This window comes from Passer domesticus, chromosome 12, assembly GCF_036417665.1.
Source record: "Passer domesticus isolate bPasDom1 chromosome 12, bPasDom1.hap1, whole genome shotgun sequence".
Taxonomy (NCBI): Eukaryota; Metazoa; Chordata; class Aves; order Passeriformes; family Passeridae; genus Passer; species Passer domesticus.
The window spans coordinates 20,735,022-20,807,110 of record NC_087485.1 but is presented as its reverse complement, the minus strand read 5'-3'; the positions used below and the strand labels follow the sequence as shown (position 1 = coordinate 20,807,110).

General features: G+C 40.3%; 2 long non-coding RNA genes across 4 annotated transcripts in view; one reads left to right on the top strand and one right to left on the bottom strand.

Moving 5' to 3' along the window:
- Positions 1–7,103, bottom strand: part of LOC135279691 (uncharacterized) — a 10,309-nt gene extending 3,206 nt beyond the window's left edge. The window contains exons 1-2 of the long non-coding RNA XR_010346916.1: positions 6,478–7,103; positions 1,471–1,708 (exon numbers count right to left, since the gene is read on the bottom strand). This is a non-coding gene — a long non-coding RNA (uncharacterized LOC135279691). The remainder of the gene's footprint in view (positions 1–1,470; positions 1,709–6,477) is intronic.
- A 10,952-nt stretch (positions 7,104–18,055) lies between these two features.
- On the top strand, positions 18,056–41,052 carry LOC135279617 (uncharacterized). Of its 3 annotated transcripts, none has more exons than XR_010346845.1 (7): positions 18,056–18,569; positions 18,680–18,800; positions 19,641–19,789; positions 23,164–23,217; positions 28,182–28,298; positions 28,393–28,571; positions 39,378–41,052. It is a non-coding gene; the product is annotated as an uncharacterized LOC135279617 (long non-coding RNA). The 3 variants fall into 3 exon arrangements; XR_010346844.1 differs by having other exon boundaries at positions 18,087–18,569; positions 19,724–19,789; XR_010346846.1 differs by lacking the exon at positions 18,680–18,800 and having other exon boundaries at positions 18,087–18,569; positions 19,724–19,789.
- Positions 41,053–72,089: the final 31,037 nt, after the last annotated feature.

The window sequence follows — 72,089 nt, the reverse complement described above, 5'->3', positions numbered from 1 at the left end:
CTGCTTTATTCCACAGAGTTTTCATCATCCAGGAGTAAAACATAAAGTTGCAGGGACACTTTTATCAAAATATCACCTCATTCCTGGAAGTTTTGGTCTCACTAAATGAGGCCAATTGTAAAAATAAAATTTCAGTGTTTTCTTTTACACTGTTGGGAAATGTGGATCTACGTAAGCTTTGTTAATGCAATTATATAATTTTAAATACTGCTATATATTACATGTTTCTACAGTTGCTAATTCAAAGGAGAAAGAAAATCAGGCTGAATTTGACCAAGAGAAGCAGTAACTGAGTCTTTCCACATCAGGGAGCAGGGGGAAAGAGATCATGTGGACTTACTGAAATCAATATAGAATATCTGTAGATATTAAACATTAGGGTCAATAGAGCCTTACCTTAGACATTTGGATTTTTGAGAATTTTATGGACTAAATATAAATAATATTAAGCCTCTGAGGAAATTCTCAGGCAATTAAGGGGATAACTTGATGCCAGAAAAATGAGAGAGTTCAGCCGAGGATGGAATATCTTTCTCCTGACTTTTAGCAGGTGGAATTTGAAAAGAGCAGAAACAACAGCTCCAGTATTTTTGTCTTTCGATAATTACAAATGATATTAAGCTACATACAGTTTTTTCAATCATTGTAGTTTGGGGGACTTTGGGGTAATTCTTATGACATGATATCAAGACAGGATTTCTTTTTATTATTATTATTATTATTATTATTATTATTATTATTATTTAATTTTTTTAGTTATCAGGATGAATTTATGTTTGCCAATAGGTTTTTCTTTTTTCTTCCTTGTTTCTGGTTTTTATTGACCATGGGCAGGCCATGGCAGTAAATCATTGCCATCTGCTCTGCTGCCTCTTCAGAGTCATTTTCCATTTCCATCTGCCAGAATTCCCAAGGAAACAGCCCAACAGTTGCACCTGATTTCTTGGGATGCTTCCCTCATTTGTGAGATGTCCTTCTGGTGTGGGACACTTCTTGGGGGGGGGGGCAGTTCCTGTTTTCAGGCCTTCATTTTCATGTCACTGCTGGCAAACTACCTCCATCCACTCCTCCCTTCCCAGGAACCCTGAATGACCCTTCCTAAGGATAACACAGCCTGTGGAGGAGGTTTTCTCCAGAAGCACTGAGGGGGATGCTGTGGGAGTGTGATCCTGAATGGATAAAGCTGGAAGGTTTCACCCCCCAGCTATCAGCCGTTGCCTTTGTACTGGTGCTCAGTGCACTTCCATGGTAAATAAGTTGGGAAGAAACAGGAAAGCTGTTCCACCATATGTTTTTGGAACGGAATCAAAAGGAAAATATCAATTGCAATACAGAAAAAGTCAATGCTTTTTTTTTTTTCCTGAGAAAAGCAGGGTGTAGGAAAGTGATTAATAAGTAAGAGTTTGTCCCTAGTTTCTGTTAAAAGGTCTTTTGAGTCCACAGCTTCCGTGAAAACTGACAGTAACTCACTCATTGTCTTCACTTTCACTTTTCTTCTTGTCTGGAAGCACAGGCCAGCTTTCCTTTGTGAGTTCCCCATTCAGAGAAGAGTTCTCCATTACAAACAAGCTCCTCTGCTTGGGATTAGATGCATATGGCAGCAGTGGGATCCAAGGGAGGGGATCATCTGCCCTGTTTTAGCACCAGAATTCTTAGCTTGATGTTTACATGGGCTTTTCATTAAATTCATTACTCTTCAATAAGGTCTCTGCAAAAGAGACAGATAATCCTTAATGAAAAGGCTTTTCCTTAGGTTCAGTTAGTCTAAAGATATTGAGCTTCCACTAAAAGAAATATCTAGTTTGAATTACTGTTATCTCCTGAGAAGGCTGATTTGATTTCCTTTTCCAAGCAGAACTTCACCATTGCTTGCTCATTACTCCAAACATACACAAGATATTAGTTTAGCTGCTTCTTTATACTCAGACCTAATCTCTTCACTTTGCTAAGATATTCACTTTTCCAAGCTGTACTAAAACATGCACATGAAAAAGAACCAAAAAGAGTCCTTTTGACACTTATGAGAAAGCATAAATAGGGAACTCTGAACAACCTGGTCTAGTGAAGGTGTCCCTGTTCATGGGGTTGGAATGAGATGATCTCTAGGGTCCCTTCCATCCCCAAATATTCTGTAATTCTACGCCTTATGTTCACTGAAAGGCAAGTGTTCCAATAAATTTCAAATAATTACGTTTTAATCCCCCCCAAGAACTTTTCAGTACATTTTCCTGAATGGGGAGGTTGATTTTTAAGCATTAGCAAAGCATTAATATTTTTTACAATAAGCAAGAGAAATGCCTTAAATATTATTAAAAAATCAGTTAATCTACAAGCATGGACAGAACAAGAAGGGTTTTCAGTTAACAGAGCTGTAATCATTCTGTACAGGGTAAAATAGAAACACAGTAATTTCCTTGGATAACCAGACTATTGTTTCCATTTTCTTCTTGCAGGGTGCAAGTGATAATGTTGCGTTTGCCTGATGAAATCAGTTCCTGTCAGTAAAATTCAGTTTAAGGTTTATCATGGAAATCCATGAAAAGTGCTATAGACAGTTATAACTGAATTTAAGGTGCACAAAATTATTCTTTAAATTATTGATATGATACTGTTTTCACTGTAAGGAATGGAAATATCTTAAGGATTTAAGTAAGACAGAATTTACTCATTCCAGAACCAGGCATATCTTTTGACTGGTTGTGATTTTATCTAAACTGGAGTTAAATACAATTTGGGATTAAAAAATTCATAGAGAAGCATGGGGACATGGCTCTATAAAGTTCCTGTGGCCCCAATGGAGTGTAAATATAGTAATATTTTTGTTAATATTGAACTCATGAGTTTTGGGCTGGATAAGCAAATATTGATTTAGCAGTCGCAAAGGAATTAAAATACTGGATCTCAGTTACAATTTTGCTTTTCTTTTATATCCACAGATGTGTTATTGATAGACAGTGGAAAAGTCAATCCTTCATTTTTGTGTGGTTAAGATAAAATGTGGGATGGAGCACGAATACTTATTCAGGATGAATTAGAAATTGTCTGCAAAAGCAAGGTTTCCTGAAAGAGGTATCAGTATTTTTAGCCCATTCCTTTCAAAATATACAGGATATGACAATTTTCTAACAAAACACTGCAGATTTCCAAATCAACTCTATTAAGGTGCAACAATAATTTTTTGGAACAATGATACATTGTTGGAATTGGATGATCTTCAATGTCTCTTCCAATCCAAACTATTTTATGATCATAAAGCCAAAACCAAGGTGCAGATATATAGTTACTGAAGGGTCTGTTGGCTTCAATGGCTCCCCTATTAAGCTCATCCACAGCCTTCTCTAAATCTTCCTGGCAGTGTTTTGTGGTTATGTTTGAGGAACATAAATATAATTTAGGTTACTTCTCTCTAGACTGCATGGAATTTAAGAACTAATGGAAATAAATATGTAACTTCCTTGACATTTGTTAGATTATTTTCAATAATAGCTTCAATGAATTGGTTGGACGTTTTTCCATTACATGAAATCTCATTTGGAGGTGGGGGGGGGGAGCAGCAGTAAAGCAGATTTTAAGGACCAGAGTCCTCAACTGAAGGCAGGATTGATGATGGGAGCTCCTCTTCCTTTTCTCGGCAAAGTAAATTTCTGACCCATCGTTGAACTGAACTAACCTTACCACTTTAATTTGGGAGAGCTTAGAGGTGCTGAACATGAGAGGGGATTTTAAAATCTTTTCTAAGCTTTGCCTTGACTACGCCAAGGTGCAGGACTGGCTGTTCCAGCCATTTGCAGAGTTTTCCCCAGTCACCTCCAGCAGGTGTTTGAGCTCAGGGGCCAGATCCTGTCTGGAGGTGACTGCAGACAATGACAGAGGCAATTAACAGTCACTTGGGAGATGGCAGTTAGCAGGGAAATACTCACATTGCATTCCTCCAAGTCAGATAAACTTCTAGCCCAATGCTGTTCTGGCCATCAATGCTCCACACGGAAGGGCCACAACGGGCAGCCCAGGAAAGTCTTGCTAATATGTACAGTATTTTGGATATTCAAGGCAGATGAAACAACAATGCTCTGAATACATAACAACTATGACAGGATTTAAAGCAGGATTGGTCACTGTCCATTGTTTAATTGCATGTTCATTTTTGGAAATCATCCTAGTTGTAAGTGAAACAATGGAATGGAAAAGGTCCTGAGAAGTTACCAACAGCCAATAAAAGAGATATTTCCATAGAAACAGCCAATCAGCATTGATCAAGTAGTTTGTTAATGCACCTACCACCTTCATTCCATAGGCATCACATATTTCTATTTATGACTGTGTTTCTGACCTCTCTCCTACATTTCAATGTCACCTTGCATGTTCTCATTGTGACTCCTGTGGTCATCTCGAGTGAATTCAATAACATTCCTACCAAGGAGCAGGAGCCCTGCCTGCTTAGGAAACAGAACATTCCTTGGCAAACAGCTAGGCCATGGCTAAATTTCACCCTCAAAATCCTATTATCTTAAAATTACTCTTTAAATGTAAATGAGGACTTACAAGGCAGAAACGCTTTGCACTTTTGTATTTGCCTGAAATGAAATAATACAGCTCATCCTACTAAAGAGATGACGTATTCATTGCATATAAATGTTTCCAATAGGAAGCATTAAAATCTCTATCTAAAATTAGAAAGAAATGGAAACTTTTACTTCAAATATATAGACTGTTTTGCTATCTTCTTAAATTTAGCAGCATTTCTTATGGATATGGAAAGAAAGAGATTGAAATATAAATTTACTCTAGGTAACTCTTTCAAGGATACAGCTGACAAATTTTGTGCTTTTTGACGTATGACTCCATAAAACACTCTAGCCAAAGAATGAAGATAGTGTAAGACGTTTCATTCTAGAAGTTCAAAGTTGAACAGTTGTGAAAAATTCAAATCCAAGGGTTTGGGTATAAATGTTAAAGATTCTTGATACTTCTTGAGGTCATACGGAGGAGATAAATTCTGTGTCTATCTGAGGCAAAAAGCAATGGGAAGCAACAGGAGGTGAGTTATTTTTTCCAGTGATAATAAAATCTTTTGCAGGAAAATGCTTTATATAAAGGAATTAATAAAAATATATGCCTAAATTCTTTATTGAAGAACATCACAGAAATAATCACACTAATTTCTTCTTCTGTACCATAATTATTTTTTGAAATTAATGCTCCTGCATGATGATTAGGTTTGATCAGAAGCTGTTTTTCCTATTTCAGCCTTCAGATCCTGTCTTTTTTTTGTTGTTTAGTAACACTTGAAGCACATGAAGTAGGTTTAATTTTTAGCAGGCTATGGGCAACCTGATATCCTTCAAAATGATTCAGTGAAGAATCCCAACTATTCCATAATAAAAGCTTTTCTGTTTCTGTGTTCTGTATTTTTAAAGTGTGTCTGAAAGTGAAAGGAAAATGAAGAATCTATAATTCCTAAATTCAAGTTGAGTGCCTGATGCTAAAATTCACGTGGATCAATGTTTCTTATCGTTAACCAGATATTTACCAATTTTGGAAATCAAATAGCAAGGGGGGGGGTTGTCTATAATCTCTTGTTCTTATCCTTTAATGACTATTATACGGAATTATCTTGACATATCAATGAGAAGGGACAGAAGATGATAGAAGTCATCACAGGAAATAAAATGAATTCGAGACAGTGCTGGATTTTCCCCAGCCAGCTCCCAGCACCAAGCCAAGAGTGGGCTGTTCCCAGAAAGCAGTGCAGTCCAGGATTCAGCTGTAGGGCTTATGCTCGGTGGCACAGGCTGTCAAGCGTTGAGGGCAGGAGCAAGAATGAGGGAAAGGTCTTCTGTGGATTTCCAAAAAGGTTTATTCCAAGGAAGAGTCAGGGACAAGAGACTGAGACAGGAAGTGTGCAGGAGCTTATATATGGGGGAGGTCTCAAGGGGAGGGTACAATATTTAACCAATAGGGAAAACGGGGCAGGATCACAGGGCAGGATTCACAATATACAAACCAATGGGGAACACAAAGTGAGGGAAACAGATCATGGGGCTTTGAACATTAGAGGATTTCCAAGGGGATTTCCAGAGCAGGGGGCAGGTACCATATGGGATTGACAACTCAGAAGAAGGAGGAACAGAGAACCTTCTACAACAAGGGGTTGGACAGCTAGTGGGGAAAGTATAACTTAGACTGAAACAACAAAGCAGGGGGTAAACAGAACAGACTATTAGGGACAAAACCACACTGCAACACTCTGGAATAAAAGATAGTAATTTACAAGAAGCAGTTGCACACATCTGTAAAATAATTGCACTGTAAGAACTACTTGTGCACAGCAGTGCAAAATCTGACATCTGAGTTAGGTTCAAATGAAATAGTGTTCTTTACAATATTGTTTTTTGAATATGAAAAAAAAGCATGTGTCTATGTCTACTCTTTTGCTCTGAAACATTATTGTAGCTGCTGGTTCTATTTAGAACTTACAAAAGGTTTGTCATTAGCTGAAAAACCATATCCATGTCATGAAGAAACACCTGGAGAAAAGGTATAATATTCCAGCTGCCACTTAGGAATGAAGGCAGGGACACTTCTGTAGCAGCACGGGCGGATGGTGAGTTGCCACTACCTTCCCAGAAGCATCTCCATATGATGGCATCTGGGCAGGTGTTGCCACATAGAAGCTGGTTTGGGCTAGGCCAACTAACCAGCCCCTGGGCTGACTGACAGGGGCCTCTCCAATCACATCTCTCCCGAGGCTGCAGGCATTCACTGTCCAGAACCTGAAGGAGCATAGAGATCAGACCAATGAAAATATCCAGAGCAGGATTTCAAATACCCTTTATAAGCATGGGCTTGAGAATAAACTCTCTCTGTTGCCACATGAACATCAGGGTGAGTGGCCTCTTTGTCTCCAACTCACCCCCCAAGCTGACATCACAGGCAGGCACACAAACAACTACAGAGTCCACGCAAACACACACTATGAACAGCTGAGGTCGACGACTGAAGGCTGGGAAGGGTCTTCTGTATAGAGTTCTGATGGGTTCAATGAACCCACATCAAAGGCATCTAGGGACAGAAGACGGGGAACAAAGGAGGGTCCAGGTTTAAATATTGGGTAGGAGGGGTTGGAGAGGGAGTTCTCATCAGGGTCCAATAATCTGAGAACACAGGGGCAGTGCACAGGTGGGGCAAAGGTTGACAACCAATAGGGACTGCCAATAGGGAATGCCAGGGTGGATATGCAGGGATACAAGGGCCAATGGGGAAGCAGGGAATAGAGAACTTTTTAGAACTGGGATATATATGGGCAAAAGGGGCAGGTAAGGCAAGCAGGCCAATGGGGAGGACAGAACTGGGGTTAATTAACATGGTGCTGCAGAGCACTATGGGGGAAGCCTTCTTCCTCTCCCCGTGTTCTGAGGTGACCCTGGGGACTACAGTATGCCCTTCCAGGACATGGCCATTGGTCTTTCCCTGCAGCTGAACAATGTCCTTCTCTGTGCACAGTCTCAAAGTGTGCTCAATCTCCATTTCAAATGAACACCCGGGGGAGGGACACATCTGTCAAAAGGTCCTGGAGCAGCTGCCCACGCCAAGGGCACCTTTAGGAGGATTAATTATTCCTGTGGCTGCAGAGATGCAGAATTCTGGTGTCAGAAGGCTGTGAAATCACCCTGTGCCTCCAGCCCCAGCCCTACAACACAACACTCCACAAACACATCCCAGAGAGGGAGCAGGTGCTGTCGTGGAAAATTATTTGAAAGATGCATTTGATGCAAAACTTTTGCCCACCAACATCTGACAGCCACATCCCTGTCTGCTCTTAGCAGCCTATGGGCTTGGTTATTCTTGTGAATGAAGTCATGGCATGAATAGAAGATCTATGCTTCTAATTCTTCAAGGGTTTTTCCCCTTTTGTGAGACAATTTGCTAATTTTCTGAACAGACAGTGAAATAAAACCCCTCCCCTCCTTCTACCAAAGTATCTCAGCTTGTCTCCAGCAAAGTAAATCAAAATAGTTGGTCAGCCGCTGGACTGCATTCAAAATATTTTGATTAACGTTGGAATTAATGATGACAGTAAATAACATAAAAATAGTTCTAAAGATACTTATTTATTATATGACAACTGGAGTAATAGCAAGTGCAGATCATTTTGCAAGAGGGAAAAGTAAATATTTATGTGTTTATCTGTAAGGTGCTATGAAAGCTCTGAGTATAAGAGGCTTAAAAAGCAGAGTGCTCAGTAAGTGGGAACATCAAATCTGATAGTTTTGCTTTACCACACATAAAATAAATCAACAAAAGAAAAAAGTTATCACATAGTGATAAGTGAACCACGTGTTCAGCTAGTTCCAAAAATATAGGTAATACCATAGATTCAGAATATCTTATTTCCTTCAACATTATGATATTGAGTTCAGCTATAAAGTTTCCATAGCATGGTGGTGTATTAAAATATCATTTAGTGTAGGATGCATGGACAAAAAACAGATACATCCTAATGTTTGTTTTATCTGGCACATTTTATTCACTGCTTTTATTGTGAGAAAAAAAACCCTTTGAAACTTAGACCCACTTAGGACTGGGAGGGAATCCTGAATGCACTGGTGAGTTACAAAATGCCTTCAGGAAAGGAAATTAAATAATTAAATGCAGTTTGCCTCATGCAGCTTTACTCCTCTGTTTTATCAACTTCTGCTCCAGGCTCCCAGAGTTCCAGTGAGGTGAGGGAGTAGGGAGGGTTTGTAGAACCCTCACATTCCTACTTCCACTGGAGGAGGTTCAGTACCTGCCCCAGGAGCAGCAGCTGTGCTGGGAAAGGTATCCAGGCAGGCAGCAGTGGGAGAAGGGCATCCCAGGGCTGAGGTTGAAAATGTGCACAGAGACCCTTTGCATTCACCCTCCTCCTTCCCAGAGCAGCTGAGGCACCAGGGCTGCTTTAACTCCACCAAGCACCAGCAGGCTCTGGTGTGCACAGTATTTTTGGGGAAACACTCCTCCAATCTGGAGGAGTTAAGAAAAAGGGAGTTAAGGGAGCAGCTCAGTACCAGTGGAAGATGCTGTTGGTAGTGTAGGAGAATCAGCCCCAACCTGACTTCACTCCCTGTCAGAGTGTAAAATCCTCTCTATCAACCACACCACTGAATTTATGACATAGCCCAGCTCAGCCTGGTCCTGATTCAGTGACCTCAGTGCTGCTTTGTTTCTAATAATTTATAGTAAATCTGTCCATTGACAGCATTGCTCCTGTGGTTCACGTTCAGCTCATTCTTAAGCAAATGAGTAAATCCCACTCTTTAAAGGGAAAAACACAAGTCATTAATGAAAGTTACATATCCTGCGAACAACACATTTTGTTATTCAATATAGCTGACTTTTCATTATAAAGTCTCATACTCCTGAGGAAATTACTAAAGAAGGGAGAAAATTGAAAGCTGCCTTTAGGTACCTTTTCATTATTTGCACAGATATAAATAGAATTTATTCAAGAGGTGGTTAAATCACAGAAATACAGGTTTCTGGTGTATCATTCTATAGATGTTAAAAATGAGCTTAGAATTGGGGAAGTTAATTACAATAAAGATAACAAATTCTATTAGCATGACAAATTATTCAGTGCTAGAAAACCAAAGCGCAGGAGAAGAACCCCACAGTTTTGAAAAGTAGAACGGGATAGAAAACTATTCAACAAACAACATATGGTCGAAAATTTCCCTTTGTTGCTTTCATTTGTTGCATGGATATAAAAACAAGATCACTTAATAACCAAGGAAAATCACTCTTGGTTCATTTTATTTTATATATTTTTAAATCTAAAATCAACTAGTTAATATAAACATTTCTATATTCCAACTATGAGAGGCAGAGTAATTTTTAATAATCCAGACTTATTCTCTATATAATTTCTATGAACTCCAGTTGATTTTCTACAAAAGTGCTACTAATAACAAGCATTATTTACATTATAGTTGCATTAAAAAATTGCATAAAACTGGATCTCACTTATGCCAGCTATGGGATAAAATATCTGGGATACATCTCACATCTGGGAGAAATATCCCAGCTTGCAATAACTCATGAGAATTCATGCTTTAAAATGCCCATTAACAAAAATAAAATCTTGAGTGTAGCTCACAGCTCTTCTGCAAAAGTGATCCATGGATGCCAGGAGTTGTCCTTCATTCCCAGCTTTCTTCTTGTGGGAGGAACAGTTCTGTGGTTTGTTAACCTGTGCCTCCTTGTACTGGAGTTTCATGCTGCAGGAGAAGTTGTGTGACTTTGCTGGCCAGCTGATGCCATCTGCTGGGGTCTGCATAAAGAACTGAACTGATTCACCAGATTTTTCTGGGGAAGTCATTCAATTTTAGTTAAGGCCAGTTTAAATGAACATATTTTTTTTCTGGGTCTCCGTTTCTAAGGCAATGAGTTCATGCAAGACAACAGCTTTACTCACAGGTCTCAGTTGATTGTCATTGATTTTTTGTGTTGCATTGCTCATTTAGTATTGGAATATTACCAGTATTGCTGAACGGGACATGCCTTGGCTTGTCTGGCCCCTGCTGCTGAACCAAATAGCGGCAACTGTGGTGTTTCACCCCAGAGACACCTTTGGCTAGCTGTGAGTCGCAGATGAGCATGCAGACACAAGTCCATGCCAGGGCTCTGGTGCTTGCAGGATAGAGCTTCCTCTTGCAGAGGGTCTGCTCCCTAGGTTTCCCTGTGCAGAGAAGCTTTAAGGTGATGGTGAAGGCAGGAATTGGTTCTGATGGAGTGTTTTAATCCAGGGCTTTTATTCTGGGCCGCAGTCCCCTGTTGCTAGATTCAAGGCCCCCTGAATCTAGCAACAGCTCCAACAGAACTCCCAGATCATGTGCTGTGCTTGCCCTTTTAACCCGGGGGAGAAGGGGAGGGGAGGGAATACAGGGACCACCAATCCAGGTATGGGAGAGGAGGTCTCAGGGGAAAATGACACCTGGATGCTCCAATGCCTCCCAAGGATGGGGAGCATCTTTTGAATCTGCCCAATCACTCGATGCTCCTCTGGAATTCCTGGGTTGATAGACAGTATTTGGCAGAGGTCAGGGTGGGGGAAAGGGGAGGTGATTGACACACCTGGGGAAGGAAACGTCAGGGAGGGCCCGGGGGTAACTGAGGCAAACGATGACGTCACAACACAACAATTTAGCAAATTTTCAGGTCCCCAAAAATTGTTGGCAGGAACAGCAGAATCCAAAGGTTTTGAATACACTTGTAGTTACAGTTGTAGTTACTGAGATTATCTAAATACTTACTTAAAGAAATATATATATATATATGTATATAAAATATACATATATATGCTTTGTGAGGTATAACAAGACACAGCTGTAACTTGGTTCCATGACCTGCTGACCTGCTGGACTTTCTCAGAAGTTTCAAGTTAAATATTTAATAATAGAAATTTGCTGTGTTGAGCTATTCGACAGAAATGTTTGGGCTCTGTTGGTTTAGAAGAGAAGGATCTTCATCTTCTCCAAAGTGGAGGAATTGCCATGGCAGTTCTAAGGGAAGTAGATCTCACCTGGGAACCTCACTGGTCCTGACTCCCCTGGAGCAGCAGGTCCCAGATGGAAATGAAAGCACAGAATGAGTGTGAAGTGGCACTGTCCAGAGATTCCCATAAAGCCTGAAGCACAGATCCCTTCCATTGGATGGGTGTGATGGTGCTTTTTTCTTCTTTCATTTATTCATATAAAAACCATAAAAGCTCTTGTTTTAAAATCAAATACAGGAAGTGAGACAGGATGTAAATTTTCCTTCCTAAATCAAGTGATTTATCAAACAGCAGGTACAGGCCTTTGGGTTGGTCAGAGTGTGACAGAAATGTACATATCAAGAAAAAGAAAAATACTCGTTAATGTTGCTACTTTTTCATGAAGATGTGTTGTGAATCACCCCACTCAACGACTTAGCACTTTGGTAGTGTTTGTGTAGAGGAGGGAAAAGAGTTTCAAAAATCCATTTTGAATGTATTCCCGTATTTATTTAATGAGATCTCCACCTGCCAATGAAACATGGAATTACTCCAGATGGAGTTGATGTCTCCTAGAGGTCCCAGAGGCAGCACTGCTGATAGCCCACTGTGAACTGGGATATTTCAGGTGGTGGCTGGTGGGTCACTAGGCTGGTACCAGAGCAGGAGACACACGGTGTGTGCTCAGCACAGGTGGATTTGGGAATAACCCCACTCAGAAGAGTTACCCTGGGTCTGCTGTTGTTTAGACAGGGCTCTGTTTCTTCTGTAAACCTGCACATGTGATTTCTTTCAGCTACTTCCCTTAAATAAGCTTTAACTAAGTCTGATGAGGGGATTGGGAATTCCTGATCCCTACCCCAGCCCTGTCCCTTCTGGTAGCCTGATGAAAATGACTTAGATTAGTGCAATTTGCTGAAACATTACCAGGGTGAAATTCCTCTAGTGGCTGCAACAAGAAACTCTTGCATTTGCTGCACTGAAATTCTGTGATTATTGTTAGATCTCTGAAGCACATCAGGTAAATGATAATCTGGATTGCCCTTCTGAATTCCACATCATGCAAGAGCTGTACACTTTAAATGCCTTTAAGGGGAAGAAGGAACAATCCTTGTGTGATCAGTGAGGCTTTTTTTCAGACATATGATTATCTTTGTCCTAAACCTCCTGACCAGCAATTAATTCCTCTGATCCATTACTGTTTCCAGTGTTCAGAGCTGCTCTGAAATGACAGATGCCTCCTCCATTATTACTGAAGTATCACTTGCACAATTTTATTTCTGTCATACACAAGCTTTTTACTGAAGCTCATTTCAAAGTGTATTTTCTTAATATGTGAAGGTGGCTGGTGACATTTTTTAAATTTAATTAAACAGTTAAGATATCTGTCTGTCTGCCTTGTGCTGAAAGAAAGGAATAATAAGTTTTGGGGGGTTTTTTCCTACCAAACTTAGTAGTAATTGCTGTGGTTCTTGTGCCTGCTCTGAGAAAGCACTGCACTTTCAAATATTTCACTAAAGAAATAGGCTTGAATATGCTATTTCAGTGTTTCAATAATACTTTTAGTGGTATTTCATTTTTAATCTTTATTCTTAGACCAGAATTATTAAGCTATTGCATGCAGTAGTAAGATAGATGGACATGGGTATTCCATCTCTGGAATTAACATTCCATTAATTGGAAAGAAGCTGGGACTAGACTTGTAAATATTTCCATAAAACTGAATTGCCTTGTCTCTATCTCAATCCAGCAAGTCACTAAGGAGAGAGGAAATTATAGAGTATATAAATTTCAGAAGAATAAAAAATCATAGTGAATAAGCTGACCATGCACAGCTCTGAGAGGATTTCGCTTCTCCTGTCAGTTCAGCTGCAGATGCACCATGGGCACATGACTTCTAGGCCTGAGTTTTCACAGTTGTGCCTGATAACTCAGATCTCAGATCTTATTTTCCTCATTTGTAATAAATATAAAAATATGAATAATGTGAAAATTGAAGTAGCTGGGTTGGAGATTCCTCTTGTAAGGATTACAGAATAACTAAAGTCCCTTCTCTTTGTGGCTGGATGAGCTGGACTTATCACTCTGCAGTTATTCCTTTTTGTCAGTAGCTAATTTTACCTGCTTCATAGGAGGTCCAGGATTTGTTTTTTTAAAGGAGAGGATTTCTGAACATCATTAATTGCATCATATCACATTTACTCTCCTTGAGACTCAAAGTAAAATGCTATAGATAAAGCAGGAATATTTAGCCCTAATGATGGTACATTAGGTGATTTGAATTCGCAGGAAATTACAGTTAAATTATTATGAATTTCTTTAGAAGTGAAAAAAAATGTTACTTCTTCTCCTTCCAAGTAAAGCATGGTTGGTGGCAAGGGAATGTCAGCTGAAAGCAGCCACTAAGAATTTCTGACATTAACGGAGAAATGCAGTTTTCAGTTATATTTTAAATTTCAGTTATATTTTAGTTCTTTAGGCAGCAGGAGAACATCTACTGCTGTTTAGCAAAAAAAGAAGCAACAGCTCTGTTTCTGACCAATAGTCTGAGTTAAAAAAAACAAAACAAAATAATAAAAAAAAAAAAAAAAAAAAAAACCAAAATAAAGAGGAAGCTCTGTTTGGATTTATAGACATAATAGATTTCAATAGAAGCTTATCAAAAGGGTAAGAATGACCTTATCACTTGGTCTTATTATCAAATGAGAGTTATTTTAGCTGGCAATGTACCAGGCTGCAAATGAGGTGCAACTTCAAAGTTTAAGGAAGGAGGAAAGAGAAACAGTCAAGAGGTCATAAAATGCATAATGTGAATAAAACAGATGCAGAATTTCTATTAATTAGAGACAGGTTAAATCACTTCATGATGTTTTACTGGCCTACTTCCTCTCACCTACTTAACTGTGCTTAGGATCCTGCTATTAATGGTCTAACATATCACAACCATTTTTAAATAATTACTTTTTTTGTTGTTGTTGTTAATGAAAAGCTGACCTTTTTTTTTTTTATTTTATCCTGGAGGGTAAACTAAACTCAAGCTTTGTCTATTACAACCAAGTAATCAAACCACTCTTGATGAAACTGTGTGGTTAGGGAGAATTGCTAAAATGTTGCATATATTAGGTCTTTACTTCATTTAACTGTCCTGCTTCTACCTGCTGCTGTTTTCATTTTGTGTTTGGACTGTAGTACTGGGGGTCAGAGCAGAGACAGAGCCCGGCTGGCATAAATGAACCCCTGAGATGGCATATATCTTGCTCCAAGCATAGCAGAAAGGCCAAGGGATAGGAAGGAGCAGTGCTGATCCCATCCCAGTGCCAGGGATGGTGAGAGGGAGGGATGGTGAATGGGGCTGGATGCAGACCTGGGCATTGCTCAAAGCAGAATCCTCCAGTGAATACCTACAGAATATATCAGCATGGTTTGCACTGGCACTTCCTTCTGGCATTTTTGCTGATGGAAAACCATTCCCAGCCTGCCCTCATGCAGCCCCTTGTTCTGCTGAAGCAGTCAGTCACACTCGGCCTCTTGTCACTCTACATTTCCCCTCCTCGTTTGCTCCTCTGGAGCTGGAGTAAATGTGTCCAAGAGCCCAGCTCACCCCTGCCTGTGCTTAGGCACACTGTCAAGGGATTGGGTCACTAGTGCACATGAATACTTAGCTTACATTGTGTTTACTCAGTGCTGAGAGATGTTAAGCACTCCCAGAGGTCCATTTACCTGTTGGTAGCAAAAGTGTTCCACTCACCCATTTCACAGAGTAAATCTGGACCAATATTCAAATATGGGAAGGGAGATTTGCACGGTTATGTCCCTGGGTATTGCTCCACAATCTTGTGTTGTCCCATATTCCTAACTTTATTAATTTCTGACTTGATAATATAATAATAGAATATTTAATTTTATAAAATCATAGAATCTTAAGGGCTGCAAAAGGCTTCCAAAACCACGGAGTCCCAGCTGTGCCTGATGCCCACCTTGTCCCCAGCCCAGAGCACTCAGTGCCACATTCAGCCCTTCCTGGGACACCTGCAGGGATGGGCACTCCAAACCCCCCTGGGCAGCCCCTGCTGAGGTCTGAGCACCCTTTCCATGGCGAAATTCCTCCTGGTGTCCACCCTGAGCCTTCCCTGGCTATATAATAAAATATAATAAGTGATTAATAGTAATAATTTAAGAATTATAAGAATTAAAGTGTCTCTCACCTTGATGCAGCTTTTATTTGTTGGGCAAAAAGGGATTCTTTAAACCAAGCCAAAGAAATCCTGCATTGCTCCAACACTGGAGCAGCTGAAGTGGAATAACTACATGTAGCCCTAGGTCAAGTTTAGCTCCAGCAGAGAATCCCAGCCCACAGGAGATACCATTGTCCGCCCATTCATCCTGATCTCCTGGTTACACTGCATAGATTTCTGAATGTGCAGTGAATGACCCGAGGCTTGGGGGAATGAAGGGAAAACAGGGAAGAGCTGTGATTATGGATTACAAACAGAGTTGTTTTGCAGAGGTGGTCAGTGAAGTTGGCTGATTTTATTTGATAAAAGCCCGCGGGTTAGCAAGATAAAAACATGAAATGTCAGGATATACCTAAACCTGGCTCATTTTAAATGTAAAGATTCATGTGGCAAAATAGTCACTTAAAAGAGTAAAGGGACTTTTTGTGAGGGCCTGAAGTGCCAGGACAAGGGCGAATGGCTCCCACTGTCAGAGGGCAGGGCTGGATGGGATCTTGGGAATGAGGAATTGTTCCCTGGCAGGGTGGGCAGGGCTGGCACAGGGTGCCCAGAGCAGCTGTGGCTGCCCCTAGATCCCTTGCAGTGCCCAAGGCCAGGTTGGACACTGGGGCTGGGAGCAGCCTGGGACAGTGGAAGGTGTCCCTGCCATGGCAGGGATGGCACTTTAAGGTCTGTTTCCACCCCAACCATTCTATGAGTGGTTGATATAATTTAGAATAAGTTTTTTGCTAAAGGGCACATTTCTGCATGACTTCCTTTAATAACTGCAGTCTCCAGCCTAATTCAGCCTTTCAGATAATTGCAGTGTGAGGACTTTTATTTTTCATAGTTGTACAGTGGGTTATTTTATTCTTGCTCTAGTAAAAACATGATTCTTGTTGTTGACTTTTTAAATAGTGATCACTTAATTAGAAACAGATGCTACTACAGGAGGAAAAACATTTTAATTAACAAATTTGAGCTGGAAAATTTCAGATACCTGAGGAGCTGAAGCAGATTTAAAACAAAGGGTAGGATTTGCTGTCCATTATTTAAATTACAGATAATTTCATCATAGGATAACTAAACAAAAGTTAATGAGACCATTGGAAAGTTTGTATTATTTAGTTTGTACACAGTCTGACACTGAACAGAAGAAACAAGTGAAGTATATTACTTTAAGTGCAGATTTTTTTTTTCTCTCTGAACAAAAAGCCCATAGAAAATGATTGGTTTGAGTTGTTTTCACCTTCTATGAACTTTTATAAAGCTTATTTATATATGATTTTGTTTAATATTGTCTTTTCACTCTGAACTTACAGAAACAAAGAAAATCTTTCCATTTAATGTCAGCAGTATATAACTTCAAACAGTCTCACATTAGGACACAATGCACTTTGGAAATGATAACTGGGTGCTGGTAAAAATCCTAAAACCTCAGGGTATTTTTATGAAAATCTGGACTTAAATGCAAATAAAGCATAAAGTGATATGAAGCATTTGATCATTACCAGTGAGCTGAAATAGGGTGAGCCTCAGTTTAATTTTGGTTAAAATAATATTATGTGATTGACAGCCTTTGATTAAAAGCAACAACATTCAAATTGAATGTCTCTCATCTTCAGGTGAGTCCTCAAGGACAAGGTAATATTTTTCGGAAAATTTGGAGAAATACATTCTTTGTGACCGCATGTGGAATAGATTTGAAGCACCATTTCCAGTTGCAGTTTTCTCAATCCTCAGCACGTCAAATACATCATGTTTGGCTCAGTTGATTTATAATTTAATTCTGGGAGAGTTTGATCAGGAACAAGCCCAGCATCACCACAGGTTGGGGGGACCTGCTGGAACAGCTCTGGGGGAAGGACCTAGGGGTGCTGGGGACACGGAGCTGTCCCTGAGCCGGCAGAGTGTCCTGGGGCCAAGGAGGCCAAGGGTGCCCTGGGGACATGGGGAAGAGCCTTGGCAGCAGGCCAGGGGTGATCCTGCCCCTGTGCCCAGCCCTGGAGGCACCTCTGGGTGCTGTGTCCTGCTCTGGATCCTCAGCACAGCAGGGACAGGAGCTCCTGGAGCTGAGCAAGGCCTGGAGCATCTGGGTGCCCAGGAAAGGCTGAGGGAGCTGGGGCTGCTCAGCCTGGAGAGGAGCCCCAGCTGAGAGGGGCCTCAGCCCTGGGTGTCCCTGTGTGCAGAGGGCAGAGCAGGCCCAGGCTCTGCTCCGGGCCCAGCCATGGCCCCAGAGCCACGGGCAGGGCCTGAGCCCAGGAGCTGCCCCTGCCCAGGAGGCAGAACTGCTGCCCTGGGCAGTGCCAGCCCTGAGCAGATGGGGCAGAGAGGCTGTGCAGTCTCCTCCCTGGGGATATTGCAGAGCCACAGGGACACTCTGCTGTACCCTGTGCTCTGGGATGGCCCTGCTGGAGCAGGGAGGTGGCACCAGAGCAGCCCCTGTGGGCCCCTCCAGCCTCACCCAGCCTGGGTCTCTGTGAGTTCCCATGGGGTGGTTTAGACTCCCCATGTGGAGAGAGACCAGGCAGGATTAAGTTATTTCTGATTAAGCTGATTTAGCCCAGGGTGTCCTGTCTAAAAGCATGGCCTGCTCTAGGTGAAGACATGCAAAAGCACAAATCCCATTGTGTACAATATTCCTTACACAGAGGTGTGAAAAGGCAGCAAACATCTCTCCACATGGTGGACAAAGTGGATTTATTACCTATATATCCTGACTGTTCAGCCTTTCCTTGGTGAAGGGTCTGTGCTGGAAATGGGCTCCATGCTGTGGAAGATCCTGCTCTGGGCACTGATCACTGAAGGCACTGAGGGAAAAAAATAACATTTGGCACACAAAGGTGGGTTTAGGTAGAAAATAAGACATTTTAAGACCTATGACCTGGCACCCATTTATACTGTTTCTGTGCTTCAAACTGACTCCAAAGTTCTGCAATGTGTGTGGTTTCAGGCTAAAATTTTCATCCTTGATCATGACATTTGAAATGAGGACCTGCCTGCAGCTGTGGTGTGCTTCCAGCTTCCCAGTAACTCACCACTGTCCCTGCCCACCAGCAGGGACATTGAAGAGTGTAAGTGATGCACAACATCATCCTGGAAAATCCATATTTTGATTTTTCACAGAATTTTAATGTTGCACTTTTCTTGATTTTTTGTTTGTTTGTTTGTTTGTTTGTGTTGGGATTTTTTAACAGTAAAATTACAAAATGGCAATTTTTAGTTTCATCTCTCTGGAGCAAGGATCAGCATTTTGGATCAGCTCAAGACCTCATACTGGTGTTGTTTTAGAGAACTTTGACATCTGGACTAAAATAGGTATTTTACAAGATAATACCAAGTATGTAACTGCAGAATAATTAATGTCTCTTCAGCTATATTTTCTGACTCCTCTGAGCTGATTCAGATGATGTCTGAAATCAATTAATCTGGCATAAGGTATATTCAAGTCACTGTAATGATTCTTCAGACACCTCTCTATTTGTTTGGTTTTATATACACTTCTAAATTATTGCCAAGCCCCAAAAGATTACAGGCATAAATTTCCTAGGAAATGGATGAAAATAATTATTTTTGTTAATGTGCTTTTTAAATTTAAAGATCTATTCAAACTATTTTAAGAGCTTGTGGAATTCGTAGTATAGATTTGAAGTGCAATATCTTTTGTAACCTGTCTGTGGACAGCAAACTGTACAAAATTGCTTTTAAAATATTTTTAGCAATTCCAGTGTTATTAGGAACAAAAAAGTACTGATTTTATATTTGTGGGCAAAAGAAGTGTTTCCTATAAAATAATAGGCAAAGGAGGAAAAATAAAAGTGATTCTTTTTGTTAAGAGGGCATTTCAGAAGGATCTACTATGGCATAAAAGAAATGTATTCAGTCCAGAGGATTTTAATTTCATTTTTGAGAAGAATTAGGAAGAAGAGAAATGTGTCATTCATTTTCTATCAAGGGGAGAAAAAGCCATTTTCCAACAAATTCCAAACAATTCTAGATCTGAGAAAAAGAAGATACCTTTTGATTCTTGGAATCAAAGAGAGACATCTCAGCAAAGCAGCAGGTAAGGCTGTAATGGCAGAGCAGTTATTTCATCTGTTTATTTCCCGTCTCATCTGCACTGAACTATAAATTCCCACAGTTCTGTGGACTCAGAGTGAGATGGGAAGCAATATTTTACCTCTCTCTAGGATGAGGGAGAACAAACTGGAGGAATGTGTCCTGTCTGGGGCAATGCACTTCATAGGAGGACAAGTAGTTGTGGCCCATTTGAAGAAATCTCCTAAAACAGCTTCAAAAGATATCAGAGCAGCTTTTGAATAAAAATATAAATGAATTAAGGATGTTTAGCCTAAGGGGAAGAGCACTAAACACAGGAGAATTTCAGTTTTATTATTCAACAACTTTTATTGTAAAAGAGCAGGTGTGTGTGTTCATTAGTCCATCACATCCACCCTGGAGATGATGGGAATAATGCAATAATGGGCACAGCTTAGGTCAGACATGAAGAGAAACTGCTCTAATGGCTGGGCAGCCTATCACTGGGAGAGGATCCCCAGGGACTTATGGAGTCTCCAAATTTAGGAACAGTTTACATAAAGCTGACAACTGTCTCCTGGGAAAGACATAACTGTGGGCTGTTTGGGAAGATAGTAGAGGATTAGTGCATGTCTTGTGATCCTATCCAACCTCTGTTAGGGTTTTTTCCTCATTCTACAGATTCTGATTTTGTTCCCAGCACTTCATGTCTCTTTTGAGTGCAGAACTTATTCCTTGAAAATTGTATCCGCTGGTGTTGTGGGACAGAGCCTGCAAGTGGCTTGACTTGAATATGGGGCAGCTGAATTCCATAATGGATGGAATTTTTATTATTATTATTATTATTATTAATATTAATATTATCATTATCATCATCATCATCATCATAATCGTCATCATCATCATCATCATCACAATCTGTTTTACAGAAAAAAAATTAACCTCTTCTGGAGAGCTGTTGAAATGAATTTCATACTCTGTAGCAAGTTTACAACTAACAAATGACCCAGTGATGCTCTTTTAAATAATTTAAACTTCAAAGCTATTCAGGAGTGGGCCAAGTGTTTCTCATAAACTTGTTATCATTTTTGTGTGATACAAATAAGTTCTCAAGAGATATGAGAAACGTTCACACAAAATGAGGCAATGGAGGGACTGAAATACCACTGGAGTTGAGCTAATGGGACAGTTCCTTCTTTGGGCAAGAAAACATCTACTTGTTCATGATGTAATGAATAACATGTTCTGTCAGTCAAACCCTAGACACAATATGGCTAAGAATTTTGGACAAGCCTTCCTGTGCCAAAATGGGAATGTTTTCCTATGACATCATTTAATTTTTGCAAGCATCTACAAGGTAACCATATGCACACATCATTTCAGGTGGAACTAAATCAGCTTTTATTATTATGTATGTGTCTTGTAACAGTGTGGAAATGTTTTTGCATCATTCCTCCTGGACTGAGAAACCAGCTCCTTAGCTTTCCCTAGGGTATGTGGAATACTGTGCTGTGCAGTCCCTCTGGTGTCACCTTGAATTTCAGTGCACTCTTCAGCTTTCTCTTCATAGTATTTACAACACCTGAAAATGAAGGTTTTTATTAAGTGACAGCATAATGATTTGGCAAACTGTTTCTAAAATGTTGAAAGCACAGTCTTGGCTGCTCTATAGCAGAGGCATAAGGAGACAAATGGCCACAGTGCTTTATGCTGCAATTTTTTATACATCAGGAATTGGCCTTTAAGGAATGAGTTGGCCACAAGCTCATTTCTCATTCAGGGGGCAGTTGTTGAATCACTTGACCTGTTTTCTTATTGACATCTGTGGGGATACGTGTTCCCAGGAGGCTCTGAACTAGGTGAAAAGACAAATATGTGGGGAACGTCATATCAGCCACACTGAGAATTCCCCTTGAAATGCAGTATCTTACAGCACCTTCTGCTCATAGGGCAACTGATGTCCCCACTGCTTGGCCTGGAGAGTTGTGATTTTGAGATTGTGTTTCTGCATGTTTTTTTACTGAGAAAATGGATTTTTTCAGGACAAATATTAAGGTGGATGCCCAAAAAGGGAGGTCTCATGGAAAATACAGTTCAAACAATTAATCTGCTTGAAGGCTTGAGAAGGGGAGGAGGGAGGGAAGGGCAGAGCTGATTGTCTGTGCAGCCAGAGAAGTAAAGGGAGCCCTTACCTGAAATACAGGAGTGCAGGTCTTGCCTATTGCTCCATCTGTAGCAAAATAAAACTCATGGAATGTTTCTGGGAGTTTCTACTGGATTTATAGGACACTGGGCAATAAAAGGTGCAAATTGTAGTTATTTATTTTTTCTAATGAGTGATCAGACCAAGATACACTTTGATTTTGCTTTCTATTCTAGAGCATTCAGATGTTCAGTTTTGCTGCTCTTGTGGGCAGAGAAATCACAGAAAATGGCTGTTTAATTATCTCATATTCTGAGATTACAGTCCTGTGAGCTTCTTTATTAAACAGGTGTATTTTCTGTCATAATTTTATTGGAAAGTTATCTTATAGACAAAATGGGAAATATACTCTGCAAAGAATTAATTATTCCACTGGGATTCATATAATAATTGTGGAGATAAAATTTAAAATTTATCATTGTAAGCAAATCAGTAAAGTTGACTTTTTTGTTGTTGTTGTTGTTTTTTTTTAGTTCAGAGATTTGGTAGGGTCCTTGACATGTTATAAATTCATCTTATACTCTGGATTTATGGATATATCCACATTCACATGAACAATCAGAAGCTGCTTTCTTTGTAATGCACTGAAGGAAACAGTTGAAACTTAACATTACTCAAGTAGCATTGGATTTTTATTAATAAACACATGGAACAACTGTTTAGATAAGAATACTACCATTTCTAGTGAAATAAGTAAAATGAAGTGCATTGTATAAATTATCACAAAGACTTTCTTCTGGACTGTGCAAGATAAATATTAAATAAGTGAGCCCAGAAGTTGCAAGCAGAAGATAGTCTTTGTCAATATGGGAGGGTTTTGTGATAAAGAAAGGTTTGATGGCTTGATGTGACACCCAAAAGCCCAGAGCTGCTGTAAGCAGCAACTGGGAGGCAGAGCAATTCCTGGCTGGATTCACTTGGGTCTGCCTTTGTTTGTCGTGCATTGAACAATTGTGCTTTGCTGCTGCTGGTCCTGCATCAGACAGAGGAAGAGTCCTCCTCTGCCTCCCCTGTTTAAAGCCATGGCTGATGAACTTCTCCTCACAGAACTTTTCCATGTTCCCTCTTATCCCTTTGCAAACCCCTGTCAGAATGACTGAGAATGTTTGGGGATAACCATGGGATTATTGGGAAAACATGCAGAATTTGCCAAAGAAGCAACAAGAAATAAATTTATTTATGTGTTACACTTGCAGGAAGAGAGGAAGATCTGAATCCTGGTTTATGAACTTTTCCACCTAGATCTCAAGGTAGGAAGTAATGATTTTTAAATAATAGGTGTAATATTAGAAAGAAGCAAAGAATTTCCTTTCCAAGCTGTCATACATATGGTCAGGCAGTGACAGATGAGGGAGGGAACAACTGGGACCTTTTAGTTTCTAATTTTGATATTATATTAAAACACAGAACATGATCTGAATCTCACCTGCAGATCTGTACTACAGGATGAGCCAGGGATAGGTAACCCAGACTTAATTCTCAGACATATGAAGAATCTCAGATACTCTTTTATCACTTGAATTTATCTCAATATCTGCAAGGGGAATTAACTGTTGTACAGATTATTAATTCAGAAAAGCATGCAGAGCATTATGCTATTCTTCATTTCTATAAGGATACCACATGTAATTTAGTGAGTAATTAAGACTCCAAGTGATCAAAAGAAGAGATTGGTCAGGATGCAATTTTCCCACCAATGTAATTGATATTTTTGACCTTAATTTCAGATGGAAAGGAAGGGAAGGAAGGCAGATGCCTGTATCATGTACAAACATGCCACTCTCCTTCACTAATCACCTAATTTCACAGTAACTACATCTCCTATTATCAAGTCTCTTTATATGGAATTTCTCATTGTAGCATATTACTCCAGTGAAGTGACTCCACCTTGTTCCAAAGTACCATCCCTGATAACACTGTGGATAGGCCAAAATTGACTAAAATATTCTGGTTTTCTCAAGTTGAGAATGTAAGTGTTTCTAGTTTCTTTGGGGAAGAGTGGGTCAGGACAGGTCTATAATATCCTTTGCAGTACTCTGGTGCCTCTAGTCCCATCGTGGTGCATGACAGTTGTATTTTTCTTACCTTTGATTAAAAAAAAAAAAATCTGTTTCAGACATTGCTGTTGTCAAATTGGAATTAAACAAGGCACATCTTTAAGTGAATTTGCCTGTTATTGGAGAGATTTTCTGGGGAAAGACTGTTACAGAACTCAAAGGTGGGATCTCTATGAAGTGCAATTTAAAAATTAGTTTCAAGCGCACTTCACATCGGTTTGCTCACAGTGAGAAATACTTGTTTCATACTGCTGGAAAAGCAAAAAGGCTTGTGTGATGGAGTGTGCAGCAGCAAGATCTCCACTCTGTGTTCAGCCACATTGAGACCATAGAAATTTAAAGAAGTAACACACAAATAAATAAAAGACTTATAAACTACATGTATTAGATTTTGATCCTTACATTTAGCACTGGCTGGGATCCTAAATCTAAGATTGTTTTACACTTGATTTGCAAATAAAGAAGTTTGCAGAATTTGGCAGAATTTGGGCAGAATGCCCAACTTCCCACAAAGTTTCCAACATTCAATTTGGATGATATACTACAAGATCAACTGCTTTTTAACTTCATTTCTCCATTATTTGCAGCAGAAATATTATTAGATATGGATTTCAGTAATGTGAAATTACCACCGGTGAGTGGTAATTTTGAAGGATCTTTATGGGAACTGGTGGAGGAATTATTGTACTGCTGAAATCAAACTGTCATTCAGATTTAACCTAATCTTGCACTAAGATATTCTGAATATTATCAACACCTTTCCATGCCTTCTGAAAAAAGAAAGAAAAAAAAGAAGATAAAATACTCTAAGTAATGGTTTGTTTCCTTGTTTTGTGTCCAGACAAAATAAAACAATATGATTCAATTTTCTATAATTAGAGACAAAGGAATCAAAACTTCAAAAGCATTTTGAAGAAATATTAGGAAAAAAGAGCTATTGATCAAAGTACAGGAACTATTCTTGGTACAGTGGCCAGGTTTTATTTAATATTTAGAATCTTGCATACCTGAGAACTTCCTGTGGAGAATGTGTATCATCTCTATGTTCCTCCAGCCCATCCTCCATGGGGATGTTTTCCAAACTGCTGCTGGTCTGAGATGACTGAAATGATGGCTTTAAGAACTTCTCTGTGGTAAATATTGGCGTTTGCTTCTGTTTGCTATGCTGGTATTTTCTTCCATTTAACTGTGCCCTGTAATAGCTGCTAAACAAGAATTTATTTAAAGTTCAGTTGGGAAATTCAGCCCCAAGCTCAGGGTGAGTTAATCTGTAAGAACATCAAAGCCCCAGCAAGGCAAACCCTGATGCACATCAGATCTTTCACTGTGGCAGTGCAGGAGTTTCCAGATCACTCTCCATTCCTTGTGCTGTGGGGTTTTCTTGCTTTATGGCTTGCAGTGCCTTCCTCTCCCTGTCCCTGCCAGCAGGGATTGCAGTGCTCTTTCTTTGGTCAGATTTGTGTCATGGCCGAGGTTCCAAATATTTCTGGTTTGCTCATCTGTTTGTGGTTCTGGGATTACTCCTGAGCACCTCCATGTCCTACTCCCCAAATCCCAGAATGTGGCAAGCCCTGCACTGGTGCATCCCTGTGGAGCATCCCTTTGTTCATCACTAGACTGGATAAGGGAGCTAGGAACAAGTTGGAACAGTTAAATTCAGAAATTGAACCTCCATTTCAGTCCTCAAGCAGAACAAATTCTGTGTTTGCCTCCATTTATCTCTGTTGCTTGATCTTTCACTAGGACAAGTAATAATTCCCCAAGGATTGGAGTCCATGGTGCTCCTCTTCCAGGGAATTTTAAAACTTGGCGTTGCAGAAAATTGTCACTTTCCTTCAAATCTTTCTCAGATTGCTAGAGCTTACTGAATTACTAGAACTGACCATAAAGAATGAGTGTTTTGCGTGGAGAAGTCTACAATAGCTGGAGTTTTGGAGGTTTTTTTCCTTAGCTAGAGCCAGATTTTGGCTGTACTTCCAAGTGTCATCAGCCATCCCGCTGACAGTAGAAAACTTCTATAACAACTGCATCAACACAGCCAAACCAGTCTTGTTTCCACATTTGGCAGCTTCAAATACAGAACAAACTAAAGAACTGAAATTTCTGCAGTAATTTCTTACCCAACAGAAACTTGAAAGCTTTTATATTTTTGTTGCAGATCTTTGCAAGGAAAAAAAAAAAACCCACCATATTTATCTTGTTCAGCTGACAGGCTTTGCAAGATAATGGCATTGTGTTAATGTTTCAGATTTCCTGTTAATGTACATATATTGCTTCAGAATCACACCTGGAAGACTCGAGCCCTGTCTGGCAATAAATGTTAGGTGATAACAAGAGCAGATGACTCAGTTTATAAACATGCTGCTGTTCAATCTATCTGCTGTAGGATTTTTTAATAAATGAGTAAGAAAATTAATTGAATTATTGAAACATATTGATCACTTGCATGTTTTGAAGTGTTGGGGTCTTTGTTTGTGGGGGTTTTTTAAATTCTGTAGCTGAAAAGTAACTTTGAAAAAACAGAAAGTGAGGAGTTTTGTGATGTTGGGAATATATTTTCTTTATCAAACAGCCTTATTAATATTTGAACTGGTTTTTTAACAGTTTCCTTCTAACCTGACCAGTAAAGAAAAGGCCTGATTTATGGCCTCCCATAAGGATTTGAAATGTTGTCTTACAGGATTTAGATTGTTTGGGGGTTTTTGTTAGCTTAATTACAGCACTTTGTTCTAAAACACTGGATTCTGATTTGCTTGAATAACTTGACAAACTGGGTTTTTTTCCTACTGAAATTGTTCTAAATCATTTGGCAAAATTATTTGGGCCTCTTTATAAGAGGGGAATGGAAGTGAGCCTTTTGCTGTGATTCATGAGCAGGGAACCGTTGAGTCAGCTCTTGGCTCTGGGACAATTTGGGTGGAGCAGAATATAATCAAGTGGGATGGGAGGCCTTGTAGTTCAGGGGATGCTCATGAACAATTTGCAAACATCTGTCAGTCCTCAGGAAAAATATTCCAAAGCTGGTGTAGCCCTTGAACTAGAGGATGGGTAAGGCTCCCTAAAAATTGGAACCTTATCCTTCTTGTGCCTCAGCTGCAGTCCATGCACTACAGAAAGATAGAAGTGCTATCCTCTGTGTGAGTTCTTTTAAAAAACACAACAATTGTAAATGTTGTGTTAATTGAAGCCATTGCAGCCCCTGAGCTAGAAGCCCTGAAATTAAAAAAAAAGGCAAAAATATGACAGAATATGATCTGACATATATCTGTCCAATGTGGTGAGTGTTGTTCCTAGCATCCATGCAAACCTGAACAGGAATGGTATAGACTAAAGCACAGAAAGAAGGGGGACAGGGTTGGAAATCTGCTGTAAAATAAAATATGTTTAATATCAAACAACTTATTTTTAAATAGTAACTGCTCCTGTGTTTTCTTGGTCATCTATTTACTACTATTGGCAGTCAAATCCTGAGGGTGAGCTTATAATTTAATGCTTTACATTAAATAACTATTCTCATCTAGCACATTTGCCTTGTAGCCTCTGCAAATAAATAACAAGTATGGCATGAATCACAGGCCCGTGAGTGCCATGGCCAAATGGCTAAAACTACCCGGGCTGTTTTTTGTAGCAGTGGAATAGGAAACATTTATTACAGCCGTTATAGACAGCCAAGTGATTTAAGAGCCAAAGAGGTGTCATTTATATAATGTTAAAATTCTTTTAACTCTGAGAAATAACATAAGCAAGGATCTAAAAGGCTCTACAGCTGCACTGCAGCCCCACAAACCTGGGCATTGCTATAAACCCAGACCATCAAGTGGAGCTGAATTTTACAGCTGCACATTTCAGTGCTCCATCTTGTTACCTGACTTCAATATCCTCAAACTTTATGCTGTTCAAAGCATCAATAGAGATAAAATTTCTTTCCTTGCACCTTGCTTCCATTGGAAGTTAGAAAAAACTTGGTAAGTCACAGAAAACCCTTCACTGTATCACTGCAAAACTATTTCAGGAATGATAATATTGATAACTGGTCACAGCTGCTTCCTCGGGCATTTGTTGTTATATCATACATTGCTCATGCTGATGCCAGGAGTATGGTCTGGAGGGGAAGCAAAGATTTATTACTAATAGTGTTCATTCTTCTGTTGTCACAGAATCACTGGGATCTGCTCTTTGAACTGGGTTCTGCAGAAAGAAAGCTGCAGATATTGGACTTCAAAGCAAGAGATAACGGAGAGAAATAAATGTTCCAAATGGTGGAGTGTATTCTGGTAAGCAGTTGGGAGACGAGCCTTGGTGAGAGACTGGAACAGAGACAGCACTGAAGTGAAATAATTGCTCAAGGGGTTGATGTATTTTCTGCAGGCACTCAGACGTCACCAGAGTTCTCTGGAAATGGTTTGAATTGCTTGTCTTCCAGACATTTGGCAGAAATCACCAGGGGATGTGGGGGTGTTACATCTGTTCATGGCTAAGGATGGCCTTCAGAAGATTTTTACTTGCCTTCTCAAAATCATTTGGAGTTACATCTGCTTCTTTGCAAGGTATGAAGTTCCTTACCAGGAACTGCTTCATGGTTTTTAGTGTTGTTGAGTTTTCACTTTGAATTTCACTGTAGGTTTAGAAAATTACATCCTATTTTTTGCGTGCTCTGTAAAGGGGCCTGTTCAGTGTCTGAACACAGGAAACTTGCTGAATTTCCCCAGGGCTCATGATCTTATTACTTTCTATTAGCTGAATTAATCCTCCTGGGAACCATTCAATTTTTTTACCCCTTAAAACTTTCAGAATTCCATATTGTTATGAAAGGTTTTACTGAGCTAAAGTTGTTAGGATAGGGTTTAATTTTGCAGCCCCAATATTTACAGCCCCATGAGGCTGCCTGGTTTGCCTTTCAGTGCATAAAATATGAGACTCTGAATCATTCACCTCCAGGAAGCACTTTTCAAAACTGGGGAGAAAATTGCATAGCAGCAGAATGTGAATTGATGTGTCAGTGAATGCCTCTCCCTCCTTATCTGTGGCATTATCTCTTCTCAGCCTCCTTTCGAACGAACCCTGGACCTGCTGCTCCAACTGTAACTCTCAGCAATGGTTGAATTCTACTTTTCAGCAGTAATTGTCTCACTCTTTTCCCTGCAGCTCGAGCAGGATCCTTTTCAGCTTGCAGATGGGTTCCTGGCTAGGAGGAAATTGTTTTCCCACTGCCATGCTGGGTCTCTCATCCGCAGTTTGCAGCACTTCTAATTCATAAATCTTTCTTGTAAGGGAATAATTTGGTTTAACCCTCCTTGCCCCTCTTCCCAATGCCAGGGATGTGCCTGTGTGATAATGCAGGACCTACAGCACAAATTCCTTCATCAGTGGTTTCTGTGGCTCCAGATAGATCTTGCACAAAGCTGACTTTATTCACGCAGAATCTGGGCTATTTGGTGGGCTCTGTGTGCAGTAGTGTGTAAAGGTGTTAAAGGTCATGCCAAGGTGTAAATCAGATTAAGACAATTGACTGCAGTGGGAGGTTTGATGGGATGAGGAATGAAAGCCCCTGCTATGACAGGAATAGCTGTGTCTGTTTGTTTGTTTGTGTGTCAGGACTCTACCTAAAAATGTACCTATTCCAACACTGAATTTCAGTGTAGGGTACGGAATGTGTTTCTGACACAGTAGGAGTATATTCCTAAAATTGATTTGGAATGTAGATTAGTAATATACTCAGTACAGATTTCTCTGCACATTTATTATGCATCTCTTCATTTTCTACAGGAGCAGAAATCTCTGCTGTAATTCTAGCTCTAGGAAGCTGACAGGGCTTTGAAAAGATAATCTGATTCCTGCATTTGCAAAGCATCCCTGCCTTCCAGGACCAAAGTCAAGGACAACAAAAATGCCAAAGGAATTGGCAATTGGAATCCTTCATATGCTACATATCCAGGGGTAGTGTTTTTCATCAGTTGTGATCTCTGATCACTCAGTGAATATGCTGGTCCTGCAAATGTTTTAACCCAGGCAGGGTTAAGAAATATTCCCAGTAAATACCATAATGGATCACATCAGTTACCAGTCTGAAACCACTCTTGATTTCCAAATTTTTGACAGGCTGACAACATTGAGGCTGTTGAGCCTGGGAATGAAAAGGTTAAGTGGAGACCTGATAGCAGCTTTCCAGCATCAGAAGGGGCTACACAGAAGATGGAGAGGGACAATTTTTCAGGAACTGGAGTGACAGGACAAAGCAGAATGGGTTCAAACTGCCAGAGAGGAAATTTAGATGGGATACTGGGAAGGAATTGTTCCCTGGGAGGGTGGGCAGGCCCTGACACAGAGTGCCCAGAGAAGCTGGATCCCTGGCCAAGGCCTGGGCTCCCTGGATCCAAGGCCAGGTTGGACACTGGGGCTTGGAGCAGCCTGGGACAGTGGAAGGCGTCCCCGACCATGGCAGGAGATGGAACCAAATGATCTTCAATGTCCTTTCCAACCCAAACCATTCTATGATTCTAAATGAACCTCAGCCAATTTGAATGGTCCTGCTTTTTTCGTAGTTTTAACTCAAATATTCATGATTTTTAAAATGCGTGCTTGATGTATCCAGATAATAAAATGGGCAATGATTGTACTTTCCCCATCATCCTGAGAATATGAATTTCTGCTCCATCAAACCTCTGCTGATATTTCTTTAATCCACTTTAACATATGAAAAACAACTTGAAAAGATTGTTCAGTCCTAAAAATGTATTCTTCATAAACTTTTCTTTATTAATATTGGAGCAGTGTGACTAACACAGAGGTTTCTGGGGGATCCAGGCAGGAGGAGACACGGATCAGCTGGGGGGGGCTGCAGTCAAATTTGTGGTGTTGCACTGGAACTCTCCAGTCCCCTTTGAAGGTGTCACCCACTGGGTGCTGTTGTCACCAGCACCTGGAGCCCCTCAGACCTTGGCTCTCTGAAGCTCAGGCGGATTTTAGTGGCTGGCAGAGTTGCCAGTCCATTATGTCATTGTGTATCCAAGGCTCACATCTGTCTGCTCTGGAGGGCAGTCTTCAACTTAGAAAACTTTAAAAAAGAATTTTTTGACTGTGAAAATCAATAGAAAATGTATCACTTTTTATTTAGAGAACACCCCTGTGCTGAAGGGGAGAAAATGAACCTTGTGGAGTTAAATGTTTGCTCTGGGGTGCTGGAATTGCTATTTGTTTTTCACCAAAGACTTGAGTTCTGTCCTTCATTTAGTTAAAATACTATTTTCTGATATATTTGAAAGCTATTGATAATCTGTCCTTAAATTACAGATGAAAAGACTGTCCCAGACTTACAGACTATCCCAACTACATCTCCTGGTCTCAAGCAGATAAAAGGAACTACCTTTTCCACAGCATGTTGTTAAGTTTAATTTATTGCCATAAGAGTCTGTGGAGGAAGTGTAAATGGGTTCTAAAAAGGGTTTAACTAAATCTGTTGGTTGCTACTAAACAAGATGATCTACAAGCAAGTGCCAGCTCTGAGAGTTCCTAAACTTGTCATTGAAGCTGAGAAATACCCTGTGGAAGGATTGGTTTCATGGGGTGGTGAGAAGTGTCTTCCCTCACACAGAGAGATGTTCTACAAATAGGTCTGGTATTGGTTTTGCTTGGGTATGAAGAAGTGAGTAAAAAACAGTGTGTGAGTAGTATGACACCAGGAGTAAAGCCCCATTCCTAAGGTTGTCCCACGGAAAGTTAAACCATTTCGTTTTTACCAAACCAGTTTTACAACTTGAAGGAATATCAAGTAAATTATCAGATGATACTAGATTGGAAAGGGCTGTTGACTGGAAGGCAGGGAGGCCCTGAAGAGAGATTCTAACAAATGAGAGGGCTGTGAATCACCAGTGGTGCAATGTTCAACAAGGGAAAATGCTGGATTCTGCACATTGGATGGGGCACCCTGGATGTACAGACAGACTGTATGATGACTGGGATGAGAGGCTCGGGAGTGGGCAAGGGAAGGGGCCTGGGGGCCCTGCTGGGTGGCCAGGTGCATCTGAGTCAGCAGTGCCCTGGAGCCAGGAGGGACATCCCTATCCTGGGGGATAAGGTCCAACAGCACTGGCCAGCCTAGGGAGGGATTGTCCCGCTAGGCTGGGGTGGCCTCACCTTGAGTGCTGGGGCAGTGGTGCTGTCAGCACCACGAGGTCAAAAAAAGACATGAAGCCATTAGAGAGTTTACAAAAGAGGCCGTGAAGGTGGTGAAAGGCCTGGAGGAGCCACCCAAGGAGAGGATGAGAGGGCTGGGGCAGTCCCGAGCTCTGCTCTGGGCCAGGGACAGCACCCAGGAGTGGCTGGAGCTGGGCCAGAGCAGGCTCAGGCTGCAGAGCAGGGAAAGGTTCTGCTTCCCCCAGAGGTGCTGGCACTGCCCAGGCTCCCCAGGGAATGGGCACAGCCCCGAGGCTGCCGGAGCTCCAGGAGCCTTTGGACACCAGGGATGGACAGGGGGGATTGCTGGGGGATCTGGGCAGGGCCAGAGGCTGGATCCATGATCCTGGGGGGATTGTTGGGGGGTCTGGGCAGGGCCAGGGGCTGGATCCATGATCCTGGGGGGTGCCTTACTCATATGCCTCTCAGGATATGAGTAGACAATATCCATCTATCTGATTGTCTCATTCCATGACACAAAGAGTTGTGCTTTTTCAATGAGGAATGGCAGTAGAACATTAGGAGAACATCAGGAGGGGGATTGTTCCTGTTATTCCCAAGGCAGGCAGAAATGGGTATTTGCACAAAAATAAGATAATTCTGGTCTTTATAAAAGGATGAAATGAACTCTTAAAAAATTTTAATCAAATGGCAAATAGCAGTATCTTATTACCTCATAAATTCACCAAGAATTTAGGGAATTTAATCCATTAATCTTAAATCTCTGCATAGACGGGAGGTCATTGAGATAATGAGTCACCTGAGGCAATAAAATTCAGTAGAAAGCAAGCAGCTAATTTTTGTCAGAGCCTGTGAATATTTCTTGCAGGAATCCTATCTCTTTCTCTTGAGAGAAATATTATTAGCACCTTCTACACTTCTTTCATGCCAGAATGCTGGAGGAACCACATGCAGGACTGGGTCTCTGTGCTCTTTCAGGCATTCATGTCTTTTTTTGATGCTGAATAATTCATGAAGAGCATTTGCTAATAGAAACATCTCAAACAAACATTCCATCTACATTTGGCTGTTTGTTTTAACATTTAAATTCCTCAGCAATTTGAAGCGTGGCTTCTTGTGCATTTATCTACTCCCAGTAATGCTTTTCCCACTGGAAGAAACACCCATTTATTCTAATTTTTTTTTAATCTAATCCTCAAATAATTGCATCAAATAAGCTTATTTCTTTTCTTAGCATATTTGGCTTTTCGAATTTTCAGTTTCTACACAGGAGTTTAGAATCAAATGACTAAAATGTGATGTATTAGAGTGTGTGTGTGTGGTGGAGTGATGTGATGGAATTCAGGAATACCAGCAGGGAAAAATCAATGTTTATCATGATCTTTTCTCAGTGTGAAATGGACTGAGAAAGGATGTTATGTGGCATGAAATCATGTAGAATGACCTTGAAAGAATTTAGAAGGTAATCATGAACATTCTGTCTGAGCCTGCAGATTTATTGTAGCATAAAGATGCTATGAGTTCACCTATTATACTCCTAAGTAAACAGAGGATTTATAATGGACATCTGTGTGATTAAAAGCTCAGTCCCCAGAGAGGAGCGAACACCTCATAATTTACAAACTGAAAAATGGCGACTGAGATGTCAGACACATGCCTCATTCTTGGAATTAATTTCATATTAAGGGCATTTAGAAAGGGGCCTCTTTCTCCATGTTGGAGGGAGTAATTAAATCTTCATTTACTGTCCATTTTTTGGGTTTTTTTACTTTCTGATTCTGAGTCTATGTATGTGATTATTCTGGAATCTTTGCATGCAAGAGACCTGGGAAGTAGCTCTGCCATTTTAGAGTCTGTGTGATCATCAGGAGTTTGTTCTTTGTCCACCCACCGCAGGACATATTTATCACCCAGTTATCCTCAGACTGGTCACAATTCCTATATCTCCTTAACTTCCCTTTTATGCCTTTATCCATAAAAGACAATATTTCTTAAGAATTCAATGTGAAGATAATGAGCATCACTACTAAATAAACATCATGTGAGCAGGAGATTTGCATGTGGATAGAAATAATTCTGAAAAATATAATAAATTGGCTATGTTCACAGTGATGCTACAGAACAGAATGTCCAAATCCGTTCCATTCTGAAATATTTTCAGATGTCTTGGAAAACTGCAATTGACCCATACAGCCTCATGTTTTGAAAATGTCTGAACATGCTGCACCCAAGGTTCTTTCTGTATTTGAAAAAAAAATATATCCTGAAAAATCTATTCTTGCTCTTTTCATTAGTTTAAAAATATTTTAGAAGCTCTTCTGCTTCTGCAGGTTCATTTCTCTGTCACTTAATTTTTGTTGTCTTTTTATTAATTGGTGTCAGCCAGGTGATTTTCAGCTGCCATCATTCTCCCATCTGCCTGCATGGCCTCCTCTGCAAGTCTTGTTTTCATGTTATTTTTATGTGATTCTTGATGTCCTCCACTTATCCAAACTCAACTGCTAAATAAGTGAGACAGTGTTTCCAACATTTTCATAGTGGCTATAGGTGTAATTAACTCACAATTGTCTCAAGGAATGTTAATAACATCATGTAGCATTTTTGTCTATGTTTTTATAACAAAAATCAAAATTCACTTCTATCCACCACTCACCATCAACTCTCAAACAAGACAGTATATTTATTGTATAAGCTGGAACAGCTTTGAAGTAGAGGGTTATTTTTTTTCAAGACAGGCATATAAAAAGTATTTAATGTGTTTGAAAATTCTTCTGCTTATTAGAAAGAACATTTTCAAGATACACACTTAAAATGGAAGAATTAAGAACATTGGTTTGCAATGATAAATCTTGATTACATATACATTCTTCCTTTTCTCTGTCAGCTGTAATGATATAGATGTGTATTAGGGAAAGCACATTATTTTCCATTGAATTGTGTCAGTCACAATGGATTTCTTTCTTTTCTCATCAAAGAATATCTTGACTAATTTTCTTAGGCAATATTTTGTGGAAGAGGTTTAGCTTTGAACTTTTTTCCACACTGGGGAACTTCATTTTTTTTCCTAAGCTGAGCACTTTACTTATGTTTGCATTGCAGAAAGTGTGACAATGAAATTTCATTCCTTTCACCTGTCACAGATGAACATTTTTAGGCTGTGCTTCATTGCAGTAAAAGCAAAAAAAAATAGTAGCTTACATTTCCATCTAGGATGCTAATCTTTTCAGATGTTGCTTCAGTAGCCTGAATTGGAGGGGATCAGAATTATTGGACTGTAATGTCAGCTGGGGGGCAGGGGTGAGTTGGAGACAAAGTGGCCACTCACCCCCATGTTCACATGTCAACAGAGAGAGTTCATTCTCAAGCCCATGCTTATAGAGGGCATTTGACTGGATGTTCTCATTGGTCTCATCTCTAAGCCCCTTCAGGTTCTGGGCAGTGAAATGCCTGCAGGCTTGGGAGAGATGTCAGTCAACCCAGGGGCTGGTTAGTTTGCCTAGCCCAAACCAGCTTCTATGTGGCAGCGTTGGACATTTGTGAAAAGTTGTGCCTAAACACCCACTACAGTGTCCAAGAAGAGTTGTTCACAGCAGTTTACTGTGTAAGGGGTGGAAAGGGAGATGACTTAACTGTGAGTTCAAAAATCATGAGGAGCAGCCCCTGAATAAGAATCATCTTCTGAAGCCATTGCTTCCCCTCCCATGATGAACTGTGGAACCCTCACCTTTAGGAACTAAATGTAAATATCTCTCTTTTTCCTCTGTACTGCCTTGTGATTCCCACCTGTGCCTGGCTGAATGTTTTCTCCTTCTTGCCCTGGCTGTTCTGCTGGGTAGAATGTTGGCATTTCCATTACATTCCCAATCTTCCTCAGCCCCATGATTTCAATTCAAGTGATTTAGTTTTTCCATGTCAGAGAACTATAGGACTATGCAGCTTTTATGCAGGTGAAACTTGCATTACCCACAAGTATCTCCTGTTGAAATTCCTCATGAAGTACACATTTCAATTAAAGTTTCTGCTTCCTCATCTTAATAAGGGAAAAAGTCTTGTATTCAGACCCTTAGTGGAATATCCAATGGGTAATTCTGTTACAGATCCACTATATCCTTAAAAATAATCTACCCTTCACTGTGAAAAAACTCCCCCAGCAGAGCAGCACAGACATATAAATATCTTTGAAATTTTCTATCAATGAATATTGTTTTCTGTCATCACAATTGCACCATGAAATATGAAAGTTCAATTTCCTCTTCATTTCCTTTTAATAAAACTTCTGCTCATTTCATTTTTGAAGAGAGATTGGATCTAAATTACTTTGACTTCTTCTGGCCCAGCTTTGGTGAATGTTTCAAGAGAGAATCTGAAACCCTTTTAAAACCCACCAAAGAGATCAAGGGCTATGTTCTGGGGGTTTAGTACTCACGTTCTCATCTCTCTTTTAATACAAGTCTTTTGCATTTAGAAGTGGCAGTACTGATTCCAGGACATGGTTTCAAGAAGTTTAATATTGCACCTACTGATGGAGCTGCTGTTAAAAACTTAACAAACAGCAATTTTTCTGTTAAAACTGTAGGAAAGGGAATTAATTACAGGGAAATATGTACAAGATTACTTATCAGCAAAACCATTTGATGTGGTAGACCTTATTCGTCATACCAAATTTCCACAGAGAGAATTTAGGTGGATGGGGTCTGTATGATCTTTACAATCGTACCTACCCTGATCGAGTAAATGGAATTAAACAAAAGGAAAAAATAAATAGAATAAATCAAATGCAGATTTCACAGGTTGGCTCTTCATGCAAGTTCTGTTTTTTCCTTTTGGTTTTCTTGGATAAACATGGGAGTTTTTCCTAAAATTACATCAACAATTCAGAGTAAACTCAGTTAATGCATTAATAGCTTGAGCTTCTTGGCCATGGATGTGCCTGAAGTTAAAGGTTTCTGGGCTGCATAACAGAGAATCATGGAATGGCTTGGGTGTGAAGGGACCTTAAAGCCCTCCATTCCCACCCCTGCCATGGCAGGGACACCTTCCACTGTCCCAGGCTGCTCCCAGCCCCAGTGTCCAGCCTGGCCTTGGGCACTGCCAGGGATCCAGGGGCAGCCACAGCTGCTCTGGGCACCCTGTGCCAAGGCCTGCCCACCCTGCCAGGGAACAATTCCTCATTCCCAAGATCCCATCCAGCCCTGCCCTCTGGCCCTGGGAGCCAATCCCTGTGTCCTGGCACTCCATGCCTTGTAAACATTCTCTCTCCATCTTTCTTGTCACCTCCATCCTAACACAACAGAAGCCTGGCCCTTCCCATGACAGTGAATGTTTCACATTGTTAATTCACTTCAGCTAAAAAGTATGTAGTGAGTGCTGTGGTATTGATGGAATTTCTGCCTAAACCTCTCTGACAGAAGTTTGGTATTTCCACTGTTTTCAAAGACATATTGGGACTGTCAGAAGCACAAATAGCAGCAGTTGTCTCAAGGTGCATAACTTCCTGCACGTGTGTCTGCATTAGTGAGGGAATGTTTGTACTCAAGAAGGCAGATTTTTTTTCAGCCTTTGTTATGGGATCAAGGAAGAGGCACTGGATGTTCCAGCTATTCTGGAAACGATCTTTCATCCCTGGATTGTATGGTATGGCTGACAATGAGTCCTTGTTCATTACTGCTCTTTGGGCAAATCATAGCCCTCTAATTTTTTGGTGACACATAAATCTAGGCACGAGATGTGTTTCTGTCTGTGCTGAAGGTTAGTATTTGCAGAGCCAGCTTTTATGTGTCTATCAAGGAGCACTAGAGACCACAGATCCTTTGGAGGTGCTGCAGCATAGGCAGGGCTAATATTTTGTGAATGAAGTTCTGTGTGCCCATGTGGCTGCACCTGTGAGTGACACCTAACACCCTTTCCTGCAGTTCATCATCTCTATTTACAGCAGTGCCCCAAATCACGTGTTTAGAATTTATAATCCAAGGTAAACATGTGAACACAAGATTCTGCTGAAGGCTGTTTCCCATTAAATTGATAATGAGTTTGTATTTTCCAGAAATCATGTAAGACAATTCACTGCCTCCATGGTGATGTGATCACAGCTGTGTTAAACTATTCCAACAACTATTGTACCCATGAAGTCAAACAAGTTTGGAACAATATTTTATTTAATTTCTAATGTGTAATTTTGAAATGTGCTCTTAATTTTCCTTTTTCTTTGTTGGAAAACTATTACAAAAAACCCCTTCATTTGACAGTCTTGGGTTGGCTGAGGGAGAAAAGAGAAGCAGGACCTCAGACCTCAATTTCCCTTATTATAATAAATCAATTTCATACTCATTTGTGTTCAGTCTCCACTGGAAATTTGCATTATCCAATCAGAACTGAACAGGTCTCTCAGGGGCGATCAAGTGTCACATAAAAATTCAACAGGAAATTCATGCAATAAATCAGTAAACGTACAACTCATATATGGAGATTTTAAACCCATCTAAATTCTACTAAAAACCTGTAAATCCTATTTTAGACAAGAAGGAAACTTGGGAACTGTAACATCCCTAAGAGGCTCCTCAAAATGCACATACTAATATTTAATCATTTATCCTTTTTGTATGTCCAAATTAAGTAGTTTAACTGAAGTGAGTACAGCTTTCATTTCTACTTCTGATGAGGAGTAGTTCATAGAGACATTATATCATGATAATCTTCTAATATTTAGCTAGTAAAAATATACTCTGTAAGTTTGAGCAACTTTTTAGCCTGTTGAATTAAAATTTGAAATATATTTCATGGAAAAAGGATTTATGTGGATCCAGTGGATCCAGACACAGCTTCAAGACACTTAGGTGTGTGTACATATGCTCTTTGAAAAAAAAGAGAGGCAGCAGGAGGGTTGGAAAAGCAGGAGGAAGTGGACAAATGGCAATGGAGAAAGGCAAAGCCATCTGCAGTGGAGAAATTAGTAAATTCCAGGTGATGAACTCTACATTTTCTGCTTTGAAATGAGAAAAAGATGTGAAGTAAGGGTGGGCTTCTTGTTTAGCAGCAGACAAAAGGGAAAAAAGAGCATTAGGTCTGATTGATTGATTGATTGATTGATTGAAAAAATCAACAGTTAATACAGAAGCAGGAGTCAGTGAGGTACCTTCAGTCCCATCCAGCTCCAGTTCAGGGGCACAACTGCTCTGAAATAATTTGCTGTCCTAACTGCTGCATTTGATCTGGATTTCTAGGATGTTCCTCATCTGGTGGAAGAATTCATGCTGAAGCAAGAGACAGAAGCCTGGAGTATTTATTTAATATCAACAAGTAATGCTGGAAAAACTGGACTGAGGAAAGAGTCTTCAGGGACATTTGGAACACTGTGTGTACTTCATACTTAATTATATTCAACTGAAACACTTTGCAGTTGGTGTCTGTGATAAAGCAAGTCCTTAAAGCTCTAAATGTGGTGTAGAAACAAGGTAGGAAAACCAACCAGAAACTCACTGTATCTAAGTGATTGCATAATAAATGTCTTGCTTTGAAAAATTACATAAAACCTCCAATATTTATATATTTTAGAAGGGCTGAGCTAAAAGTTAAAATTATATTAGAAGACACATTTTTGGTTAAAACATATTATTTGGACTAATTTAAACTAGTTTTGTTTGAAGGTTGACTGCAACCTTAGGTATAATTAACCTCTTGGTCTCTGTATTTGCATCCCTGAGTTTCAAGAACTTGTGAATGAGTTTCATTTTCACTTTGAAGGAAGTTGTTCTAGAGGAGGCTCATTGTAACTGGCACATTGCTGCTGCCCACATTTCTCTGATATTTCCTCAAAACATGACTCACACATAATCAGAATAGGCAGGGTGTCTTTATTACTTTGGATTGTTTTAGGGAAAGCAACAGATGGTGGTATTTGAGCTGTCCAGATATAGAAAACATGCCCTTGTACCATCAGGCTGTCTTCACATCTTGTTTGCCTTTTTACAGACATAATTCAAAGTAATTAGGCAAGTATTTAAGGTCCTGCCTAAGAAGCAAAGTGGATCAATAATGTGTGCCTGAAGTTATCCATCTGGTTGGAAGCTTCCTGAAGTCAATAATTATATGGATAAACCCTTCCACTTTTGACAGAAGATGAGTCTTTATCTTCTGCATCTGTTTTAATCTCTCTGGATTTAGCACCAGGCAGGACTAACACTACTTATTTAGGGAAGGAAATTTAAGCTTTAGAAAGTTCTGCTCTGAGGAAATGAAAGCTGTCTCATTCTCATTAATACACATTCCATTTCCTTTTTCTCTGCTATTGCTCTTATTTCTCCTTAAAATTTCTCTGAATAAAAGAAAATTTAAAAAGCATATATTCTTGCTTATGACAATAGGAAAAACTGTGTTGAATCAAATATTCTTGGGTTTGGGAAGTTTCTTGGCTGATAAAAGGTGCTCACATTAATCACATCTGTTATACAGTGTGAGGGCATAGAGGCATGTAGGAAGTAGATCTTAATTCTACTTTATGTTTATGCAGATGAATTGTACCAAAGCAGAAATTGTAGAGGAACACAAATTAATTCTTCATTTGTTATTGTATCACTCTTGTAACAAGCTGAGGTGAGAGATCAGAGTAGCACAATTCAGATTTATTTACAGTCTCCTCACTTTATCACTTAGGAATACAATAAATAGAATTGGGGGTGGGGGGCATTGTATAAACCACAGTTTGAAACACTTGTAATAAAGTTCCTTTTTTCTTATGTCATGCTGTGAATGAAAGTCTGCCAAGAGTGGTAAGAAAGTTCTGTTCATCAGAATCTGTTGACACAGTATTTTATAAAAAGTGTAGTCATGGATAAGAGTCATGGGAGTTTTGGGTTGTTGTCGATTATATGTCATACAAATAAATAATCTGTGGTGGTATTTTAGAATTGGTAATATTCCTTTCTCAATAAAAATACTTTAAAACCTTTTTTAAAGGGGCTTTAGCAAAAACTCCCTCTTTTCTGTGTACATATAGATGTGCACTGGGGAAAGTAGGAAAAGCACAGCTCACTATGAAAGAATGCTGGGGTAATATCTTTTCAATACTTGCTGGCTTTATAAATCCTCTAATAAATTACAAAGTAATTTAATCATACTCCATAATTGCCTGCTCTTGAAAGAATAAGACTTTAGATCCAGGTTGTCTCCTGCTCAGAATGCAATGATGTTATGTATCACACACACCAACTGTGCACAAGCAAAATAATGGCCCTGAGGCTGTCAAGCAGTAATAAATAAGGAGAACATGCTTATGACAAAGTGCACATTTTATTAGAGACTGAGAAATGTAATTTGACTCCAGCACACAGAAAAGTTGAATGGTGATTTTTCAAAATTTTTTGGGCAGGTTGAAATATCTTGTTTTGAAGTTTTGTTATCATCACCAAAATTAACTAATTTGGGATTGACTTCTTAATTCCAGTTGATAAGAGCAGCAAAAATGAATTTTCTAAACCTTGCTGCTTCAAGATAACTGAGTTAGGCATGGAGAATCCCAGGGTGGGGTGACTATTTGTGGCATCTCAGCAGCCCAGAGCCCAGGTCCGGTCTGGGTGAAGGGTGTAGAGTGTGCTTAATAATCCAGTCTTTAACCAAACTAAAGCAATGACCAAGGCACTGTTTGTTCGCTTGAATTACCAGGACTGGGGATGAACAATTTTCTTTTAATGTGCAACAGATGTTGTTGCTCTTTCGAGTCCCTGGCAGCCATTCTACTGTGAAATACTCGATCAGGTCTGGATCTCTTTCTCTAGCATTTTGTTCTCCCCAGCGTCAAGATTTTTACTGTGGCTTTAGGTCATTCCTAAGGAGAGTTTTGGATTTAGTCACATATGTTTGGGGGGAAAAAAAGTTTCAAAAGTTTACATTGTTTTAAAAGAATTCACTAAAATGCTTAAGCCCCAAATTTGGTTATTTGGTGTGACTTTTTCATATAGGCAAAAATAGACATACAGATACAAAATAATTCCTATATATGGAGCCCAAATTGCCTTTTATGCCACCACAAACCCCATTTTAGAGCACACATTCAACATGGGACACAATACATCATTATATTACATAAATAAAATCCTCTTGGCAGTTCACTGGGATTTTATGCATGTAAAAATATTTGATCATCTGTGTTCATTTTCATTTTAAAAATGGAGTTCTTGTGGAGATGAGAAAATTTCTAAAATAATCAGCTTGCTGTCCTCTAAAGCTCCTCTCAAGGAGACTACTATGTTGCCTGATTAATGTTGAACTTTCATGGTTCTATAAGGCCAAGAGATATCTTGTAGAATGGGAGTTACTTTTCAAACATCTGAGACGGAAGAAAAGAACTTGCTTTTTTTGTGAGACATTCAGATTAGCCATCATTTCATCTCAGAAAGCAAAGCATAATTCCATCTTCGCAAAAGTTTCCAAATTGATTCATTACAAGGACAGGCTTTAATTAATTTAAAATGTATTTCATATTTGCTTGGCTATTAAATCTGAGATATTCTGAAGACTGTGGGAAAATGCCCACTTAAGACTAAAATTAGCTGGTATCACTCTTTGTTCCATCTGTGTTCTATTTGACTGCCAGAATGGGGAAAGAAAACAGAGGTAGAAGGTTAGGAGTGGAAGCACTTATAAAAAGCAGTAATTATTGACCTTGGTGGTGTGTCAACAGCGTGTTCAGCTGCTCCTGAGAAGAAGCAAATGTTCAGGATGACTTCAACCCATTCCTGTGCTGTTCCCACCTCGGTAGGGAAATCACTGGCAGAGAGATCCCACCACTCCTTTGGGTGTTACCCAGTTGTGCTGCTGCTCAGAACTCCTTCTGGGCCTCATTTGCAGACAGTGCTGCACTAATGGCATCTCCAGTACAAATGGTCTGGCATAGCTCGTCCTTCACACTTCTGGAGAGCGGCTGTGTGACCTTGGATGTGCTGGCAGTGACAACAAAGCATGTTCTGTTCAGCACTGGTTCCGTGGTTGAAGACCAGGCTACTCTGCCTCCACACACACTGCCCATGAACTGTTCGGCACAGAGAGCTCCACAAAAACAGGAAGTTTATAAAATCACTCGTATTTCTTCACATTGTAACTCATTAGTTTACCCAGCTTAGTGCCATTAAACTAATCTAAGTTTATACGTTTAAGGTTTTTTAAACTAATGCTAGTTTATAAGTTAAAGGTTAGAAGTATGTAAGTTCGTAATATTTATTATTACGAACTTATATAGAGAATAGAAGTTAATAGAACTTCTTCAGAAGTGTAAAAGGCATTTGAAGGGAGGTGTCAGGGGATGGACCAGGCTCTGCTCTGTGTTCCCCAGAAATGGGACAAAAGGCCACGGGCACAGACTGAGCCCAGGAGCTGCCCCTGCCCAGGAGGCAGAGTTCCTACCCAGCCCTGAGCAAATGGGGCAGAGAGGCTGTGCAGTCTCCTCCCTGGGGACATTGCAGAGCCACAGGGACACTCTGCTGTGCCCTGTGCTCTGGGATGGCCCTGCTGGAGCAGGGAGGTGGCACCAGAGCAGCCCCTGTGGGCCCCTCCAGCCTGACCCACTCTGGGGTTCTGGAGAATCAACCTTCACTTTTCTCTTACACTTTAAAGGATGTATAATAAAGCAAGACCAGTCTCCTTTGCTCTGAAATGCTGTTCCCTCTTTCAGATGGAATTTGCTTCACAATATATACACTAACATGGTTATATTTTGGTATTCCTGAAGCTGCAGTTGTGCTAACTTTATTTTCAGTCCTGATATTTTTCTTCTGCTTTGCTAATTCCTACACATTCCTCATGAATCTTTAATTAATCCTTAGCTTTCTGGGATGCTGATAAGCTTTGATTTAATGTGGTCCAAGTCCGGCATAGTCCAGAATCTGGAGAACTGCCTGCTGTGATATGACTATGAAGGTCTTAGGCCTGACCTATCAAAAATCTGCATCTCTTCTGGGACATTCCACATAAATTTGGTTGCTTACAGAACAACTTCAGACAAAGTGGTTTACAGATAGTTTTAATCCTATTTTCAATCCCATTGCATATTTTTTATTTTTTTAGCAGTAGAAAGAACTGGGGCTAAAGCTCTCCATGCTTTGCTTCTTGCTGTCATCCTAGAAGGGTCCATTACAGATCATGGAATCATGGAATATTCTGGGTTGGAAGGGAGCCCCCAGGATCATGGATCCAGCCCCTGGCCCTGCCCAGACCCCCCAGCAATCCCCCCTGTCCATCCCTGGTGTCCAAAGGCTCCTGGGGCTCCGGCAGCCTCGGGGCTGTACCCATTCCCTGGGGAGCCTGGGCACTGCCAGCACCCTCTGGGGGAAGCAGAACCTTTCCCTAATCTCCAGCCTGACCCTAAAAGATTTCTGTGGAAACTGGCCTTGGGGAGGAACTGGAGGTCTGGTGGTAGCTGTGGCTGAAACCTCAGTCCTGAGGGAGATTTGTCAGGAAAAGATTTTTCCTCATACCCAAAAGATCATGGAGGTGGATTGCCACAAGGACTCTAAATGTGCTTTTATAAGGAGAGGGGGAGTTTAGGGTGGGTTTTGGCTGTGAAGCTGAAGAGGTTCGCTAGCTCAGGAAAGGAGCAAGGCAATCTGAAGCTTTCTAAAGTTAAACTTCTCTTGTGTCTTGCTAATTCCTACACATTCCTCATCCTACCATTTAGCACAGAAAGTGGCTTCCTTCCAACACTGACTTACCAGGTCTTGACAAACATATTCATATTTGGAGTGTTCATTTTCTATATTTTACATTAATATACTTCATATTCTTTTTTTCTCTGGGAATAGAGCAGGAGAGAATCCTGCCCTACCTTTCTTGGCTTGGGACCACAAAAGTGCTGTAAAAGCTTATCAGAGGATTGCTCAGTTGTTTCCAATTCACATCAACCAGCACACTTGGAGAAAAACAGGTTAGAGATAAATGTAGCATTCTCAGGGAAATTAATATGTTCAGCCTCTCTAGAAAATGTATTATTTTGTTTGCTTTCATTTTAGATTAATATAAAAGGACCTTAAGACATTATTCATATGCATTTTTAGTGTGTGTGAAATTTATGTTTCTCTATTACATGGCATTCTGCTTCATGTTTTAACCTCGAGAGTCTCTGCTATAAAGGTGGAGTTAATTTCCAACACTGGTAATTTCACTGGGTTTGATTATCTATTGCATTATATCATAAAAATTTCTATGATCTCAGCTACCTATTAAATATGGACCTGGGTGAGTGAGAAAAAGCTCTCAGGTGATATAATTATCAAGTTAGATTCCAGCTGTACTGATATAAAATAGAACATATTCATTGTGGGAAATGTCAAACAAATAGCTGCAGGCTGGAAAGCATTTTCTTACTATTTCTGATGTTTATAAAGAAATATGACCAAATATTTGGAAAGCCATAGTTCTTTATGGCTTTTCTCCTGAGGTGACATGTTATAACACTAGGCCTACGTGGTGCTTCCTGAAGCAAATTACAGCCTGATATCTTAAATTATAGACCAAATTACATGTCAAGTGAAATTCAAACAATACCATGTCTTTTTCTTTTAAAAATCCACTACCTGGAGCTGGAGAGCTTTACAGATTTAACCTCCTGGAAGATTTTAAAGACATTTAAAAATCACTAAACCAGTACATTACCACACTCCAAGCATTAAGAATTGTTTACATCAGAATTTTAAATGTGCACCAGCTTTTTTTTTTTAAGGTGCAGGTGAAATTACTCAGTTATTTGTCTTTGTGCTTAACTGCATGATTTCACTGCATCTGTAATTCCCCACAAGGATGAATCAGATCTAGATGACAGAGAATGAAATATATATACAAGGGGAAAACTCAGGCAGGACAAGGGAGATCAGATGGGGAGAGCAATGTCTTTTCCATAATTCTGGTATTTCAGGATATTTTGTTTCCCAATCCAACTATTGAATATTCCTCATAAGTATTGTAACTTCTGCCTTTGCCCCAGGGTACTATTTTGCAGTCTAACTATACTTCTGTACTTTCAAAAAGATGTATTTCTCCCTGTGAGCTTTTTCCCTGTGAAACATTTCCTGGTACAGTAAAAAACACTTTTGAAAGCTGTCTTCAGAGAAGCTGATCCGAACACCTCTTTTCCTGTCCATTCTTGTCAAAATAATGCTCGACTACAAATTTCCTTAAGAATCTCTATGCAATTACAGTAACAATTTAAGTTAGAAAGCACTTTTATAGAATGCTGACAGATATGAAAAATATCTTAGAAAGGTAATTTTGAAGCATCTTATTTTAAAAAAAACTTTCATTCCTATATATGTGTTTTGTTTAAATTTATAATTCTTTTATATTCACAACATAAGTAAAAAAATCTTTCATAGCAGAACAAGAAAAAAAGGAATTTTGATATAGAAAACTAGATTTAGGCAGTAAAAATGGCACTTTTTTGTGAAACAATTAAAACCCGTAATCTTCTAAGGCTATGATGGTATTGATATTTTGATATAGAATTTATAATGGAAGGATTTTCCTCAGTGCTTGTATTTACAGAAGATTGCTGCATGTGTTGTGGTGGAGGAATACTTTTAAGAAAAAAAATCTTCCTACAAAATGCCAAATTTTTACTTTGACCAATTTTTTGCTACAATAGTCTTTAAAAATTATATTATTGTTTATGAAGTGCTTTTAATTTCATTCAACATTTTCACTTTATGAGAAGGATAATTTAGTGATCAAGTCTTTTGAGTGTGACCTTAATCCTGTTTTTGACTGAATTAGGGTCTATAATTGGAAAAGTCTGATAAACAGAACCCAGATTTTATAATCAACAACCCTATTTACTGAATCACTGATGAGTAGAATTAATTCAAAAGGTGTCTGCACTATAAATTGCTTTCTAGATATAAATTTGGACATATAAAATGGAAATATGAGGAAACACACTGCATTTTCATTTAGAGAACCAGTCCCTGGCTGTCAAAGCAATCTGGCTTTAAGAGAACTGAGTTTGTTCTACTCTTGGGGAAGTTGGAGAGAGCCGATGCAAATGGCCCACATTTGATGATGAAAACACAAGCTCCAGGAACCTTCTGTGTGTTCAGTTTAGAATGTCAGCCCTGATCAGCGTTGCTGCTGCTGGCACAGCCCAGGACTGGCTCAGAGATCCTAGGCAATACGAAGGGAAAAGGACAGCAGAATGTGCTTGGGTTGTGCCCACCCCATCTGCGTGTGTGGTTTTGGCCTCTCCTCGTGGCAGGCTGTGTATACCACAGCAAATCTCCGGTTCAGCAGCCCCCTGGGCAAGAAAAGACCCCACTTCCCTCTGGACTGGGGCCATGATGATGGTGTCTGGCAGGGCAGGAGGAGGAATCCACGACTCTGTGGGAATCTCTTTGCTGCCAAATTAATTTTCTTGGCTTGCGTTAAGATTTCCATAATAAAAAGTAGATCTGCAGGAAAAGGAAGCCCTTTTTAGGGCTTTATTAAATTAGAAAATAGAAAAAAAAAAAGTAAAACAGAAAAAAAATTTAAAATGGATGGGGAAGAGGGAAAAAAGAATCTTGAACATGTGTGTGTGTTTCTGTGTGTGTATTTATTGAAACAACTTTCTTTGTGTCTCATTCCGGAGGTAATGTTGTACAAATTTTTTCTACAGACATCATTTATGAAAAAATATGTTCCAAATTAGGTAGATTCTGGGAAGGTGGTAGAGGATCTGCTTGTTTCCAGAACAAAAGCATCTCTCTCTTTATGGCGCTGGTCCCTCAGTGCTTCAGCCCAATAACACTCCAGTGAGGTAATGGGCTCTCTGTGCTAATGATTGAAAAACTCTGAGTGGAAAGGAGAAAAAACTCAATCCATGCAGGTCCCTAAATATTTCCAAAAAAAGATCCTGGAGCCTGGCACGCAGAGTCAGAAGGGCATAAAATAATTTTCTAGCAGTCTCTTGCAGGGAAGGCCAGCTGGAAGGGAGCTACAGCCTCCTGCTCTCCAGGCTGGTGGGGCAGCTCCTGGACATCACAGCCTCTGGAAGAGTTTACCTCTGAACAGCTTTGGAAGTCAGAGCTCTGTACACAAATATTAAAAGTCAGACTGTACAAGGGGGCATGAAACAGGTTTGACTGTTGTGGTTTGTTTATTTTTTAGTGTCAGATGATAGAAACTAAAAATGTCAGGGAAAAGAATTTCAGTGAACAAAAAATAGCAAGAGATCAAGAAGAGAAGCAGTTGGACAAGCAAGATACAGTGGAGGGAAATGAAGACAGGCCTGGAAAATATCTGTCTGGTCAGCCCAGTTTCCAGTGCTCATGGGGACTTGAGATCAAAATATCTAAAACAGAAACAGAATTTTCAGTTTATGATACAGAAAACTACAGTCTGGAGCAATCAGACCGGAACGTCTCCTTTGTAAGTTAAGTTCACGGCATAGCTCCAGAGCATTCCAGGAGAGCCTGTGGATTTCTCTAACAATTTTTTAATAGCTCTTTTGACAATGCAGGAGAGATTGGAGAAATAGGGTTGCAACCTTTTTTTAAATTCTTGTTTTGAGAGATTCGTAGCAAGCCAGGAATAGAGTCAGAAGATTTAACTCTTCTGGAGCACAGATGTTAAGGATTATAAATAAAGGATGATATCACCAAGCAGCAGGACACACAGAGTGCATGTCAATAAAATCTACCATGACATTCACCCAAATGAAGTTTGGGGGCATTAGAGAGACTTCTGGAATCATGGAAGTGCCAAACCTAAGGATTCACACCCGCTGAAGGTGCTTGTGGTGTTCATCCTTGGTGTTCAACTGATCAGTGAGAAGGTTAAAAGTGTTCATCAACACCTGACTAAAAATGTTTAGATGTCTAATATCAAATGTAATTCTGAGCCTGAAGCACAGCAAAAAGTTAAATGTAACAGCCTATACAACTGTATGTCACAATTTGAAAGACAAGGTAAATCCTTTCCTATACCTGAAAGGATTTTTTAACAGCTTTATGCTTATACTTGAGACTATCTCTGAAAAATCTGAATTTTTAAGGGCTGAGAAGTTTGCCTGATTAGGTCTTTTGAGATGTCTCAAAATTAGACACACAAAAAAATTCAAACAGTCGTGACTTTTATGTGTCCCTATAACCCATCTTGGGCAAACACTGATAATTTAATTTTAATGATTCCTATATTCAGTGATGTAGTCACTGCTTGCCTGATATTGTCATGAGAAAGATGTTTATTTTTCTGTTGACTTAATCACAATTTATTTGAACTCCTGTCTCTAATGATACGATTAAGAGATGTACACTGGGAGTCCTCAATGAGATTGTTCATAAAAATAAAGGCAGGTGATGATTAGCCAAGTATTTTAAAAATCAAGAAGTGATTACCTTTAACTGGAGGTAAAGATGAGTAAGGCCTCTGTTTTTACACCTACTGTGCCCTGCACTGAGGGAATTTCCCTGATTATCCTTGAAAGACACTATGTTTTCTAATTAATTTAACAATAAATGGATTTGTGTGTTTTTCCTGTGTCTGACTTCAGTAGGGTCACATGTAGGATAAAAATAATGCTCATACCTATTTATCCCCATAATGCCTTTAAAGTACATATGAAAAGTTAAACTTCTTTCTATGAACTGACAGCACACTTGGGATAATATATTAATATTTTAACTTGGAGCCAGATCTGATGGTTTAAATGATTAAATGTTAAATCTGGTATTTACACTTGGACTGTGCAAAAGTCAAAGGGAACAATTTGTCAGCTCACTCATATTTTGCTTCTGAAGCCAGTTAACTAATCAGTCTAACAGAGAAAGAAGTAAGATAAATGGAGGCCATTCTGTTATGTAGAAAAGTGTACATGAAGATAAATTTTTCACATTTGCTTCGTTTCATCCGCAGTTATCAGGGGTCATAATTGCTTCTGAGCACTCAAGGTGCTCTTCAGGTTGCTTCTACGACCTGAAGGGTTCAAGCTCTTTTGGCAGACCACTGGTCAGCAGCCCTAGAATTTTTTGCATTCCTTTTTTTGTATGCTACTTTAGAAAAAAGTGCCTCTGTGTTTTTATTACAGGGAACTTGCCAGATAAACTAACTGTGTAAGACAGCATTTTCTGCTAGAAACAAGCTTGCATATAGGAAATCCTGAGCAAGCTGCACCTTGCTACAATTGATAGAGTTCCCATTGGTTTATGTAAAAAAATATGCCATAATCTAAACTCAAATATCTTGCAGTAATTTCTTTTTCTGCCATGGCTTCTCCTGATTTAAGGAGTAATGGGGGTCATCCCCTTTGCCTCATTAAAAACCTGCAAGAGGTGCATCCACCATTTCCAGCTCAGGAGAGTCATCAGGTGTTTCTCACTGCAGCTCATAACCAAAATTATAACATGAAAAGCCCCAAAAGCTATATGTTAATGTGTGAAAAATCTAATTACTTTGAAAAGGGAGTAAATAGTTCTGTGTGAAATATGATCTTGACTGTTTTTACATTGCTGCATCATTTGCTGCATTGTTGCTGCATCATTGCAACATTGCCCAGGTGGGCAAGAAGGGCAGTGGCATATGGGCTATGTCAAAAATTCTGTGACCAGCAGGATGAGAGCACTGGTGAGGCCACACCTCGAGGGTGTTCTGGACCCCTCAATCCAGGACAAGAGACCTTGAGGGGCTGGCATATGTCAGGGCAGAGAAAGGAGCTGGGAAGGGGCTGGAGCCCCAGGAGGGGCTGAGGGAGCTGGGGAAGGGGCTCAGCCTGGAGCAAAGGAGGCTCAGGGGGCCCTTGTGGCTCTGCACAGCTCCTGACAGGAGGGGACAGCCGGGGGTCGGGCTGTGCTCCCAGGAACAGGGACAGGAGCAGAGGGAACGGCCTCAGGCTGGGCCAGGGCAGCTCAGGGTGGGCACCAGCAGGAATTTCCCCATGGAAAGGCTGCTCAGGGAGGTTTGGAGTGCCCATCCCTGCAGGTGTCTCAGGAAGGGCTGGAGGTGGCACTGAGTGCTCTGGGCTGGGGACAGGGTAGGCATTGGGCACCAGCCTAAATGATTCTGGGATTCTGTGATCATGTTGTGTTTCTTTATTGAGAACTCTACAAAGCCTAAAGAAAAATGCCAGAATTTCTAGAAAGTCTCTTCCTTTGTTAACACTGAATGATTTTGTGACTAAATTAATTATAATGGCACGGTTAGCCACAAATGTAGAATCCTCATTAGGGTTTGTAAGCTGATTCTGTACACTGTGATTTTTATGATGGATAAGTATCCAAACAGATAAGTAGACTCAGGGTAGCTGCATTAAAATTGCTGTAAAAGGTACCCAGGTTTTCTCAGCTAGATTTTTGCAGTGGTAGATGACAGATTCTTAAATAGGCATGCTCCTTTTGGCTCCTCCTGTGCACTTTAAAAAGAATTTCAATATAAAAACCTCTCAGCTTTGTGCCAAAGGAATACAGGAGTGGGACTGGTTTTCTTTCTTTTATGGTTTGTCAGAAATTTCATGAAGTTTTATGGCATTACATTTCCAAGCACTCCAGCTGCTGCATGAAATATATAGCTAAACAATAAGCTCAGAAAGGTAAATGCATGCATGATGTTCTTAAAATACTAATGCAAACTGGTCTTAGCTCAGAATTTCCAAACCCACATCATTTTTTGAGTTTTAAGACTCTGCAGGTCTTTTAAAAAACCCTAGAAGTTTAAATAAATATATTCTGCTGGCAGTAGATTTCATATTATTAGACAAAAATGGATGGGCCATTAAATACTTTTATAGTCACAGAGTGAATTTAATTAATCATTTATTATAAACATGAGATTTTTTTCTTAACTAGAAAATTTAATTCAATTACCATTCATTTCTTCTTTTATACAGTAAATCTGAGTAATTTTCAAGCTTGGTGTTTCTTTTCCCCCAAGAAATCCAACTTGGATTCTGCCTTGGATCCTGTCCTTTCTATTCCTGTAATTGCAATAGTCAGTCAAATTAGAAAAGTATTTTTCTGGAAAATTTGTCAGGATGAGAAATCAAGGTTTCTTAGAAAATATTTTATAATTTGAATTTCTTGCTCCTGGACATTCCTGTGCTCCCCTCAGTTTATCTCCACTGATGTCTAATGGAAGCTCATAATTGACAGAATGTTCCTGGATTCCTTTCCTTCCAATTTTTTTTTCAAAATTTTGTCACAACCCATTTTTCTTGTTCATACTCAAAGGGAAAAATTTATCTTTTCCTCTCCATAGCTGATTTTGTTGCTCCTTTCCCTTGCCTTGATGGCAAACAGGAATCAATGATGTTCTAACATTAATTCTGAAATTAATGCACACTTCTGCTGAAGATCTGAGAATATTAAAAATAATGCATATGCATCAGCAATCAGAAGAATCTTCATAACTGATTTGTCCCTATGACTTATATCAAACTGATGTTCTGTCTTGTGCATGTTAATATTCAGAGAGAATATATGGCATGCTTTGAAAAGTTTGCTTTTTGGACTGGCATCTTAGTCTGCCAAAAATCATCCCAAAGCTCCTGATGGACTCATGTTCCTTTGGGATGCATCTATTGCTGCACCTCAAATTTACCTGTTGGGCTAATTGTCATTTATTGCCCAGGTTTGATAAACAAAATAGTATGTGAATGCAGAGAAACTGTGCTGCCTTTTCAGTCTCACACTGCTCTGTCCTTGCAGAGCACTATTCCATTAAATGCAGTTTCTAAGTAGGTATCACTTCTAGGAAAATGGGGAAAAAAAGAAATTTAAATAGAGGAATTTGCTCTTGAAGTTAAGAAATGCAGGCAAATATGGTCTGCTTTCCATTTCCCAAGGAATATGGTCCTTTTCAAATAAGTTACATTTTTTCTTTTGTGTCCTTTAGCCTACCCCAAGTGGCTTGCAGTATTTATCAACTTTAATCAACATGAGTGACAGGAAACCTGATAATAGAGAATAGCTGTCTCCACTGGTGGGGCAAAATCTTTTGAAATGTCAGTAGTGAATGCACTGTATTTACATTTCTTTGGGACTCTTGCTTTTAGAAGATTTTCATCTTTTACACTGTAGGGATGAAAGTAAAGGTTATTTAACTCTACATCAGAAATTGTATCTGATGACAGTGTGACAAAATATTCCTGCTTTCAGAAGGGCGGGATGCCTGCCTCTCATCTCTAGTGCTGTTCCAGTGGTGTAGCAGGTTCTGAGCTACTGTTTGTCCTCTAACATTGAAAGCTGTTCATCATCCAATTAATGAGAGTCCTGGAGCTTTCTTTGTAAAACTTTTTTTTTTTTTTTTTAAATTTGGCCAGCATAATAATTCTTTGCAGAAATTTATGCCATGTTAAATATAAACAATTAAAATTAGTGTCACTTCCTCCTGGGCTGTCATGGGACACAGTGCTCTAGCCACTCAAAGGCTGAGCCTGGATAAAGCCTCTGGAAAAGGCTGAGTCCTCTGTGCTGGATCAGGGGGCCTTGGTCAGATGTCCTTAAGAGCAAAAACCTGTTACAGCCATGCTGATCCCAGGTTTCAGTCTGTGAGGCCTGAAAATTTGGAGAATTTTGGCTGAGTGTTGTCTATAGAGACCAGTGAATTCCTCGGGGCTGGCAGAGGTTCCTCCCCTTCCTCCCAGTTTAGCAGTGTGGGACTGCTAAACTGGGCTGTGAGGGCCTAAAGAAAACACTTACATGGCTCAAAACCCGGTATCTCTCTCCCCCTCCCCTTCTCTGCCTTAAATGTACTGTTAAATAAAATCGGCACTATTGACTTTACCATATGGTCTCATTTGCACCTTCCTTTGACCAGAGGCATCTTCTAATCAGATCCTAACAGGGGTTTATGTTAATTGTGGCAATCACAGTCTCTTCTGGACATCCCCTCTTTCCAGGGCATCACCTTGGGGCAGAGCTTCTGGTGCTGTGCCTCTGGGTGCACGTGGGTTTAGGCTGGACATCACCTGATTTTAGGCTGGACGTCACCTGAGTTTAGGCTCGAGATCACATGGTGCCACTGCTTGGATTGGGAAAGCTGAACTCTGAACTGCAAGACCTGTCTTCATTCTAGGAAAGACTTGAGGAGAGCACCCAGTTAAATTAAAACAGCTCTGTTTTCTGGTATTTTCTACCTCTGCACTTCTTTTGTGTTCTCCTCTGTGTTTCCTTAGCATTAATCCTCCTTTCCTATATGAAGAAATTTTAGATTCTCAGCTGTAACTGTGCAGGACTCAGAAGGCTTTGGAAAAAGAAAAGTCTGCATAAAAAAAACCAAACAAACTGGAACCAAGAGGGAGAGCTGGAAGTAGCTTTTTTCTCAGTGAGAGAGGTTTGCTGGTCCCTGTAGGTCCCTTTTGATCGCTCTATTATCCTATAGAGCTGCTGACATCCTCATGGAAACATTTCTGCTGCCTTTTCAAAAACTATTTTAAGTTCAGCCTCAAAATACAGTTAGTTTTCCTTTTGACTATTATTTTTAAGGGTATTGGTAAAGGAAATAATTTAAACTTATTTTGGAAAAAAATGTTTAAATATTTCAGAAAAATAATATTTTCATGTTAATAATAACTTTAGAAATATGAGAAATTACAACATTGTTTCTCAAGAAGGTTAATTTCCCTGGCTTTTCTTTGAGCTTCTAACATTGAGAATTTTTATGGTGACATTGTGAATTTTTATGATTTTTTTCTTAATGAAGAAAATTCCCAATAAATTTGGCAGGGGAATAATCAAGCTGTAGAGATCCCCTCTAAGGCAAGCCCATTTAAGTGAACGTGGAACAACAATAAACACCTAAAACTCCCCAATAATGGTGGTTTTCCTCCCTTCTCCTCTGGGCGACCCCTCAGATTCAGAAGGACATGCAGTGCCCAGGAGCCAGGTTCCCAAGGCTGACACATTCCCAGTCCATCAGGGAGCAGGAGACGCAAGGCATTTTTGGGTGCTGCTGGGGACATCCCATGGGTAGGGTAGGGAGGCTGGGGATGGCTGTGGGGTCCTGAGGGGCTGCAGGGATGGGTCCTGAGCTGTCCCAGTCAATGACAGCTCCCAGGAGGGCTCAAACTAGAGGGGAAGCCAAGGTGGGGGGAATGCTTTCACCAAAAGTGTCCTCTGGGTTTCTTGGGACAAAGGGTTTTCTGCCTTTTAAGTATCAGAAATCCATCTCTCACTTCCTTCTGTGCCAGAATTCCTTGACTTTTTTCAAGATAAACTGCATCCAGGAGCCCCTAGCACTTGTGAGACAAAACTTCCATGTCCAGGATCTGTTCTGCCTCAAAAAATGCACAGGGGAGACACTGAGCCCTTGAACAGGAATGAGAGCTGGTTTATCAGGGAAAGGAGAGGAATGTGTGTGTGCAGCAGGGCAGGGAAGGTCTGTGACCCTCTAAGTGCTCTGCCTGGAGCAGTTTGGAGTCTCCAGTGGAGGGGAATCACTGCCATGGTTGTATGAACCAGCCACCAGAAGATTTGGTACCTCCAGAGCTGCTGCTCAGACTCAGCACCATTCCATTTAATTTTCATCAGTGCTTGTGTTTTCCACTCTATCACCCAACACATTCAAATAAAAACCCCTCAGTGTAAAAGAAGCTAATCCTGAAGCCTGCTGAAAGCATTTTGAACTGCAGCATGCAGCTATGCTGGGATAATTTTATTATTATTTCATTATTATTATTATTATGTATTTCCACACATGCCACTCACACCTCCAAGAGCTTCCACCACCGAAATGGACCAGCAATCCAAGATACCCTCCTGGCTGACCTTCGCACAGGAAAAGGCAGAAGGAGAGTTCTGCTGCAATTAAAACAATTTGGAACAAGGCAGCACGCTCTTGCTAATATCGCCATGAATGTGCAGCCAGTGCTGCTGCTGAACCGCGTTTTGCTGATAACCCAGGGATTAGACACACGTAAATGCAGTAAATGGGGAGTGCTGCCAAGCTGCTACAGTGAATTATCTGACTGGAGCTGCCTGTACTTTCTCATTGAGCAGTCAGAGCTACTCATATTTGCAGCCCTGATTTATTTCTTGTTTTAGTCCTGCACCCTGAATAAGGCCACCCAGAGTGAGTTTTTGTGGCATAGTTATAAATAAACCTTTTTTAATTGGAACAGAGAGTGGGATATCTGGAGTTATTTGCAAGTAATGGACCTGCTGAGCACCATGGTAGGAGTTAAAGGGAGCAGCCACTCCCTTGCTCCTGCACAGGAATTTGGGGCTGTTCCAGCTATCAGTCTATGGAGGAAAGGGTGATGACATCCTAGGCACTGGTGTGGACAGCATCCTCCTGTCAGTGATGGTGAGGAGCACTGGAAGGACACAGAACTGTTGGAGCAAATCCAGGTGAGGCCATGGAGGTGCTGAAGGGACTGGAGCACCTCCCCTGTGGAGCCAGGCTGGGAGAGCTGGGGCTGCTCAGCCTGGACAGGAGAAGGTTGTGAGGAGAGCTCACAGCTCCTTCCAGGGTCTGAGGGGATGCAGGGAACCCAGAGAGGGACAGTTCCTCAGGAACTGCAGTGACAGAACAGGGGGGAATGGGTTCAAACTACATTCAGGTCAGATATTGGGAAGGAATTGTTCCCTGTGAGGGTGGGCAGGCCCTGGCACAGGGTGCCCAGAGCAGCTGTGGCTGCCCCTGGATCCCTGGCAGTGCCCAAGGCCAGGTTGGACACTGGGGCTGGAGCAGCCTGGGACAGTGGAAGGTGTCCCTGCCATGGCAGGGGTGGCACTGGGTGAGCTTTAAGGTCCCTCCCAACCCAAACCAATCTTCGATTTTGTGACTGGCTGTGTGTCACCGAAGTGTCATCACAGTTACCCTCCAGCAATAACAAATTGGGGGCCACTCGTCTTCCTTTAAGAACAAACTTTGGTAGCAAAAATAATCCTCATTCGAGAAATCCTTCGTCTTGTTTACCTACCATGCAGGCACCCAGGAAAGCTCAAAAATAAGCCAGTATTGACTGATTGGAAGTTTCTGTGCCAAAAAAAAATGTGTGGCCCATACATGATTCACTCCTAAAAACAGCCTTAATGTTTCACATTATGAGCTGCACAAGGTTCTTTTGCAGGGAATCTGACCCAAAAAAAATGAAGAAAAAGTGATTTTAACTGGTGCTTGGGCCTCCCTGTACATTCAGCACTGAATGGAAGAAATAAGGCTTCAAAATTGTCTTTTCAATGTGCAACCCTGGTACTCTTGTAGATATTTGCTCTCACAGATAAACTTCTTGCATTCAGCGCTAACTCCCACATTAGAAGGCTGAACTCAGAACACTGTATAGAAAAAATACATTCTGAACTGAAAGCAAAATTTATGTTAGTTAAGGACAAGTATTTTGATGTATTTTGAGAGTTATGCTGTAAATATATTTACATAATATGGTTTGGATATTTGGAAGTACTGGAGAGTTTCTCAAAGCATGTTCTTAAATGTCACAGCCAGTCAAGTGACAGTACCTTTCCACTGGCTCCCTACCTACCACCTGGGGCAGAATGTTTTATTTAAGCACAAGCAGGCCAGGAGATATTCATGATGGGAAAATGAGACTGTGTGGAGCCATCAGGAGCCAGAACAATGAGACCAAACGCATTCCAAGGCTGGAGACCACGGGGACTGTGATTCTGTGTGACACATTAACCACATCTGCAGAGCTCTGTGAAAAATAACCAACAGAATTGTGAATTCCTTCCCTGGAGAGTGGCAAGGGAGGTGAAGTGATATGCCCAGACCAAAAGGATCCCATGATGGAGCTGGCTTAGATTGCCAAGAGACTTCTGGCTTTTGTCTTTCTTCTGGAGAATGTGGCAATGCATATTCAGCTGGTGGGAAAGAGAGAAATGTGGTGCATTATTTAACAGTAGATTTTAGAAGGGTTTGATCTACATGTAAGGGAAACATTCCTTTACAGAAAGGCACATGAATTTCCAGGGAATTATTTTTGTTTGAAGGAACAAATATTGCAAATTTAAAAACAGCTCAGGAAAGAGTTAAAAGGAATGTCAGTAAGTGCAGCATTAGGGCCATTTTTGTTTATTTTATAAATAACTGACCCAAATTTGCTAATGACATAGAAATGGGAAAGGATGTTAAAGTAAATACAGAGAAACAGAGCAAATAAATTCTATATGATTGGGATAGATTCAGCTTAAAGGCTGGATAAGTAGCTTATTCAGCTCAGTTGTACAGAAGTGTGAAGTAATAAGATTAAGAACTAAAAATGATGAAAGAGGATAGAGCCAAAAAGAAAATACAATGAGTAGCACAGTCCCAGAAGAGTAGACTAAGTACTTTTCCCTGTTTGTGGGGGAGAAGATGCAAGTTGCTGTGGGCAGAGCAGAGGGGACTTTGCCCCAAACTGGTTTTGACTGACAAATTTTATGAATCACTCCTTCTCCAGATTTGTGGTAATTTTCCATTTTGCCTTAGGGAATTTGGGAAAAAAAAGGGTTATTAAACCAGAGACTCAAGGAAACAACATTTATCTTTTTTTATACAACCTTTATTTTGCCCTCATATTATTAGAAAATTGAACACATACAAGTGGATTCTAAAAAGAATAACACAAGCCTTAGATATCTTTTCTCACAAATTATCTTCTACCAAATAATTAAGGACACCATTAGCAGCCACCCTCTGTTCAAAACTGGGCTACTACTTTTTCTTTAAGAGGTACTTTTATTGTGTTGGAGGAATTATACTGGTTATTCTCTGTCTAAACCGCAAAACAACTCTATAATTGCATTTGTTCAGAGTAATGATAACAAGATTTAAAACACAGTTGCAACACAGGAAAACTTACTGTGAAAAGACTATTCTGTGTCTTCAGCTGTCAACTAAAAGTCTATTGAATTTTGCAGACCAAATTCAAATAAAAGTATTGAGATTAAAAGTGATAAAGCAGCAACAGTGAGATCAGAATCCCTCCAAAAATTAGATTAAATCCTCCTCAGGACCATAAAAACCTCATTATCTTGACATGACTAGATCAATCATTGCAAGACAATTATCTTGAGTTAAAGTTGCTTTGATCCAGGAATTTCGGACTCTCGTTTTTCCCTCTGCCTTGGTACTCAAATAGGCAGTGCATGGTCCAGGCCTTGCTGAGCAGGAACTGAGACAGACACATCAACACTATCCCGGTGACAAATAAGCTATAAAGTCTACCTGTAAACATAAATAAAGGCCCCCTTTGAGCAACAAAAGCTTCAGTTAGATTGAACTGTGAAATAGAACAGCACTGACTCTAGTCATTATATGGTTTATTGGTTGTGCTATGAATTTACTTAACTTTGCTTTTGTCACTTTAACTCCAAAGCTGTTCCTGCAGCCCAGATACCAGGTTGCATTGCCCCTGTGGCTTCTGTGGAGAGCTCCATGACTTACTTTGGAGGTTTGGGGTCATTCCATATATCCAGAGATGGCTGGTGCTATCACAGAGAGATGTACAGCTGAGAAAGAGGCAAAAATGGTCCCAAAATGCTCAGAAACAGAGGCAAAGAGAGGGAATCCTGACCTTTTCAGCCTCACCAATGGCAGCAGCAGCAGGAATATGATCAGTATTCCAAGTGAAAACATGCACTGCTGACTGAGTAGATTTTTCAACCTTCTCTCAACCTTGTAATTCCTATTTTTAATTGGGAATTTCATGTGCCTTTGTTGCTTATGCTGGAATATTTGAAGTGTATTTTGTCCACACTTCATTACTGTGCACCAGCTTTGTGGGCATTCTTGCTCCTTTGGAGTACCATTGACCTGGGTGTGGATTGAGAACTTGCTTCCTGCCTACAGATTTATTTCTAGGGCAAATCAGTGTAGCTCTGTGACAAAGAATGTGGCAAATATGGGCTTTTATTTCAGATCACAAAAGGTCCTTGGTGAAATCTGAAACAGCGAGTGCTTTAAATTCCTTCCAAATAAAAATGAATTTGTGTTTTACATCCTCTGAAAGATGCATTAAATCCAGATTTACCTTTCAAAAATCTTTCGCTTGTCAGTTTTAGAAACAATTTCCTACTGAATGTACTTCCAGCAGGAAGTAGCTCCTAAAGATGATGGCATGGGATGGAATCAGTACAACAAGGGATCATAAACATTTCTTCCAATGCAGAACTGAATGTGACTCTGTAGGCCTGGCACAGCTGGGATTGTTCACCTGCACAGGAGAAGCTTTGGAGTGACCTGAGGCCTTGCAGGGCCTGAAGGAGCTGCAGGAAAGATGGAGAGAGACAATTGAGAAGGGCTGGAGGGACAGGACACAGGGAATGGCTCCCAGTGCCAGAGGGCAGGGATAGATGGGACCTTGGGAACTAGGAATTGTTCCCTGTGAGGGTGGGCAGGCCCTGGCACAGGTGCCCAGAGCAGCTGTGGCTGCCCCTGGATCCCTGGCAGTGCCCAAGGCCAGGGTGGACACTGGGGCTGGGAGCAGCCTGGGATGGTGGGAGGTGTCCCTGCCATGGCAGGGGTGGCACTGGATGGGCTTTAAGGTCTCTTTCCACCAAAACCATTCCATGATTCTCTGACATAAATGGCTTCATGGACCCATGAAGGACAGCTGGGATCAGGCAGCCTCACACAAATAGTAAGTTTAACATTCCATACTGGTTTAATTCCCACAGAGTTTTTCAAGTTTTATTAACCTAGACAACTTGTAATAATTATGATAAACAGACATTGTCATCAAAAATCAGCAGAAACTTGATAAGATTAAGTACAATGCAATACATCTTCCTTGCTCACATTGCCTGGATAATAAATTACTTTGAGGCTCCAGAATGAGGCATTGTATAATTGAGCAAAACATCAATTTTTAAGGATGCTTATTTAAATGCAAGCCAGATTTTTTGAGAATGGTAAATTTGATTAAAATCCCTCTTTAAGTGCAAATCACAAACAACAATATCTAATGCTCACAGGCCATAACCATCCTATTAATAATACAATTCATTGTTCAGATATAATTGTAAGAACTTAATGATGTGGCAGCTGTAATCTACTTCAAGAATTAGAAACTATGAACTCCAGTGTTCTAACGTGGCTCAAACACACACCACGGCTCAGTGATTTGCATTTGGTTACTGCAATACTTTGCACCAGCTGAAATGATCAGCCTTTGGCTGTTTGTCACACATAATTTTCCCCATCTTTAATGGTGTGCTCCATAAATTATGCTATTTCGGCTATTGTGTGGATATTAAAATCAGGCCCAGACATGACTGAATAGGAATTTAGCCATCTCAGCCCTGAATACTTTTAAAATTGGTTCAATCTTCACATACTGGCAATACTCAGTTACTTATTCTTTTTAAAATTTTATGCATAGGTGCAGTTGTGTTTTTGCATAACAACAGCATTTCAGATTTGAGATGTCTAGACAGGCTACCTTATGCTGTAAGCAAAAGTGAATGAAAACCCCTGGTTGTTCCAACTTTCTTTTCACTAAAGGCATGATTCAAATGGGAATTTTTGGGAATGAGATGCCATAGTCCTGTAAAACAGCTCTTCCCTGACAGCAGGGACAGCTGCCACTTTCTTTAAGGATGTGAGTGTGGCTGTGGCTCCTCTCACACCTTTCTCAGCACTGTCAGGGGATTAGTGCTCACCTCTAATGGTGCATTTAGGCTGCTTTTCAGAAGCTTGTTTGCTGTTGTTGGAGCACATGGGAGCTTTAGTCTCCTAGAGAAGGGGCTGAATCCATCCTGGGTGCTCCAACGCTCCTCAGGCATCTTCATCCATAGCAAAGGACAGCAGTGCCTTGTATTCATAACTGACATAAATATTGCTGTGCAGACCATGACAGACTTTGGGAAGACAAAATTTTAGATGCGCTTTTTCACAAAAAAAGCACATCTAAAATTTGTGCACTGTTCTTTTTGAATTTTACTTTTTAGACAGTCTCAAAATTAGACAAAGAAAAGCAACTTCCCAAAGAGAAAGAGTGAAAGCTCTTTACTTTCAGTTGCAGTTTTGCAGTCAGCATCTGTTTTCTTTCATCACTGTATCAAACTCCAACAACAATAAAGTTTCTGCTTGGAGCAGAAGCAGTACTTTCCACCAAAATCCCTTTATGCTGTAAAAGCAGACTGGAAAATGAGACATCTGATCTTTGAAACAGCCTTAAACTTTGGTGAGACATGAGCATTGTAAGTGGGATATTTATGACTTTAATAACATCCATTACTGCAATGTTAATAGCCATGTTTAGAAGCAATAAACTACTTATTAGTAACTCCATGACTGTGCAGTTGAATTATGAAAAAATGAGCTCTGACTTAGGCATGTTAATGCCCTCAGGCATTAATATTAGATTCCTGCACATGTAATCCAGTTTTGGGAGCTGGGGTATTTTCACTCTACATTCACTCTTTCTCCTCTGAAAGTCTTGCAAACGGTGTCTAGCATTTATGACAGCCCTGGCAGCACAAAACAGGGCTCTGTCTGTGTTTTAACTGAGTCTGTGGTGCTGGAGCCTGTTTCACTGGGAGTCAGATCTGGGAACAAAGCCAAGTGGACCCTGCTGTGATCTGTGCTAGGCTGGGAGCAGCCAGTCCCCTCTGCCCAGAGCTGTCCCCACTGCCCAGAGCTGACCCCATGGCCCAGGACTGACCCCTCTGCTGGGAGGTGGCCACAGGAGGGCCCACCCTGCAGCGAGTCTAGCCTGAGCAAAAATAGGAACTTAGCTTCTGGCTGTTGCAGGGACATCAGAGTGACAAGGCCAGCAGGGAAATGGCCTGACAAAGTCTGTTTTGCAGGACTGGTCACCTCTTCCAGGTGATGGAACACTGTGGGATAGAAGGGTAATATTTTAGCATTTATCAGTGACTATTTAGCTGTATGGTTAAATGATTGTAGATTGATCCACTTGAGCAAGAAAAAGCTTCTCCTGTCTTCTAGAACACAGCCCTTGAGTTGCATCCCCCTTTTCCTCACTGTCTCTGTGCTCTCCCCTTGCCACATGCCCTGTCTTGCTCTGTGCAACATTTACAATAATGAACATCATCTATTAGCTAACCCAAGAGAAGTTAACATGAACCCAAACTGGGCATGGAACACTGCTAAGGAGCAAGAGGCTGGATTTTGGTCATTAGCCCTCTGCTTCAGATTCTGCTTCCACAGCCCATATATTTCCTACATTAAAACTGATTGCTGCCAAGGAACATCAGCCAGCTTAGTTATTAATAGGTAAAAAATTCTGTCTGCATCATGGTGTTGCTTCATCCCCAGTAATCTTGAGCTAGGGATTCATGTCCCTGAAAATGCTTGGAATGGCTGGCTGACTCTTGTCCTGGAGAAACATGAATCAGAGGCTGTTATCCCTGCCCCACAGCAGCATTCCTTGGAAGCCTGCCAAGGACATCTACTTGTCTGGGCTGCTCGAAGCGTGAAATCTCTGTGTCTGCACATGCACATGCCAAATCCAGTATTTTATGTGGCTTTAAAGGCTTTTCCTGGTGTGTGTTCACCCTGACACAGAGACAGCTGTGGGCACTTGAGGCTCAGGCTGTAGATCAGGGAAAGGTTCTGCTTCCCCCAGAGGTGCTGGCACTGCCCAGGCTCCCCAGGGAATGGGCACGGCCCCGAGGCTGCCGGAGCTCCAGGAGCCTTTGGACACCAGGGATGGACAGGGGGGATTGTTGGGGGGTCTGGGCAGGGCCAGGGGCTGGATCTGTGATCCTGGTGGCTCCCTTACAACTCAGCATCCACTATGATTCTCTGATTCTTTGATTTGAAAATGCTACAAAAAGTCATTTTGCTGTAAGTGTTTGCTGAATCAATGAATCATTTTGTTTTACAGTAGCATCTGAAATGTATCTGGTGGCAACATCCAATAAATCCTGATATTTTCAGTTTAGATATGAAAGGAGAGGAACAGAATAAAATGTCACCTACATTTCAGTGTTTTTATATTACTTGTATTGGAGAGAAACTTAGAGGAACAGAATGAGCCAATTTCATGGAGCTGACTCCATATACCAAAAAACTATGCAAAGGAAAAATAAATGAGAGGAGCTGATGCTGAAGGCAGATCTGATTTTGAAATTAGAAGAGGCAGAAAACTTAAGTAGCAAAGTACAAATTTATGAAGATTTCTGAGGAAGTAACTGTAATTTTGACTTGGATAAGGCAGAAAGGAAATGTCCAACACCTCAGGTGACCTGGGTCAGAAAATAAGCAGTTCAGTAACCATGGTTTTGCTGAGATAAAGATAAATATGAGTTTGCTGAAAACACTAGCAAAAAGAATGTTCCAGCATTCAATGTATGAGATCGCTAATGAAGGATTTTGGTTAAAATTTCATTAAAAAATAAATTTAATTTCATGCAGATCAGAGGATGGCTTTCTAATGTAGGAAGTCATAGAATTGCATAAAGGAGCAGACAGTCCACTGCTCTGAGCCTGTAAGCTGCTATTAACAGAGCACGTAATTAAAATATTTAGATTAGTGTCAGACAGGGATTACAACAGGAAACTTTACAACTAGGACCAACTTAGACAGTCAGTTGAAGGTTTATCTATTCTTTTTTAGGAGCTTGAGGCTGACTTCAGTTTCCAGTGTGGTTTCTCTCATGTGAGGCTCAAGGTGGAAATCAAATTAAGCCATTATCACTCAAAGTATCATTTACAGTTGAGGTTGGCACCCAGACATGGAAACACAAAGAGTAGCAAAGCCAGAAAACTCTTGATTATCTATTTGCAGGTAATTTCTAATGTATATGTGATTTCTGTAATCCTTAGGCTGAATCTGGCTAAACCAGACTGTCTCAACTTGTTTGAAGCTTAACACTTGCCAAGACAGGTTTGGTCTTTGTTGTCTCAGATGTCCCATTTGTGATTTTAACCCATTCTCTCTAAAATGTTCTTCGCGCCACTTACCTTATGCAAAACACCAATATAGAAATATAATACAAGCAAAATTATTCTTTCTATTTTATTGCTAAAATATATAAGATTTCTATTTGTTTTTTGCAATTTTAATGATGAATACTCAGTTCAGGATCTTGAGCTTAAAATACTTCAGGAAAAATAAATATATTTGTGCCTTGTTTGATGAATCACAGTTTGAGGGAAATGTCACATCAAAAGCTACACTTAGGTAATATGCCTCATTAGGTTTCTTCTAAAAAGAGATATGAATATTCAAAATTAATGTGGCAAATCCATATAAGGAAAGAATGACTGGTTAGGCTTATTATAGATTTTTAGGCCATCCTTTGAATTAGAAATTTAATGTAATGTAATATCTTGCATATATATATATATATATATATATATATATATATATATATATATCTCGCTTGTATTTCATTCCATTTGTAATTTCCATTAAAGTGTGTCATTAATTCAGCTTTAAAAAATCTTTGTGGGTCGTATATATAATGTATGTGGGATGGGTGAAATATATATTGAGTGTTCCTGGGTATAAAAATTATAACATTAGCTATAATACTGGTATGGGAATGATGTGCTCTAGCTATTTCCTGAGATGATACATGAGCTCTAAAGAGGATATTTTCCTTGAGCACGCTATATTAAATAACAAGTTATGCAAAGTAAATGCTTAGTTTTATTAATTTGAAGCAGTGTGAGTTTACTGCATACATTTTATTATGAAAGCACAGCTATGATTAGCAGGGTTATGAACTCTATTCTCACAGGATAATAGTTCATGAGTAGTAAATCAAATATAACCATATGTAAGAGCTGTCTTTTATAGATTTGCCCTCCAAACATGCCTTGGGTGAGTGTGACACAGTAAAATGTATCAGTTCTCCCCAACTGCTGCCCTGGGCTCTGCCTTTATGAGATATTTTTCTGGTTGGGCAACAAATGGGATGGAGATGCCTCTGGAAATAAAACATGCAGGAGGCTGCTCAACCACACACTCCTGTTTATATGTCATGAGACTTCTTTAGAGCAAAAATACAAGACTAAAACTCAGACTAGGACACAGGGGAGAACTGCACATCCTCAAAATCCTTCCTGGATTTCACATCACATTTTACAAGACCTGAGGGGTTCTTGCCAAAGTATTGACAACTGGCAGGCCTGCTGTGGATGATTAATTTTGAACACCTAATTAGATTATAAAAGAAAAAGGTGCTGCCTTGTTAAATCACACGGAACATATGAGAGAAAACCCAAAGGGAGGAAAAAGGCCAGTGGCATGGAAATGTGATAGCCACAGAAAGTGCCTAATTACAAGCAGACTGGGCAGAAGAAGAGCCAAGCTAAACAACCCCTGGCATTGCTGGGTAGCCTGAGGGCTCTGCTGGCAGCAGCTCTCGTCCAAACAGGGCAGGGTTAAGGCAGCTCTTGGCACCCTCTGCTCCTGGTTAGACCAGAGATTTTGCTGGGCTTGTCCCCACTTGTTTCTGAGATTTATCTATACATTGCCCTTTCCATTTTCTATGGAAAATTAAGTATATGAAAACTCTGCAAAATCCTGATGTTTCCAGGAGGTGCCTTGCTTTGATATTTGAAGGGTAATATGAGACCTGTCAGAAATCTGCCCTTGACAGATAAGAAATGCTGGCAATAAGCACCTAAATAAATAATGCAGATAAGAACCAGATCATGACATCAGTGAAGTGGCAAAATACTCATTAGAAGCTTCACTTCAGGTTTTTCAATTGATGATGCCAGGTAGAATGGAGCAGAGATGAGAATGGACACTCCAGATTTTGGAGTTCTAGAATCGTAAAGTTTGGAAAAAACCTGTAAGATCAGCAAGTCCAGCCATTTACACCTCATTTGGGCTACAAAAGCTGCTGAGAGGCAGCTCCTGACTCGGCCTGGGCTGGCTTAGGGTCAGACCTTGAGCAGATGATGATTTTGGCTTAGACACTGATTTCATACTTATCACCTTACTTCCACCTCTACAGGATGAGAGGAAATGGCCTCAGGTTGTGTCAGGGAGGTTTAGATTATTTATTAGGAAACATTTCTTCACCCAAAAGGTTGTCAGGCATTGGAACAGGCTGCCTAGGGCAGTGGTGGAGTCACCACCCCTGGAGGAGATTTGACTGAACTTTTGAGCTTTCCTATTTTTCTTGTAACTTAAGGAATGCATTAATATGAAATATTTATATTGGCCACCTGTAAAATCCTGCTGTTTTCCCTCCATAAAACACCATTGCAGTGTAGAGAATACAGCCAATATTCTCTCTTATCTATCTGCCTGGACCTGTGGAGTTTGAGGAATGCTCTCTCTTACAGTGGTGATTCTGTACCATGGACCCATGCAAGTATCAGTGGCATTGGGGTTACATCCATCTATTGCTTTGAATGATTCATTATCCTTGGATTCTTTAAGTAATGGAAAACTGTACAGAAACTGCTCACACAACCCTTGATCCCACTTCTGCTCACTGCAGTGTCCTCTACTGAAAGTGTAAAAATACAATTCTTGAGCATTCCCTTATCACACAGACAGATAATTAATAGTCTTTATATCTATCAACGTCCCGAACTGCGAATTTCATGTCATGAAGTTTCCTGTACAAAAAATGTTGCAAATTACATGATCATTGTTGAAAATGAAAAGTAAATCTGCAAAGTTGCTATGTGGAAGTGAGCAGGAGAAAAATCAGCTCCTCCTCTCTCATTTGCTGAAACTGAGTTTAATGCCCTCCCATTATCAGTATTTTTACATACTTGCTTTTATTTGTCATGCTCCACACCATGGGCAAACCTTCGTTTGGGCCCCTCCAGTGAGGTAATTACCCAAATCTCATTTAATTTATATGAATTGTGGATGGTGTAAAAATGTCTCTACTAATTTTTAAGGTCAGTGTTGATAATCTTGAAGACTTATTAATATTGATAATGTATTCTTGCATAGCCCATCATTGCAAGTTAATTACTTTTTTGCTTTTGCGAGTGGCAAAAATGGTCTGTGTGAAGAGGACTGATAAGAACATTGGCACAAAGTTTATTAATTATTATTTTAATTGGTAGTTATTCACTTTTGTGGGTTATTTTTCTCTTGCACCCTGGAAATGCAGTGACTACTTGAAATGGGACTTTGTCTTGATGGCTGTGGCCTGTTCTTGCCCATGAGACATCCCCAAATTTTAGAATCTCTATATATACACCAGTGGATTCTAATTAGCCACATGATTTTCATGAAAAGTCATTAAAACTCAGCTCTATACAGAATTGTTGCCAACCACCTTATTTTTTAAAGAAGCAGTTGGTAGTGAATCCTGGAATCCCTATTCTATATGAGATGTGCATTCTATTGGATACACAGATGCACCAGGTATTGTAGGAGAAAATAAAAAGCCACTGTTTTATCCTTCAAAGATCCTGATCTCTCATGCTTTTATCTTATCTGAATACTAGTGAGCAAACCAAATCAGATTAAAGTGGGAATGTTTGTCTCTTATCTCTTAGACTTGGTGAAATCTGGGCTTATCTGCTGAGTGTCAGCTATATTTGTGTTTCATATTCCAAACATCTGTTTTCGAGCAGTGCTTTCTTTTTTTATTAACCTCCATCACAGCCCAGCATCTGGGCAGGGATTCTGGATCTAAAAATCTTCAACACACAACACGTTGAAGAATGGCAGAGTTGTGTGGGCACCTCTGAGTAGGAAGGGGAAATCTGGGTACAGCAAGAACAGCTTAGTGCAAAATTCATTTTTATTCCCTTTTATTTCCCTGCAGGCTCTTTCATTTCTAGTGGAAATTTGTCCTCCTGACATCTTCATGAGGAATTGTGGCTGAATTATCACGGTACCATGGACATTCGGTTATTTTTATGGAGAAACAGTAATTCAGGTGAACATGAAATGATAAACAGTCTCTCAAACTGCAGCATCCCATGGGGGTAAATACTACCTGTAAAAACCAATTTAATTTCTGAGATTATGTAATATTTATTTCTGAAGGAGAAGATGCCCAAAACATAAACCAAAGCAGACAACATTGTTTACCTGAATTAACTGGGTTTGAAATACAACTAGCACTGAAATGGAAGTAAAGTTTGTAAGTTTCTCCTCAACAGCAGTAACAGATGAAATAAATGTTCTCTTTGTTTAACTACATATTGCTTTGCTCAAAAATTGTAGCTTATCTTGCCACAGAGTAATTACAAGCAAATATCAATTTAAATTATTAATATAATAATTTAAATTAAAATATTATTTTAAAATTTGGTTTTAGGAAGGAAATGTTTGGGGGTTTTTTGAGTTAGAGTAATTAACATATTTATGAGCTCTTCCTTCTTACTATTCTAAAAAATTATATTAAAATCCTTGATGGCACTTTGTGATGTGGTTTAGTGGGCCTGATGTCAAGGTTGGACTTGATGGATTTGGAGATATTTTCCAAACTTAATGACTCTGATATTATGCAAAAGTAGCTGCTTTATTACTTGTGGTGTTCAGGATGCACTTTGCATGTCTTCTGTTGTTTGCAATGTCAGTAATTCTAAGCTCAATGTATTGCAGCTGTTTGAAATAGTGTTTCTAAATGGCTTCACAGCATGATGCCAGCCTGTCATGTGGGTTTCCAGTCCAGGGAAAACAGAAGTATCTTTTCCAAACTTCAGGTGGTCACGGACTGTTATGGTCATGTTTAGGTAAACAGCGTAAATTCTCAGGGTGCCCAGAGCAGCTGTGGCTGCCCCTGGATCCCTGGCAGTGCCCAAGGCCAGGTTGGACACTGGGGCTGGGAGCAGCCTGGGACAGTGGGAGGGGGTGGTACTGGATAACTTCAATGTCCCTTCCAACCCAAATACTTCTGGCATTCTAAAATCCAAATTTAGCTGGGAAAACCAAAACAAAACCTCAATATCTTTTTAACTCTTCTGTTGTTTGGGGGTTTTTCTTCATTGAACAGTGTGTGCTGGACCACAAAATCACCAACTGCTGTCCCTTGGTGACTCATGGCTATTTAACTTATTGAATGCTATTGGTCAGTTCTCTTGTTTCAAGGTATTAAATCAAAGTAAGACTGTGGGGCATTCATGTTCTTTTGCATCCTACAGCAGTAAACAAAAAGAGAAGAAGGTATTTCATACCACACCTGTGTGATTTCATCCACCCTGTGTGATGCTCACATGTGAAATACCATCCAGTGTTGATACACTTTCAAATGTGAAACTAAAGTATTATATTATAATAATTTTACATAAAAACCATGCAGTTCTACTATGGACTTAAGGGACTTTTGCACAGCTTTATTTGCTCAATATACTTTAACAACAAATCTGAAGGTGTAATCAAATGCCATTAGCAGGATTGCTGTTCTTTCCTGTCCATCATTAGTAGCAGGACTTGGAAACATTTGTAGTAGGATCAGAGAGATTTCCAGATGCTTAAGCATTACCTGTTAATGAGTAAAGGACATCCCTAAATTTTTAACTACTTTAAAAATGACATCCTGTGTCACTGAAAGTGCTTGAAAAATGTAGTTGTTAAGGGCAATCACTGGGATCACTGCAGCTCCAAGCAGCTTTATACTGTGCCTTCAAAAATTGTCTGAGTTGTGTTTTATTTCTAAAGAATATCTTGTCAGAGAATATATCTGAAAGAAGGCAATATTTTGTGCAGTAGAATCACAGAGTGTCCTGAGTGGGATGGGACACCCAAGGATCATGGATCCAGCTCCTGTCCCTGCCCAGACACCCCAACAATCTCCCTGTGCATCCCTAGGATGTCCAATCCCTTCTGGAGCTCTGGCAGCCTCGGGGCAGTGCCCATTCCCTGGGAAGCCTGTTCTGTTGACTCAGATGCACCTGGCCATCCACCAGGGCCCCCGGGTCCACTCTCCAGCCTCTCATCCCCAGTCTGTCTGTACATCCAGGGTGCCCCATCCAAGGGGCAGAATCCAGCACTTTCCCCTGTTGAACATTGCACCACTCGTGATTCACAGCCCTCTCATTTGTCAAGGTCTTTCTGTTGGACATGATTTGGTGAAGAGAGGAATTATAACACCGAGTTTTAACAAAGCTTTTGCCCCTAAGCATCTCCCCTGCAGCGAGAGCTCTGGGAATCCCTTGCTGTATTAGCAGATATTGTATTTTCATTGCTCATGCAGCACCAGCCCAAACAAGCTGTCTCTGATTCCTATAGTGAACCTAAACCTTCTTATTGCTTCAGTTGGGGGATGGATGTGCCAGCACTGCCTCTGCTGCTGTCAGTGATTTGGGAGAGAATTTATTGGGGTCACCAGTGCCAGTGAGCTTGAAAACAGAGAAGCAGCAGAGAATAAATTCCGTGTACTAAATCCCTGTGAATGCTTATGCAGCAGGTACAAACACCTGGTGCCACATGTCCCAGCTGTGGTCAAGATGGACTGACGTGCTGCTTATAACATGAAAAAACCCATGAGCCTGCTGGGGAAAAGGCAATGGCAATGCCCTGGAGGGATGCATCATAGGCTCCAGGTATTAGCCCAAGCTAAGACAAGGAAGAACATTTCCCCCATGATGGTCTGCAACACTCTGTTAATCTCTCCCAGTTTGTCCTTCCCATTGGCTGTCCCTACCCCTTTTTACCCTTATGTGTTCATGTTTTGGTAAGTTCTCCCTTCCCTGTTTTCCAATTGGTTTGTGTAACCCTGCCTATCCAGCCTGGCATTTCCTATTGGTTCCTGCCCCTTGTAGCGCCCCTGTGCCCTCATCCCATTGGCCCTGATGTGCTTCTCCACCCCCTCTTTCCCTGTATTTAATATGGACCCCCACCTGCCCGCCGCGCTCTGCGCGAAGGCGCTGCCAGGGCCGGTGGTGGCATTGAGCGCCTCACCGCTGCAATGCCATGTGTCAGTGAGTTTATCAGGGAAGGGTTGCAGGAAAGGAAAGAGAATAAAACACCTGCTTTGTTGTTTTATATATTGCATAGTTTTGTCTGCTTGCTTTTCATTATTTTCCTCCCATTCAATCAATGGGTGAGATTTGAACAGTGTCGCTGCATCCAGCATTTCAGGAAGGTTTTTAGTCCATGAACAGCACAGTAAAGTTATCCTGCACAGGATGCAGCGCTC